Source organism: Brachyistius frenatus, unplaced genomic scaffold, assembly GCF_029030835.1.
Source record: "Brachyistius frenatus isolate BFR_SWC_R1_liver_20210118 unplaced genomic scaffold, ASM2903083v1 Contig_129, whole genome shotgun sequence".
Classification (NCBI taxonomy): domain Eukaryota; kingdom Metazoa; phylum Chordata; class Actinopteri; family Embiotocidae; genus Brachyistius; species Brachyistius frenatus.
Genome location: NW_027210728.1, coordinates 1,064,488 through 1,130,874, shown reverse-complemented (window position 1 = coordinate 1,130,874; position 66,387 = coordinate 1,064,488). Strand labels below are relative to the sequence as shown.

The window sequence follows — 66,387 nt, the reverse complement described above, 5'->3', positions numbered from 1 at the left end:
TTTTTGATCATATTTTAGACGACATGATATAGTGTGACTTTTTTATCATATTTTAGACGACATGTTATAGTATGACTTTTTTATCATATTTTAGACGACATGCTATAGTGTGACTTTTTTATCATATTTTAGACGACATGCTATAGTATGACTTTTTTATCATATTTTAGACGACATGTTATAGTGTGACTTTTTTATCATATTTTAGACGACATGTTATAGTATGACTTTTTTATCATATTTTAGACGACATGTTATAGTATGACTTTTTTATCATATTTTAGACGACATGTTATAGTATGACTTTTTTATCATATTTTAGACGACATGCTATAGTGTGACTTTTTTATCATATTTTAGACGACATGCTATAGTATGACTTTTTTATCATATTTTAGACGACATGTTATAGTGTGACTTTTTTTATCATATTTTAGACGACATGTTATAGTATGACTTTTTTATCATATTTTAGACGACATGTTATAGTATGACTTTTTTATCATATTTTAGACGACATGCTATAGTATGACTTTTTTTTATCATATTTTAGACGACATGTTATAGTATGACTTTTTTATCATATTTTAGACGACATGCTATAGTATGACTTTTTTATCATATTTTAGACGACATGCTATAGTATGACTTTTTTTATCATATTTTAGACGACATGTTATAGTATGACTTTTTTATCATATTTTAGACGACATGCTATAGTATGACTTTATTATCATATTTTAGACGACATGCTATAGTATGACTTTTTTATCATATTTTAGACGACATGTTATAGTATGACTTTATTATCATATTTTAGACGACATGTTATAGTATGACTTTTTTATCATATTTTAGACGACATGCTATAGTATGACTTTATTATCATATTTTAGACGACATGCTATAGTATGACTTTTTTATCATATTTTAGACGACATGTTATAGTATGACTTTATTATCATATTTTAGACGACATGCTATAGTGTGACTTTTTTATCATATTTTAGACGACATGTTATAGTATGACTTTTTTATCATATTTCAGACGACATGCTATAGTGTGACTTTTTTATCATATTTTAGACGACATGTTATAGTATGACTTTTTTATCATATTTTAGACGACATGCTATAGTGTGACTTTTTTATCATATTTTAGACGACATGCTATAGTATGACTTTTTTATCATATTTTAGACGACATGCTATAGTGTGACTTTTTTTTATCATATTTTAGACGACATGTTATAGTATGACTTTTTTATCATATTTTAGACGACATGTTATAGTATGACTTTTTTATCATATTTTAGACGACATGTTATAGTATGACTTTTTTATCATATTTTAGACGACATGTTATAGTATGACTTTTTTATCATATTTTAGACGACATGTTATAGTATGACTTTTTTATCATATTTTAGACGACATGTTATAGTGTGACTTTTTTATCATATTTTAGACGACATGTTATAGTATGACTTTTTTATCATATTTTAGACGACATGTTATAGTATGACTTTTTTTTATCATATTTTAGACGACATGTTATAGTATGACTTTTTTATCATATTTTAGACGACATGTTATAGTGTGACTTTTTTATCATATTTTAGACGACATGCTATAGTATGACTTTTTTTATCATATTTTAGACGACATGCTATAGTATGACTTTTTTATCATATTTTAGACGACATGCTATAGTATGACTTTTTTATCATATTTTAGACGACATGCTATAGTATGACTTTTTTATCATATTTTAGACGACATGCTATAGTATGACTTTTTTATCATATTTTAGACGACATGCTATAGTATGACTTTTTTATCATATTTTAGACGACATGTTATAGTATGACTTTTTTATCATATTTTAGACGACATGCTATAGTGTGACTTTTTTATCATATTTTAGACGACATGTTATAGTATGACTTTTTTATCATATTTTAGACGACATGCTATAGTATGACTTTTTTATCATATTTTAGACGACATGTTATAGTATGACTTTTTTATCATATTTTAGACGACATGCTATAGTATGACTTTTTTATCATATTTTAGACGACATGCTATAGTATGACTTTTTTATCATATTTTAGACGACATGCTATAGTGTGACTTTTTTATCATATTTTAGACGACATGCTATAGTATGACTTTTTTATCATATTTTAGACGACATGCTATAGTATGACTTTTTTATCATATTTTAGACGACATGCTATAGTATGACTTTTTTATCATATTTTAGACGACATGCTATAGTATGACTTTTTTATCATATTTTAGACGACATGTTATAGTATGACTTTTTTATCATATTTTAGACGACATGCTATAGTATGACTTTTTTATCATATTTTAGACGACATGCTATAGTATGACTTTTTTATCATATTTTAGACGACATGCTATAGTATGACTTTTTTATCATATTTTAGACGACATGCTATAGTATGACTTTTTTATCATATTTTAGACGACATGCTATAGTATGACTTTTTTATCATATTTTAGACGACATGCTATAGTATGACTTTTTTATCATATTTTAGACGACATGCTATAGTATGACTTTTTTATCATATTTTAGACGACATGCTATAGTATGACTTTTTTATCATATTTTAGACGACATGCTATAGTATGACTTTTTTTATCATATTTTAGACGACATGCTATAGTATGACTTTTTTTTATCATATTTTAGACGACATGCTATAGTATGACTTTTTTATCATATTTTAGACGACATGCTATAGTATGACTTTTTTATCATATTTTAGACGACATGTTATAGTATGACTTTTTTATCATATTTTAGACGACATGTTATAGTATGACTTTTTTATCATATTTTAGACGACATGCTATAGTATGACTTTTTTTATCATATTTTAGACGACATGCTATAGTATGACTTTTTTATCATATTTTAGACGACATGTTATAGTATGACTTTTTTTCATATTTTAGACGACATGTTATAGTATGACTTTTTTATCATATTTTAGACGACATGCTATAGTATGACTTTTTTATCATATTTTAGACGACATGTTATAGTATGACTTTTTTATCATATTTTAGACGACATGTTATAGTATGACTTTTTTTATCATATTTTAGACGACATGCTATAGTATGACTTTTTTTATCATATTTTAGACGACATGTTATAGTATGACTTTTTTTATCATATTTTAGACGACATGCTATAGTATGACTTTTTTATCATATTTTAGACGACATGCTATAGTATGACTTTTTTTATCATATTTTAGACGACATGCTATAGTATGACTTTTTTTATCATATTTTAGACGACATGCTATAGTATGACTTTTTTATCATATTTTAGACGACATGTTATAGTATGACTTTTTTATCATATTTTAGACGACATGCTATAGTATGACTTTTTTTTATCATATTTTAGACGACATGTTATAGTATGACTTTTTTATCATATTTTAGACGACATGCTATAGTATGACTTTTTTTATCATATTTTAGACGACATGTTATAGTATGACTTTTTTATCATATTTTAGACGACATGTTATAGTATGACTTTTTTTATCATATTTTAGACGACATGTTATAGTATGACTTTTTTATCATATTTTAGACGACATGTTATAGTATGACTTTTTTATCATATTTTAGACGACATGTTATAGTATGACTTTTTTTATCATATTTTAGACGACATGTTATAGTATGACTTTTTTATCATATTTTAGACGACATGCTATAGTATGACTTTTTTTATCATATTTTAGACGACATGTTATAGTATGACTTTTTTTTATCATATTTTAGACGACATGTTATAGTATGACTTTTTTTATCATATTTTAGACGACATGTTATAGTATGACTTTTTTTTATCATATTTTAGACGACATGTTATAGTATGACTTTTTTTATCATATTTTAGACGACATGTTATAGTATGACTTTTTTTTATCATATTTTAGACGACATGTTATAGTATGACTTTTTTTTATCATATTTTAGACGACATGTTATAGTATGACTTTTTTTATCATATTTTAGACGACATGCTATAGTATGACTTTTTTTATCATATTTTAGACGACATGTTATAGTATGACTTTTTATTATCATATTTTAGACGACATGTTATAGTATGACTTTTTATTATCATATTTTAGACCACATGTTATAGTATGACTTTTTGTTATCATATTTTAGATGACATGTTATAGTATGACTTTTTATTATCATATTTTAGACCACATGTTATAGTATGACTTTTTATTATCATATTTTAGACCACATGTTATAGTATGACTTTTTATTATCATATTTTAGATGACATGTTATAGTATGACTTTTTATTATCATATTTTAGATGACATGTTATAGTATGACTTTTTTATCATATTTTAGACGACATGTTATAGTATGACTTTTTTATCATATTTTAGATGACATGTTATAGTATGACTTTTTTTATCATATTTTAGACGACATGTTATAGTATGACTTTTTATTATCATATTTTAGACGACATGTTATAGTATGACTTTTTTATCATATTTTAGATGACATGTTATAGTATGACTTTTTATTATCATATTTTAGACCACATGTTATAGTATGACTTTTTATTATCATATTTTAGACCACATGTTATAGTATGACTTTTTATTATCATATTTTAGATGACATGTTATAGTATGACTTTTTATTATCATATTTTAGATGACATGTTATAGTATGACTTTTTATTATCATATTTTAGACGACATGTTATAGTATGACTTTTTATTATCATATTTTAGACCACATGTTATAGTATGACTTTTTATTATCATATTTTAGACCACATGTTATAGTATGACTTTCTTTTTTGATCATATTTTAGACGACGTGCTATAATAAGACTTTTTTTAATCATATTTTAGACGACATGTTATATGACTTTTTATTATCATATTTTAGACCACATGTTATAGTATGACTTTTTATTATCATATTTTAGACCACATGTTATAGTATGACTTTTTATTATCATATTTTAGACGACATGTTATAGTATGACTTTTTATTATCATATTTTAGATGACATGTTATAGTATGACTTTCGTTTTTGATCATATTTTAGACGACGTGCTATAATAAGACTTTTTTTTAATCATATTTTAGACATGCTATAATATGACTTTTTATTATCATAGTTTAGACAACATGTTATAGTATGACTTTTTATTATCATATTTTAGATGACATGTTATAGTATGACTTTTTATTATCATATTTTAGATGACATGTTATAGTCTGACTTTTTTACATATTTTAGACGACATGTTATAGTATGACTTTTTATCATATTATAGATGACATATTTTATGACTTTTTATTATCATATTTTAGATGGCATGTTATAGTTTGACTTTTTATTATCATATTATAGATGACATGAGTGAAATATGACTTTTTTTAAATCATATTTTAGACGACATTCGATAGTTTGACTTTTTATCATATTTCTGACGGAGGAGGAGCTGTTTTGTTTTTTTTCCTTATTTCAGGTCTCATAGTTTGTGATGCTTTTCTCTTGTTTTTCTCCCTCCAGTTCCTCAGCTGCAGAAATGGCCTTCGATGCTGTTATTGACTGCATAGCGGGCATCATCGTGGGTGAGGAGAATAAATGAATAAAGCTGATGAATGTGAGAAAAGCAGCTTTTTCTCCTGAAAAGAAAAAAAAAATAGTTATTGGGACATATGATGCAAATAAATTAGGATTTGGGTTCTTGTTATGCTTCAATCAATTCAGTCTTGTGAAAGATGTGTTTACACAGTAGCTATGAATCCAAGTCACGTATATTTGTAGAGAAAATTAGATCAACATTAAAAAACTAAGATATATTTTAGTCTGTTTGGTCACGGTAATAATGCATGACAAAAATACAGAGGTTTAAAAAAAAAAAAAAAAATGCAAAGGCAGCTGAATGCAAACAAATCCTTCACCAATCAATGATGACTAAATCCGACGTTTAACACGTGCGTTGCTTTTCCTTAGAGGAGGACTTTGAGCAGCTTGAGCAGAGCTTCATGGAGAAACACTACCTGGAGTTTGACGACTCGGATGAGAACAAGCTCAGCTACACGCCCATCTTCAATGAATACGTGAGTCGCTGAACATAGTAACGTAGTAAACTCTCACGGGCAGTCAGTTATATGACCTCTGTCATTTAAATCGGGCAGAAAAGTGCACGAAGACCATTTGCATTTCCATACGTTTAATTCAGTGAGAGAGTTTATCTTAAAAGAGCACTCCTCTTGGCTGATGCTGTCGTGCAGGTCAACCTGCTGGAGAAACATCTGGAGCGGCAGCTGATGCAGCGGATCCCCGGCTTCAACATGAACACCTTCCAGGAGCTTCTCATGTAAGATGCGACAACACAACACAAACCTACAGAGCATTTTTTTTTAATTTTTTTTAAATTTTTTTTAAATTTCTATTTGATGCACCTGTTGCTTTTAAGAAATATAATTTTGCGACAGACCACAAGGTGGCGCACCAGTACACTGAAACACTGACGAGACTTGCCGTGTGTCTCTGCTGTGTGTGCAGGCAGCACAAAGAGGAGGTTCCAGATGACATCTTTGACATGTTGCTGACATTCACAGACTTCATGGCCTTCAAGGAGAAGTTTCTGGAATACAGAGCTGTGAGTTGTTCACGAGTTATGGAAGATCTTTAAAACGAGTGATTTCTACATGTCTTTTTTTTTTTTTGTTTTGTTTTTTTGGTATTTCTGTTTTCTTGCACGCACTTCGTCTCAAATGAACCTCGATTGCAATATGTGGGTTATTGGATGTGTTAAAATCAGCTGATTAGAGCTTCCGTTCGCACTGACTGCTTTAACACTGTGCAAGTGAGCTCGCTACCTGCTCTGCACACTGTTCGAGAAGTAACGCTGTTGCACGCAAACGTGCACAAGGGCGACGCGCACGGAGGGACTTTCTTCACGAGCATCCTTGAGTTACATCACTTCATCAACATCAGCCTTTTTTTGTGACCTCTGCTGCGAGCACATTCGCGATTTCACTAAAAACCTGAAACTTGAGCAGAGAGCGCACGTCTGACTCTGGGTCAAATTCTGAGCATTTGAAAACCAAAACCGTTAAAATGCTTCAGAAAGCCTACGACAGCGAAGCAATGAGCCGTTCGCGGTGGTTTGAGGGGGTATTTGCGTTTCAAGACGAGCAGTACGTCAACTGGCGCAGACCACAGAAAGTGCATCAGACCAGGAGTGAAACCAGCCGGGTTTTCTTTGACATTTGCGGAGAATCTCCCCCACATGGGGTCAAACAGGCAACACGCAGCTCAGCTGTGACGGTCTGAGATGTCTGAGGGAAAACGGTTGTCCAACGTGACAACGCGCTGGTTGAATATGCCCGTAGCAACATAATCACTGCTTCCCACTGCCCCGATTATCTGGATTTGACTCCCTGTCTTTTAAACAGACACATTTAACAGAAAATTTGACGTGCTCAAGTTTCAGGTCCACGTTGACATCGCAAGTGCGCACGATGTCGAATAGTAAATGAAGGTTAAATAAAGGCTTCCCTCTGCTCCGTATGCGTGTGCTTTAATACTGTCTGCACGAACCTGTGTGTCTCCAGGCAAAGGAGGGCCGAGGTCTGGACACGAGCGAGATGCTGGTCGTCACGCCCTGCAGGCTCCAAACACGCCGGCTCTGCTGAGTTGCGGCGACGCTCAAAACCAGACATTTGAATTGCCTCTAACTCCGTTTGTTGATGTAAGATTTTGTCCGTGGGCCTTCAGAAAAGTGTTACGTCAGGACGCACTCCTCTTGAATCTACAGTCTGCGCACAAATAGTCCCCCGAATGGTGAATTTCTTGCAGGTGAGAGATGCCCGATGCTTTTTTTTTTTTTTTTTTTTTTTTTTTGTAACAATCATCATCTTATTCGCCTGTGATTCTGTTAATATTTCACATTTATTGATTCTGCATGTTTGGACAGCAGAAACTCAGAAGGTTTGTGGAGCGGATAAACGACTAATGTTTGTGTTTTTGAGGTCGTTCTGACGGTTCTGACGTGAAATGCATCAACAAATCCTCTCGTAAGCAGGAAAAACTTGATTGATGTTCTGAATCTTCTCTCTTTGCCTGGTGTTTTTTTTTTTTTTTTTTTTTTTCATAAGACGGCCATTTAGCAGAAATAATACACGTTTTATGAACATTCAGATTTTTTGGTCAGTGTGAAAACTCATTGGATTTGAGTTTTGTGCTTGTGAAAGTGATTTAAAAAAAAAAATGTATATAGTGATTGTGTGCGTGTATGTACGTGTGTGTAGTTTTCAGTGTAAGTGTTTTCTACTTGTTTTAACAGGACTGTTTTCATGCTGAAAGTATATTTATGTCACTGCTGCAATACTGTTGTTCGTAAACAAAGATATTTTTTAAATAAACTGCTAAAAGCCTCAGATTTACTACGAGCTTTATTTAAAGTGCACGGTTGAGCGTGAGCACTCACCGCAGGACTTCACCATTATTCAAACTCTTGGTACAAAAAGACATGATATGTTTCATAAAGGCACGTACAGTACAACGAGAGCAGAGCAGTGTTTGGTGAATCACAAAAATATGTTGCAAACTTAAAGAGTCACACATCTTCAGAGTGTCAACTAAAGGATTCAAACTAAATTTGGCAGTCTACTGCCTTAGATATGTACATTTTCTTTCTTTTTCATCAGTGTTTTGGCGTCTACGGGGAATCAAAGAATACATTTTTTTTACTGCAAAAAACAAAAATAAAACTTGTACTATTAGAAAAGGCTCTGTAATGCCTCGTAAACACACACACAAAAAATACAAAACACACTTTCAATGATTCAGTGTCTTCATGTTTCTCCAAACAGACGTAATGCAAGACATAAGAAAAAAGTTTATGCTATTGAGTTTGAAATAGGGAGTGGGTGGTTATCTTTATATCATCGACAAGAAAACATTATGTTTCTTTCCCTTTTTAGTCAGATATGAAGTACAGAATCTGTTCCCAGTCATCTTAATTCCCTTCCAGGTCTTCTAGGTCAGGATTTGGTTTACCGGAGTCAGTTGTAATCGTCAAGTAACAATGTGTTGACACAGTCGTTGAGTACAAACTATTTTTCCAGGGGAGCGGCGTCATGGGTTTCCGGGGAGTCCTAGGTCGGCACCGTGTTGGTGGCAGCGTTTCCTCCGTCTCCCTTCCAGTCCAGGTAGGAGAAGAAAGCACTGGCGCCGTACGCCACGGTCACCACAGCACCGAAGAACTGGACCCACGAGCAGAGAGACAACAACAAGGACAATGATGAACTCAGGAAGTAGAGCAAAAGTCAGAATTCTTCCACGGCTGTTGTAAATCACAGATGTATTTACATCTTTATGTATCCACATCTCTAAAGATTACTGGTGATTTAACACCGATAGGGTCGTTACCTGTAGGAAAATAGGATTGTATCTGGTGTGTCTCAGTCTGTAAAAGGTAACTGATTACTGTATGTGTGTGTGTGTGTGTGTGTGTGAGTTTAATCATGTGCTATACGCTACTATAGCTGTAAACCAGACTGAACTTTAGCCAGCGGACGGGACCATAAAGCACACGGATGGTCCTCCTTATGCTGCCTTTGATTTTCCACCTCACTCGTTCTATTTCGGTCTTAAAATCTTTCTACGTGTGTGCGGTCGAACCGCCTTCGAACAGCAGGTGGGAGGACAAAGTTGACTCGACTTCCAATTCAGCGCAGCACCACGGCAAAGTGCGTGATTCACCCGTCGGTCCACTCGGCGATACCGTGTCAGTGTCACGTTTTGCCTCGCATGGACGTGAAAAGTACACGCGCACATGTCCAGGGTCCAAGAAGGAGTTCATGTAAAAGGAGGTCATTTGACGAAGTACAAAAGTGCTAAAGTCCGAGCAGGGAGGCAGGTCGGAGGAGGCGGGATGGATCAAACCCAGAAATCCCTTCTGGGACATTATAGGGTTTGAGAAAGCTATAAGAATACCCGTTGAGAAATCTTTTCCCAACCTCAAACAAGTCGTCTTTTTTGTCTAACTCGGACCACATGTCGTGTCCCTGAACCTAACACAGGACATAGCACCCTTCATTGTCATTGTAGGCGTAAAAGGAAATGAAGTTTGGTGACTCTCCGACCAGCAGCGTGGGTTTTTCATGCCTAGAGGCGAGGCACAGCGTGACGCTGACACTAGATTGCAACACCGGGACATCCAATCACATGACGTCTTTCCAGGTCGTGTGTGGGCCATGAGAAAGTCATATGTTCCAGTTTAGGGCGAGTGTGCCGGCCACAGCCTGATAAACAAACACGGCATCGGAAATCAAACCGGGAGAAACAGCGACGAGGAGGGTCTGAACAAATGAATGGCCTAGATTTTTTTTTTTCTGACCAAAACGTTGTTTCTCATCACAGATATTTGCCTTCGCAGGCATATTACCAGATGAACCGGTTCTTTGTCGGTGAGTGAGTGTGTGTGGGCGTCAGGCGTCTTACACTAGCGGCTGCCATGTGGCCGAAAAAGTAGGTGGGCTTGAAGGGCTGCACAGACGCTGCGTTGGCCAGGAAGGCGGTGAAATAGAGGACCGTGGCCACGGCGTGATATATCATCACCTAGCAGAAGAGGAAAAACACAAGCCACATCAGTTCAGTCTGAATTCTACTGAATTCTGTCAGGCTGTGAATATATTCTCCTACATGAACCGACTTTTTTTCTGCCAGAATTGAAACAGTTTTGTTGACTTTATATGACCGATTTTTTTTAAACATTAAACTTTTGGATTCCTTTTCTTTGAACTTTGACTTTAATTCTTGCTAAAGTTAAAGACCGGAAACCAAGTTTTCAGCAGTTTTGAGGTCGGAAACCCAAAAAGTAAACCTGGTTTGATCTCTCTGTAGACTCTAGAAATAAACAACAATTACAATACAGTTCATCCAAGTGAGCTTCCTCTTATTGTTCACAGGTTGTTTAAAGGCACTTTTATTTTGGCATTTGAAAGCCGATTGCCTCCCTTGTTACCGTCAGGGGCCAGGGGATGACGGCCAGGTGTCGCTGGGTGCTGAACAGGATCATGAGGAAGAGGACGGTGGTGAAGATCCACAGAGTGACGGCCACAAACAACACCCAGCCGTACGCCGGCTGCATCGTGTAGGGGGCGCTGACTATCAGAGCCCACTGGAGCAGCCCGAGGAACTGTGGAGGTGAGAGAGACGAAACAAGACAGACTGAGTTGGATGGTTAATACAAGGAAAGTAAAATGTAAATCTGGCAATCACTTTCTTTTTGTTCTGTGTTTGTATCCACCAACTCCTAGAGGAAACATCCGATGTGTCATCTCAGCTGATTTGTGGCCTACGGTCGGATTTTCAGAACTTCTCTTTTTGCTAAAAACAGCAAAAAGTGTTTGTAACTTTCTATTAGTTTGACTTCTTTCTCATCAAACGAAGTTATCTGATCCACTGGTATTATAGAAATGTTAACTGGAGTAGCTCGAGGCACAAAATCCCGTCAGAGATTCCTTTCTGAGCTATAGTGTTGAGAGAATAACAGCAGTCTCCTACTCCCAGCACTTCCTCTTTTTATTAAGTATTTGTGGAGTCATGTAATTATTTACATACTTGTTACAAAGAGAAGGGACAGACTGACACACCCAAGTTTACTGCGCTGACTTCCGCACAACCTTTACAGCTCTTGTTCGCGCTTAAACCGAAGAAAAACCAGGGGATCGTTCCAAGTCAGTCGTGTCTTTTCTTCCTGTTTGTTTGCAGTGCGTATATGAAACTGAAACTTCACCACATGAACTCTAAAACAGAAACACCAACCAGATAGAAACCGCACAAGGCGCCTATATTTTCCTGTGGGTACGTCTCTGCTCTCTGTCCACTGAAAGGATAGGCCATTATGTCTGCGGAGATCACGTTTCACTTTTTACACACCTGATACACACACACACACACAAAACACAGAAGTTGACCTCTACAAAGCACCCGTTTTTAATAAGGACGTCTGTTCTGAACTGAAGGAAGCGAATAACCCGAACTTCTGAGTAAAACAGTCACTTTGATCAGCAGCTTCAGTCCAAAAAAAAGAAAAGATTGCCACACTGCCGTGTGCACTGTTTTAACAAAACCACTCGGCGTTTGAATGAGTCTTGTTTCACCCACCAGTTTGAATATAAGTTGGTGAAATGAGGTGACAAATTTGAGGGGGACTTTATCCCTTCACTGCTCAGGTTTAGGCATCTTTCTGTTAAACTGTGCACTCTATCCCAGGACCCGGTGTTTATACATTATGCAGACGCATTTTATAATGCAGTATGAAGGGCATATTATTTATTAATATTGCACAAGGAGCTGGAAGTTGGAAACAGGATACTTTTTGCTGTTGTATGAATTAAAGACTGAAGGAACACTTGCAGGGATGAAGGTGTTTGGTTTCAAAAATGTGTCAAATAAGTCTTATTTATGTCTTAGTTGAAGTAGAAAAGATCGTTGATGACGTCATGCCGGATACAGGTGTCGCTAAGGTAACCCGAGGTGCTGTTATTATCGTGTTTATCCTCTAGCACACGCGCAGTCGCGAAACAGAATTTAATCCCACAGTAGTCTGTAATTACCATGTGTGGCCACAGAGGCCGCTGTTGCCACTGCTCAGCAAATGTGGCTGTAAAATCTTCCGTATTATAACCATCACTTCGGGGTTGTTTGTCAATAAACCCTTTCACGGTCTGGTGTGATTGCTGGTGGTGGCTTAACGTTAGCTAGCGTTAGAATATAATTGACTTTTTTTTTTTTTTAAATTAATTTTTTTTTGTCCTCTTTACCTATCAAACACCAGGAGACATGTAATTGTAAGGCAGATTGAATATTGAATTTACATTGATTAGATTACCTGAGACTCCAAATGAATGCTAATATTGCTCCGTAGCAGCTTGATGTGTAAACAAGCACACATTTGCCTCGAAGTATGTAAGTAATAACATGACAGAGTTGTGCTGCTTCCAAGTGCTCACAAATCTGTTCACGAAGGTTTAGAAAACAAACACGAGCTGCGGTTTATAGGTTTTCTTTTTAAGGCCAACACCTCAAACTGTTTAACTTACTGACTCCGCTTTACTTTTGTGAGGCAGTGCTCACCTCTTATTAAACTTTGGACCACATTACTCTGCCTATTAAAAAGCGGCAAGACAGAAAAACTCATCTGTTAACCACAGCAACCAGTTAAATCACATGACCCAAGCGATAGAGTTTGAAGACTTAACAGAGAAAAAGCTCAAGTACAACACTGTGGTCGGGGTATAGCCAAAACACACACACACACACACACACACACACACACACACACACACACACACACACACACACACACACACACACACACACACACACACACACACACACACACACACACACACACACACACACACACACACACACACACACACACACACACACAACTCCTGTTAATGTCACAATAGTGACTGTTAACAAATTGGCACCTCTTATGAGCAAAATATAAGTGGAGAAGTATAATCTTTAAAACATATCAGCAGTAAACCCTTTAAAGAATATCTGTACAAAAATATGATGGGTCTGTTCTCTACTCTTTCTCTTGTAACAGTCCGAGGAAGACGTCTTCTTTCAGAGGTCTGGTCATGTGACCCTTCACAGGAGTCACATGATGTTTACTAATTTTAATGAAGACATTTTATTTTCTCATCTGAAAGTTGAATATTTTGGCCAAAGTCAACTATAATATTTGTACAGCTTTGCAGGAACACACATTCACATTTTTGACTGTTGGGATTAAACGGGTTAAATTCATTATATTAGAGAGATTAAATGAAGTAAATTTCCGTACGTCTCGAAGGTAACCTGCCACACCCCACTTTCTGTTAAATTCTACCTGCCTGAACTTACTACTACAACACCACGAAAAGTCATTAAAAACTGCAACTCTCAGACAAATGTTTAACAGCGAGGTTGAACACGGAGTGAACATTAACAGTGAGCTGTTGTTCACGTAGGTTGAGCGTAACGATGGGACGATCGGAGGGGAGTGACGTGAGGGGACGGGACGGGGCCTCCGGCAGGGGACAAAGATCTCCTGCACCTGTCATTCATCCAGCCAGTCACATGTGCTCCGTGTATGGACACAGTCTAGTGCAAATACATCGATTGAGCTGAGGTGCAGTACACCGCCATCCACGTTACTCTCTGCTGCCTCTCACAACCGCAGTCACAAATGTACTTAAACACTATCCTATCACAACTATCCTGCCAAAGATTAAAAAAACAAACAAAAAAAACAACAACACTGCTTCGATCAGAGAAAGTCATATTTTAGTTGATGACTGGTGACATTTATGATGCATAAACTGAAGTTTGCTGACACATTCGGTGGCGTCAGATAAAGAGTGCAGATACTTATGTCCGCCGTGCTGGAGAACAGTTTGGCAAAAACCAACCAACCATTGCCTGTGCCCCACCCATCCCCCCAAAATGCCCAATTTCCTTCTGTTTGAGGATTATTTACTGAAAAGCTACAGTGCCCAGCTGTTTCAGGAAGTTATTGCGTGTATTTGTGGCCCCCACTTTTTTTTTTAAATATATATATTTGATGTCGTCAGTGGGAGAATCTGGTCCTGGAGCTGAGAGCTTCAGATGTGGTCAGAAAGTCAGAAAGAAAAGAAGAGTTTGTCCCACAAAAGCGAGCAGAGCAGAAGAGAAGTGTGAACACCGTGAGTGAAGACAGAGCAGTGGACAGTGCGTCTCTTACGTACTATTTCAGCAATCATGAGGGTGGCCGGGATGCTTCGGATGAATGACATGTCCACAATGGAGGTGATGTTGGCGGCCAGCCCTTGGAGGCTGTTCCCCCCCCGCCGGGAGCTGTGGGAGTTGGGGGAGCAGGTCTCCGTGGTAACCTTGGACGGGAAGTCTGCCATGATCCCGCAGCTTATCTAAAGATGGGTGACGGAGAAGCAGCCGCACCGACAACAAACTCCTTCGGACCGGGACTCAAGTCGCTTGATGGGAAGTCTTCCTCCTTCAAAGGTTTACACTCCTCAGAAAACACCCGAATCGGCTGAAATCCCAGCATTAATATTCAAATTACAGTTCAGGTATGTTCCAAGCACAAAATACGAAACAAAACACAATCGTAAAAGATCCCGATAGTTACAAAAACAAACAAACAAAAAAAAAAAACCTCCAGGGAGTTACAGAGGAGCCCTCCAGTCAGAGACTCCAGGTTCAGATATCCAGTCGTCAGTGTGTCCACCTGCACTGCCAGGTGTCTGATGGTGGTGTGTGTGAGCCTCTCTCTCTTTAACACAGACACACCAACACACACACACACACACACACACACACACACACCTTCACACACACACATATCGAGTGTTTCGTCATCTCCATCTGCTCTCTTTTACCATCGCTATCTCCCCCCTGGCACCTCCCTTATGGCTCTCCGAGGCCACTCACCTGTATGAGTCATTGATGTGTTTGAAAACTAGGAGGTGGACGGAGAAAAACTAACACACACACACACACACACACACACACACACACACACACACACACACACACACACACACACACACACACACACACACACACACACACACACACACACACACACACACACACACACACACACACACAGTTGAGAGCTGAGTCATTACTGGCCTCTAGGTGTGGCTGTTTTTGTATGAACCGAGCTTGTGTGGCAGGTTTAATGACAGACACGCGTGACCCGAAAGAAGGCTGTCAATGTTTAACTTCAAACCAAAATCCTACAAACAAGTCCAAACTGACAGTGAGGGAGAATTTAGTGTGCTGGAATTGGAAAGTGTCACTAATAATGGAGCTTCTTTCTCAAGAGTTGAACTTTTTCTCGACATTTTACCTTTTCACTCAACATTTTGACTTTTCATCGACTTCTAGACTTCTTTTCTCGCCATTTCAACTTTTTCCTCAAGAGAAACATTTTAAGAAAAATCCTACTTTTAGTTTTGTTCTCAACTTTCTTCCTCGACATTTTAACGTTTTCTCGACATTTCGACTTAATTCTCGATATTTTTCTCAACAATTTAACTTGTTTTTTTTTACATTTCGACCGTATTTTCGAAAGCAAAATATAAATCCTCCTCCTTCGTCGTACATTTTAAACATTAAAGTGCTCAAATAAAATAAAAAATAAACATTTGCTTTTTATACAGCAAAGGGGGTGTGGGTGCAAGATAAACGATGTGAAAGTGTCAAAACGATTCACGAATCCAGAATCTGTACTCTCTCCGCGAGCCGTTTGTACTTTCGTATCGTTATGACATCATATCGTCACGGATGTCCAAATGCCGGCCAAGTTACAAACCCGAGGCTTCATGACGGCCGTTCACAAACCAACGGGTGACGTCACTGCAGGTCTGATAGCGCTGCCATCACTCCTCTGCCGATAAAGTCATGTATTTCTAAGGAGCCACAATCTGTCGCTTGAGATTGGCCAGATCAGGTGTCACTCAGAAAATAGTTAGCCAATCAGAGGAGATGCTCACTAATATTTATAAGACTTGGGAACACCCACTAAAAACAGCTTTTTCTCAGAAGAGCTCCACTCAGAGGCTTTAGAGAGGTGTAAAATGGTATTGAAATGGTTTTTAACATTGAAAACCACAAAAATATCTTCATGAGGATGTCAGGACTATAAATAAAGCACCAGAAATAGACCTTTAAAACAACTATATTTCCCCATCGCACACATATTTCATAAATATGAAGTAAAAAAAACAAACAGGCGACTTGTGTCCCAGTATCCTATTTAAAAATGCGGTGCAGCAGATAACACGGTACCATCGCGGCACACTGACTCCTATTAGCGTCCAACGTTACCCTCAAGAAAATACGATGAACTAGAGATGGTAAAGTTACACAAAGCACATTTTATTGACTAATTTCATGAGGAAGTCACGGAGGAATTATGGGAAAGCTATAAACATCACCTGCTCTCATATTAAAGATGTTATCAGCAAATTAATAATATCATTATTCTAATTTTCACAATCAAACACAAACCTTAGAGGGAAAATAACGTCACACTGGTGAAACAACACGACAAAAAAAATAAAGCGTCTCGCATCATCGCACTCGGGTCTTCAGCATTTTGAATTAAGACTCACAAAAAAGGAATTCAGATCAAGCTTTCTGTCGGCAGTGAAAAGACATTCTCGTGTGGCTCAATCTTGTTTTTAATTTTTTTGTATTTAATTCTGTCTTTATTGCTGTTTTCCTCTTTTGTTCAGGTGTCTGGGATTGTTTTAATTCTGTCTGATTATGTGCACTGTACTTTGGTCGACCTCTGTTGTGTTTAAATGTGCTGTATAAATACATCTGACTTGAAAGATTAAAAACCGTGTAACATGATGCACTTTGATGACAGACTGAATGCAGACTTATAGTATTAAAAACACGTCGGTGACCACGCTAGAAGTTTCCTACATTTCTCAGAAGGCTTTTTCTCCCCTTGATATCTCAACATTTAAGAAAATATAACAGAAATAAATAGAAAAGTATTCTTGGGTCACAGGTTGTTGTCATTTTTGGTATAAAAATGAAAAGTTCTGATATGTTCCAACTTGAAAACCTTGAACCGTAGACATCACAGATCCTTCAGTGGTGACATCAGATTTCCAGACCGCCGCTCAGACAGACGAGTCCTCAGGAGTAAAACTTACTGTTGTTTATCTTCTTCTCTTTTGCTCTGCGGTGAAATAAATAGACAGCAGATATAAGAATTAAAGACTTAACACATTTAATGTCACGTAACCAACACCTTTCTGTGGAGCCTTAAAGTGTTCACTATTAGATAAATAAAAAGGGAATAATGATAATGATAACAATAACCAATGAATATTAATTTTAAAAAGTGGCAGTAATAAATAGAAGAAGTGAGATTAAGAAATATGAAAATGTAAACATTTTAAATAAAGTCATTATTAGATAAAAGAGTGATGTTATCAAACAAAAGGTGCTTTTATTAAATGAAAAATGGAATTTATGAATTTAAAAAGTGGCATATAAAATATAAAAACATGAAATAAAGTGTGGCAGTAAGTTAGAGGTGGGCGATATGGCCCTAAAATAACATCACGATATTTCTGGGTATTTTTGTGATAACGATATTCTTGACGATGTAACAAACACGAGAGGACGTCGGAGGAAAGAAAGGAGGAGAAAGAGCGTGACTGTCAATCAAACTCACACTCAGCTGAAAACCTAAAGAATACAGCGGCTTCCGGCCACGCTCGTTGCGTAACAGTATGATGTCATTATGTCAACAGGTCGGAAAATTGTCTTAATCGTGATATACATTTTTTTCTATCGTCTGAAAAACGCAACCGGTATTTACATGAACAATATGATATACTATAAACAAAGAAGCTAAAACAAATTGTGGATGCTTCACACACATCTTCAACCTGACAGCACAGAAGCTCTCTGCCAAATAAGGGTTTTCGTTTTTTTTTTTTTAATTATTGTTTCATTTAATTGTTTTCCGCAGTTTTAGTAGTTTAGTATAACGTGATTATTTATTTCATGATGATATATTCATCTAATACTTAGCACACTGGATGGCCACAGGCCCGCCGCTCTAACCCCCGCAGCAGGAGCTTTACCTGTGTTTCTCGCTGGTGCTGAACTCCCTGGTGACCTGGTTGTGTTGGCGCGGCGCGACGGAGCGCTGGATGTTGCTGTGCGTGTCGTACAGGAAGGGTTCGCCGAGCTCGGCCTGTTTCTTCTTCAGCTGGCTGGAGGACGAGTACAGCGCCTCCTCCATTCTCTGAAACGACAGCAGGCGAGTCGGGAGAAATCAGAGTCACAGAAATATCTCCGCACGGACGTCAACACCGACGTGCGCCGAGTGCGCTCGCTCACCCCGGCCTGCAGTACGTCGATGTAGACCAGCAGAGAGGCCAGCTCCAAGTTTTCACTGAAGCCGTTCTTTAGAGGTACGGAGCGGTAACCTGCGGAGACATAACATCAACCAGTCATATCAACCACACAATGAAAGGAGTTTTTTCATTGTACGGAGTCCCAAAGTGTTTAATAATTAAATAATTAAATAAAAAACGGAATAAAATGTGCTAAATTCCCAAGTGAAACATTATATTTTGTCAAATTATTGTTAATTATTATTGTTAATTTCATATTGAGTTTAATTGGACTTCATTTCAATTTCATAAAAGACATTTCTGTATTAAAATGTCACTATATTTCACTGTGTCATTTTCATGCCATACATCATTTCATAATGCCACTTTTGATTTAAAAATATTATTTTCATGTCATAATGGAATTCTTTAATTTATTTGGTTTTATTATTGCATTATTTTATAATGACATTTTAAAAAGTTTTTCTTAGGTCATGTTTTATTTCACCAAATCTTTCCATTTTATTTATTATTTTTAATTGGCTTATTTCCCCGCCTGTGTTTCAAACTTTTGTCTGTGTCTTCGTTTGTTTGTTGTCATTTGAACTTCTCAGCCCTGTGCTGTTAGTTGGTATCATTACTTCACAAGTGTAAAACACTTTGTGATTTCATATCTGTGAAAAGTGCTCCACAAATTAACTCCTTCTTACAAACTTAGGTCCTGAAAACATTCACAGTGTGTGTCAAACAGTGCCAGAACTTCTTGGTCCTGCTCTGTCATGGTTTCTCATGATAATAAGCACGACATGAGCGTTGTGTGAACAGCATCTCTGTTGCAGTATGTGTGCGTTCCCACCTGAGCGGATGCCTTTGACAGGAAACGTGGCCTGAGCCAGGAAGTTGGGGTCCGAGAACATGTCCTCCTCATTAACCACGAAGCGCAGGAAGGTGAGTTCGGGCTCGTAGATGGCGAACTGTATAGGGTCCGCTTTCCACACCGGGTTGAGACCATTGTCACCTGAAGGCGGTAGAAATATTAAAAGATTTAGCAGGAAATTTGACAGGAAACCATGATTCAGCCAGAAATCCCCACGAGTCGTAGTTTCAGGGTGCCAGAGAGATTCATTGGTAGAAGGTTCTGGGTTTGAACCTGAAGGCCTTCGGAGGTCCAACGTGACCAATATTAGACGGATAGATAACGTTAAATCCATCACACAACAATAACACTGTTGTCGTCTGTGTTCTTGGTTGTTTGTATATAATATATATGTGTTCTTGGTTGTTTGTATATAATATATATAGATATACTGTACTGTATATACTGTGCATTTTATATTTTATATTTTTACTGCTATTTTACTGCTATTTTATTGCTTTCTATTGTTCTATTATTATCTTGTTGCTTCCTGCATGCTGCTGTAGCGAAAAAAATTCCCCTCAGGGATCAATAAAGTAACTGCATAACCTAACCTAAAATAGAGCTTCTCATTGTGAAGTGGAAGTTCTCCTCTGCATAAATGCTTAACGAGGCCTGGACAATGAACAAAAACTAAATGAACTTGTTTGCAGCTGCACATTTTTAGAGATGGCGGTTGTAACAAGTTGGAAAATTACGAGAGTACTCGACCAACCAACGACTTTCAGTGCTGCATACTTTTCAGAAAGTACGAAAAACAGCTCTTCGGTCTCATTTCACCCTCTCCACCCCGACCCACGTACGATAGACGATGGTCTTGAACTTCTCCTCTGTGTGTCCGCACAGCTCGATCTCCACGAATGGACTGGCGATGCTGCGGCCGGGTTTAGGAAGGTGTCGGGCGGCGATCACCTGCAAACACAGGACAAACACAGCTTTAATAAGTCTCCCCAAACAAACAAGCAAAATGAGAATCTGCTGATTAAGATAAGATAAGATAAGATAAGATAAGATAAGATAAGACTTTGTTACTCCCACAGCGGGGAAAGTTAATCGTTAAATTATAATATCACAGTTGTGTGTGTGTGTGTGTGTGTGTGTGTTTTGGACATACCCTGACAACAATGTTGTACTTGACCTTCTTCTTCTCCTGATAAGGGTCGTGGCCGTCGTAGCGCATCAGCTCCGGCTGCAGCACGTAACCCGTCCGCCCGTTCAGACTAAAGAGGGCGCTGTTCAGCTGGGTGTATTTATCTGAGCGGACACATACACATCATGGGACGCACCGCTCAACATACACACAGTTTAATTTCATCTTTAGGCAGCAAGTATTGAAATGAAGAGAATGTCAGTCAAACGGACGGTGGGTGGACCAATACAAATGAAATACCGGCGAGTGAATCAGCAGCGATTTCTTGGAATAAATGTATTGTTATAAAGTCTGTGTGGCCAATAAACAGAACAAAAGTCCTGTATGGAGCCCTGAACACTGATGAACATGCGTACCTGCAGTTTGGAAGTTAAGAGCCACCATGTGACAGCCGACGGCCCACAGAGGGTAAGGGTCGTAGTTGGAGGACTCCACGCGTTGACCTTTGGGGTAGACACGACTCAGCGCTTTTTTATTGTACTGCAGGAATTCCTGGGTGCGGCTCTTTCCTGGTAACTTGTTTTCCACGAAGGAGCGGATCTCTTTGTAGCTGTAACTCTCTGCAGAGACAAGAGAAGGTCTCAACTCAAAGCGTCTCAGTTTTGTCCCCTGCGGGAAGGACGTGCACCTACACGATCTGTGATAGAGGCAATGAGTGCATCGGTTTTTCATCGAGTACTTTCATAATGTTCCCCAAACTAATCCATCCAACCAGGTGGTCTGAACACCATCATCTTCCTTCATGTTCCAGTCATGTGGCTAAATTGTCATTTAGAGGTGCTGTGTCAATTCATTCGTTTGGTTTCATTTAGAAAAATCTTTTTTTTTTAAAAACACTTTTTTTTTTCTTTGAGGTTGTGTGAGTATTTCATCAACTGTGCTAATTGATAAATACATACAACAATGTAATAATAAGCCACTATAACAATATACAACAAATAATATATAAATTCGTGAATGCTAAAATGTATATTATAAAACTACTTACACACCTGAGACGCAGTGAAGAACTGTCTAATTCTAGAGTTGTGCTCTTAAACTTCAGAGTACAGACTGTTGGGTGTTTCACTTTGTGTGAAGTGTGTGTGCGTCTGCATGCTCTTACCAAAGCGGTCCTTCTCCCTGCTGCGTGGTTGACAGTAGACCACCAGGTCTGACATCTCCATGGCAACCTCTGCCTTCTTCTCCACTTCCTCCTGCTGTCTCATCTGAGTTTGGACAAAAACAATATAGCCACTTCCTGTTTGTACTGTGATGCTGACAGACCACCAGTTAAACACCCCTTTGTGGGTTTTTTTTTGCAACATGCAGTCAGTTTCAGTCACATGTATGTAGACTGAAGTAATGTTACACTTATAGCCAACCTGTACAACCGACAGAAAGACATTTATTTGCCAGACCTGACAACTTCATGGACAGATTAGGAGACGGTGGGCCGAGAGACACAAAACAGCAACAAACAGTACTTTGCATCTTTAAGTGGGCTTTTGTCTGAATGTGGTGATTTTTCATTGTAATTGTTTTCTGTCTATCTTTTTTTTACTCATTTTGAAGTCATTTCGAGTCTCTTTTAGTAATTTGACATCTCTTTGTATTGATTTTGTGTCTGTTTTTAGTTCTTTTGTACCGCCCACGAGGCACACTAAAAGCTTGTGCCCGTTCAGTAATCCGTCCATGAACACATCCTCTAGGTTGTGACTCACTGACCCTTCCTCCACTAAACATACGATCATACATCATGAGATACTGACCTCTTGCTCCCTGTTGTACTGCTTGCTCATCTCTCTCTGAGTGATGTCCCAGGCCACCTTGTACCATTCAAACAGCTCCTCCAGAGAGCCCGTCGCCAGGTCGAACTGCATACTGTCCTGCTCCATGTTCTGCAGGGTCAACACGTGACTCTTCCCGTTTTTACCGTTCTTCACTAGAAACAAGGAGTGAATAGATGCACCGTGAGGGAGAGCCAAGAGGGATGCACAACTACATCCACACAAACACGTTTTAAAACTTATAATTTTGGACACTGGCGTAATCAGCCCAACATGGAGCACCGGTGCTGGTGACCCATTAGATTCTGATGTTTTTACTCTCACCATCTCACTCCTCATGTCTAAACTTAACTAACTTAAACAGCACTGGAGGTCACAGAATCTGATGGGTCAGCAAAAACGGTGTATCGCTGGTTTATTAGGGCTCTGTGAATAAGTAACGTTTGTTTTCAGGCGTGTTAGTATGAAAGAAGATCTGAAACAGTGCAAAAATGTTTGTGCAAATAAGAGATTTTTTTTCATCTTTAAACACTGTTTTAGAATGAAAACACATCAGTGTGGACGTCGCCTCCGTCTCACTCCAACTGTCAGACGCTGTGGTGTCAGGAAATTACAATTTGGGGTCAACTCTCCACCGCTAGTCAGTTAACCTGACTTTTAGATGGCTTTTCTTACAAAGCAAAATATGCAAAAATTAATGCAAAATATTATATACAAAACAGATCCGTAATTTGTGATTAGGTATCACAAGAACTACCTTTCAAGACCGCATTATGTCATGGCTGCCATAATAGACATAACAGTCTTTCCGATTGTTTCAAATTATACAACTAACTGGCAGATTGCGACAGCAGTCTCAGGAAATGAAGCAATGCTCCAACAAAAAGCAGACAAGAAGAAGATCTTACTATTGCAGAGTAATGTTCAAGGTGGGAGACTGTAAATAATCATTTATCTATGACACACTGCTGCAGTATTATTGTTTAAAACATTGATGACATTATTAATGATGAGGAAAAGTAACATCAATGCAGTGAGGATAGTGAAAACTCAACAGTGAACTGGACACCAAAATAACTTGCACTCACAATTTTGGATGTTGCACTTGGAGATGTCCACAACACCCTTACATAGTTCACCTAGTGGGTTGTCCTCCATTTCCTGCTTTAATACACATCACACACAGATTATTGTCAGCCAGTCTACACACTGATTTGACCTTCAGGTACACAGAGGCTCTAAAGTCTAATGTTTACCTGTGCTCTGGTGTCAGCTTGGGTGTTGTTGGACAGTTGCTCTACGTGGTTTGCAGGAAATAACATCTGTATCTTTCCGCCGTAGTCACCTTTCCACCTGTAGAGATGGCGACAATAAACTTTTCTTTCTGCTACATGTGGGTCTGCAACTGGCCACGTTCATGGAAGGATTACTGACTGGGCCCAGGAGGTCAGGACCAAAGCCTTTATTTAAAATAACTTTAAAATGTAAAGATTTCTTGTTGGTAGGCAAAATAACTTCAGAGAGACATCTACAACGACACACAAGGGCAACCACAAAAACAGAAAATGGCCAATAGAGACACAAAGAGACAAAATAATGCCTAATGGGAGACACAAAATGACCACCAGAAATACACAACAACCACAAAAAGACACAAAGCTCCTATTAAGAGACACAAAACTATCTTAAAGAGATCATTAATGACCACAAAAAGACACAAAACAACCACAAAAAAAACACAAAACTACCAAAAAGAGAAACAGAATTACCACAAAGAGACAAAATAATAACAAAGCAGATGTTTTTTATGTTTCTTGTAGTCTCATTCATATTTCTATGTAGGAGGCTGGGGGCCTTTTACGGCAAACATGTTGCCGTGTGTGGACTCACCATGAATCGCTCTCCTTGGTCACGTTGTGTATTAAAGCTCCTTTATTGAAGCTGAGCTCATCCGACATCTTAGCCTGGTAGTTGTACAAGGCCCTGACAGTATTGTTAGGCTAAAGGAGAAAAACACGCGCAGTCAGGAATGTCGTTATAAAAGGAAACTGTTGTTTGATAGCTGAGGAAGAAAGCCGGCAGGGCAGGACTGTGTACACACCAGCGAGGGCTCGATCTCGTTGGGTTCCACGTACGTCTTCACCTCGTACAGAGAGGCGCTGTTTTTCTCCTGTCAAGCACAAACCACTGTGAGGAGGATAGCAAGAGCTGATATTGGCCTTAAATGTACAACTTTGCAGCTGAACATGTCATTAGAGCGTAAAGTGTCTTTTATACGCTAATGCTTTAACTTTCGTGAAGATCAACGTCAGTCTTTTCAGACCATCCTGATCCAGATTTAATCCGATGAACCCTGTCGGCTATTTTGTAGTTAATTTCACTACCTTCACTTTTAAGCTCATATCTTGGTCATGATAGAGGTTAACCGTTCATGCTGCATCTTGTTTTATTCAGGACAGTCTAGGCTATCCAAATCTGTCATCATTTAATTTGATGATAGTTAAACATTTGTTATATTAGTTTTTATAGCAAGAACAAAACAAATTTTGTCTAAAAATTTTATGTTTTTACATGCATCTCACCATAAAATACTGTCAGTACAGATATATTTTCATACTTGTGTAGAGGAGATTGTCTAGAATCTGGCAATATCTGAACCATGTTTGTAGGATATTGTATGACTTAGCAATTAAAAAATTTTTAAAAAATAAAAAAGTGCTTAGTGCCTGCCAGAAAATAAATGTCATGAATGACTCCAGGTGGCCAGAAGTCCAAACCAGAGACTCACTAAGAGCATGTGATAAATGTGGATAAAGTGTAGACCCACAACATATAACATATGTTATTATTGGCTTTTCATACCAAGTGGGATGTAACGTCAGCCCTATGTTGGAGACAGTACAGAGGTCAGTTGTGATTTCGAAACTGCTTTCGAAACGCTTTGTCATACAGAGAAACGATGAGTGTCACCAGAAAGGGTCAATTCTGCTGTTTAATTTGATAAACAATATGTCGTGAAGCGATCGGGACATTGTGAATTATTCGGATAAGAGTAACGGGTTGCAGTTTCATAGGATATCTCATTCATCTCTCTGGGAAGAAGAGGCGGGAAAACTTGTTGTTGGGGGGCCCTGTGGACCGTCATTTATCCATGTCAGCCGGGAACTACCCAGTGCTGTAGAGCCAACACGGCTTGATGAAATATTTTAAAAGAAATCTTCCAGGTCTTCAAATGTGAATATTTACTACTTTCCTGATTTACGATTGTGTCAGTCTTTAACACTGGCAGACTATCTGCAGAAACTCACCGTGCTGAAGCGGTTGACCAGCTCCAATGTGACGGGGTAACGTAACTTGATCTTGCGATACAAAGATTTTTTCCTGAAGTAGTTGACCAGCTCCACCAGGCTCTCGAACTCTGTAGTGGTGCCCAGCAGGTACATGTTCCCCTCCTTCTCGATCCGGCAGTGTTTCACCATACCGTCTCCTCTGAAGGAAAGAGAGGGTAATTAACATCAAACACAGAAATCGGTCAAAGGAAAATAAGATTCACTGGAAATGGGGCAAAATAAATGTCTGATATATTTTCTTGAAACTAGCATGAAGTCTTAAAATTTTTTTAAACTAGTGAAAAAGTTCAGATTTAAGCCCGCATAGCCTCAAATAAGCAAAGATGCTTAAAGCTGGTTATTTGTCATTTAATTTGCCACGGTTTCAAAGTTTGTATCTTAAAACTACAAAGAAAGTGAAAGCAATCCTTATATAGAAAAATATTTTAGGGCATTTCACACCTTCATTTGATAGTGACAATGGAGATAAATAAGAAAAAAGAAAAGACAGAAGAGGAGGGACGAGCAGCAAAGGTCCCGCCAGCCGGGTTGACTAAAAAAAAAAAAAAAATACTCTGTCTGTCTTTAACTACTTCTGTTGCTTGTACAACATCTCAGTACCTGAATGTGATGGCGAAGGAGTCCAGTTTTCCTTCTCTCTGCCGGATGAGGAAGGCTCCATCTCTGGGGATCCTCAGCAGGTAATCCTCGGCCTGGCCTCGGCTCAGATTACTGTAGAACCACCTACACAGCACAAACACAAGGACGGTGACATCAGCTATATTTGTGTCAAGTCGGTTAGGTGAACGCTGCTTTGGTAAAAGCGTAAGTGTTTTAATAGACTGAGAAGAGAAAGAGAGAGACAGATATTATGTGTCTGTGGGCGTATGAGAAGGAAGGTGTGAAAATAACCAAAAAAAACCAGAAGCATTGCATCTGTGGTTGATAGAAAGTGAATGAAGGACAGATCAGAGATTGAATGTCAATACGGTAACTTTCACCAAACCTTTACTTTCAGTAATTTTTGTGTTTATATACAGACTGTGACAATAGTTTGGTGCTCATGAAACACCATGAACAGCAGATGCTGACGTATGCTTCATTATCTGATACCGCACGGTGGTTTCAGGGCCCTGTGATGTATCAGGCTGTTATTTGTTGTGTTGTGGAACAAACCCTTCGTGCACATGAGGGTCGGGTTTCGACACGGCATCGGTGAGTCGCAGCTCGAAGTCCTGGCAGCGCAGCGGGATTTCTCTGTAGTGCTGGATCAGAGAGTACACGCTGGGAAAGTGCAAATTCGGCGTCAGGAAGAAGTAAGTTTGCCCGCCTTCCGAGGCGGAGCGAATACGACAGTGCTGGACCCTCCCATTGCGCCTGCAGGACACAACATCAGGAGATGGAAAATATACAGTTTCAGTCAAACGTTATAAGGCTGCATCTTTAGGAAGACGCAGCCATGCATCAGACATAAAAAAAAAAAATATATATATATATATATATATATATATTTTGGTGACGTACCAGAAGGAAAGAGTGGAGTTTGTGACAAAGGTGTCGCTCTCTCGGACCAAGAAGGTGCCGTCTCTTCCTTCAGCCTCTGCGCAGTAATCGTGGATGAGTTGCTCGGCCATGACCCGGCCCTCCTTCATGCGACCGTGAAACCACGGCTCTGAGCAGTGCAGGTCCTGGCACTGAGAAACAAAACACATACAGGTTGGTTTTAGGGCGACATAGATTCTGTTACTTTTAATTTACAGCAGTAATGTGAGTGTTTATAGTCACATTACCTCTGTAAATATTTATTTTATTACTATAAAGTGTTTTGATAATCGTTTAAGTCATTTTCAAGTACATTTTCATGATAATACTTCCGTGCTTTTACTTAAGCCGTATTTTCAGTGTAGAGTACTTTGACTTTAACTGAAGAATCTGAATACTTCCCCACCACCTGTTATGTTTTAATAATCTTATATAAATGTTGGCAATTTTATTTTATTATTTTTTTTTTTTAATTTGCCGGTAAGCTTCCCACTCCTTTCTCTTACCTTCTTCGGATCTTCCTCCTCGTCCTCGTACTCCTCTGCGTAGTACAACTTGTCGTCAGAGATCACACAGTAGTGCTTGTTCCACCGCTGACAAAGGGAAATGAAAATTTACCTCTTTACCTTCACATGCTCATACATGGAGAAATAGAGCTCATTTTTGGCTGATATCATTAAATGGATTGTAGAATGCACAGCACAGCAGCTGAATCTAGTTATCTAATCTAGATAAACTGCTGCTTGCTAGCTCAGCAGAGTAGCAGTAACTGTACTTTCTGACGACAGTGAAATGTAAGTGATTTTATTGAATTAAACTTCATTTCAAATCATAAATTGACATGTCTCTAATAAAAAAAAAAAAAACATTTACGAAACAAGCTCATTAATATTGAAGAGCATTAAATGAAGGTTTTAAAACTAATATACCTGTTGTTCAGTTTGGAATTAGCACCTTTAAACTTGAAAGCTTTTTTTTCCACCTGCACAGTTTCTGACTTTGTAGGACGGCTCTGACGGTACCTGGTCCACAGGGTCCCAGATCTCCAGGTCCCCCTGGTTCTGGCCCTTCTTGAAGTCTTTGCTGGTCCCTCCTCCCTCCACGCTGAGCTTCTTGTGCTGCTCGAGGACGACAAGGGGAGGACACGGTCATCAGGAGCCACCGTTTCTCACCGATAAACCGCTTCCTGTCACACATGCATCAGTATGTTCACACACACACACACACACACACACACACACACACACACACACACACACACACACACACACACACACACACACACACACACACACACACACACACACACACACACACACACACACACACACACACACAGTACCTTCAGTATGATCTTTCCTTTCAGCTGTGTGGGGGAAGGAAGCTGCTCGGCCATCTGCTCCACGGGTTCACTCAGCAGTTTGTCTCCGAACACTTCTTTGAAGATACGAGCCATCTGACGCTGCTGCTCTAAAGGACAATGCTCCTCAATGGACAGGATCACCGGGAACCTGAGACGGAGAAGCCAGGTTACCAGGACGTGTATTGACTCTATATTAACTGTATAACTGCAGAAAAACAAGAAGTATGTAGTAGTACTTAGGAAAATATTTAATGTGACACAGACAGAGTTTTGTACTGAGTCTTACTCTGAGGTGACAAAAGCGTGCTCGTTGATGGCTTTGACCACGTCTTCAAACTTGATCTTGGTTGTCCTGGTCCAGCCGTGGTAGATGATTGGTTCCCCGGTGCCATCCCAGCAGTCCACTGTTTATATTCAGCAGCAGACAAAATACATATACTTAATACGAGCGTTAACGAGAAAACTACGAGATCCACACAATGCATCAGCTTTATACTGACATTCAACACAGCGGCAGCCCAGGCGTAGACATCGGACGTAAGCCTCTGTGGACGACTCACTGCGGAGCTGATCACCTGTCAGGTAGCTGTTGAAGAACAACAGGAGACGTGCTGGATTATTTACAAAGTTAACACTTTGGTCATGTGTTGTACATTTGCTTTGATTTGTTTATGTGCAGGATATTTGTCTAATGAAAGGGTTTACAGCATGTAACTAATGGATTCATTCATGTTAATAATTAACTGACGGATGTTTTTCAGGATCCACCTTTCTAATCTATTCTGTAGTAGAAATATTTTGTTTCTATAAAGTTGGCGGACATGTGACAGATTTAAGAAATAAAAGGTTAAAATCATCGAAGCAGAAAATAGCCTGACTTCTAACCCTGGACTGGACCAAACTCCAAAATTCAAATCCTCCCATCATGCAACAAATTACAATATCTTTACATTAGATTTTCCCTGATTGTTTTTTTTTGTGTGTGTGTGTTCAGTCAGACTGACGTGTTGTGTGAGGAGCTGATCCAGTAATGAGACAAAGGGTTGTTCATGTCCAGGTTGCTGATCTCTGAGAACTTCTCGTCCCAAACAGAATTCTCTTTAGAAAACAGGAAGCCGAGGAACTGGAAGAGGAGGAAAGTTTCAGATTTAACAGTAAGTTAAAACTCCTGTTCACAAGGTCATGATTTTTATTTAGATATCTGTATAACTATAAATAACTATTCAGCCTGCCATTTCCTGCCAAACTTAGGTATGAAGACCGTTTCTAAACAGTTCAATATGAATGAAATGAAAATTTCGAAAGGACAGACTCGATGTAAAACCGCAACAATAATGGAGAATACCTCGCTGACGGTGAACTCGGGGTCGTTGGTTTTTCTGAAGGTGTCATCAATAAAGATGGTCATCAGTTCTCTGACCTGGTTCAGATCGGTGGCCCACGACTCCTGAGGCACGAAAGAAAAAAGTGATCATAAAAAGTCAGTTGACTTAATTCATTTGGTGTTTCCAGACTTTTCTTCTCTGAGAACAAACACAAGGAACGGAGAAGGTTCCTTTCATTAGTGTATTTTTATATGATGTCCTTTTTTTTTTTTTTAATGTAAATCTCATTTGAATTATAAGTGTTTACTGATGTATTATTATTTTATTCGTAAAATTGTTTAAGTCCTCTTTTTATTGCCCATTAACATATACAAATATGAGTTACTTTGTAATGAAAGAAAAAAATCGGCTTTGTTTTTTTTTGGGTTTTTTTATGAATTGATTTCTTAAATTTGTAAAACTAATTATTACTGCTTGTTTCTTCTTTTTTTTGTACAAATGCTTTAAAACGTCATTGTTCTCCAAAATGAAAATGTAAATACAGTGAACCCTCGCTATAACGCGGTTCACCTTTCACGGTCTCGCTGCTTCACGGATTTGCATCGTGCATTGTGTTCTGCATTCTGATTGGCTAAACAGTCTCTCCGCTTCTTCTCTACCTGTTTGTCAATAACGTTGCGGTTTAATATGTACACGTACGTAAAACAGCTTGCCAAATTAAAAATAATCGATGGTGGCATGTCGGTTTATAAGAATCTTTTTGCCCAGAAGAAAAAAGAGCGACAACAACTACCGATAACTATGTTCTTCTCTTGAAAAACCACACCTGCACCGCCGGCTTTAGAAGAAAGAACCGCTGCAGAGCGGAGTCAGGATGCAGCGGCTCAGTCAGAAGAGCAGTGAAATACACGAGTCACTATTTGTCCGACTGTACTTTGTATTTTTTTCATAATCATTTTTCATTTCCTCCCGTTCTAATCCAATGACTCGGGTCGCAGTGGGGCGGTGCCGATCTCAGCAATTTGAAGCCTTCAGTTCGTATTGATGATTAAAATTATTATTTTACAGTACAGTAGTTATTTGTAAAAAAAAACATTTATACAGTACTTTTATTTGTTAAACAAATGCTTGGGCCTGTAAAAAGGTTTTGTTCTTTGGTTTCAATGTATTATGGAGTATTTCATTGTATAATAATTGTAAAAAAAAAAAAAGGTTACTACTTCACGGATTTCGCCTATCACGGTTTCTATTTGGAACGTAACCCCCGCGATAAACGAGGGTTCACTGTACTACAAAATGTCTGATGCACAAATTATTCTCAGGAATTTTTCACCTTTTGCTCGTGGATGAGAAATCGTTGGAAATCATGCAGCAGAACAGATGAGGCCTCCGGTTTATCTGTGTTACTGTTTGGTGGAAGAGAGCGAACAAAAAGTCAAAAGATGTTGACAAAATATCTTCACAGCTCATCTCTGAGGGTTTATTAAGATCCAGTGAGGTTGCAAAACAAAAGGACCTCACCCCAGAATAAAAGCACACGACTCCTTTTTGAACTCGTCGAGCACCTGAGGTTAAAAAAATAGTATCAATATAAAAACATATGCAAAATTAAAATATAAACAGAACACTGCGATTAATACAGACCAACCTCATTCTGTTCAAACATGATGAGGTTATAAAATTTGTGAAACTGCTCAAAATCCAGGCGCTCTTTCTTTGCCCCCACTTCCTGTGAAATCAGATGAACATAAAAGCTTTATCATCAACACAGGTTGAGTCAATCTTTTAGCAATTTTAACTGTAGAGGAGTCATGGAGTCATGTTTCTAGAAGGAACCCCGGATGAGAAAAGAAGAAGAGTACCATGAATTTGTCTTTGAGCGTTCGAGTGCTGGGCGTCTTGTAGTTCACCAAAGAAAGCAGAGCCTTCAATTCCTTCAATGAGATGCTGGGAAAGACACAAAGAGATAGCTTGCATCAGGCTGGAAACCTACTCCAGTTATTTACTATAACATAAACAAAATGTATTTTTTGGATATAAAATATTTAGAAAACAAGATCACTGAGAGTTTTCACCATTTTGGCAAAAAAAAAGGGTGACTTTTCTGTAAAAGCAGCCGCGTGACGCAACAACTTCCTGCACATTTTCTTATGTATTATGATATGACTCCCAAGCCTAATTTACATGGTAAAAATATATTTATTCAGATATTTATTCATACAGTACCTCTTTGTCTTTGTCTGATTGACAGAATACATCTGCTTCCTCAGCCAACTGGAGGGACAATAACACAGAGATCGCTGATTGGATCAGTCACAGTCACTCACAACTGTGTGAATGTGTGTGTGTGTGTGTGTGTGTGTGTGTGTGTGTGTGTGTGTGTGTGTGTGTGTGTGTGTGTGTGTGTGTGTGTGTGTGTGTGTGTGTGTTCACCTCTCTATAAGAACTGGGGTCGGTGCTGCCAGAGTTTCTTCCCTCAGCAGCTCGAGTCCAATCAGCCAATTCTGCGCCTCCTCCACAGAATCAGCTGAAAAACAAAGAAGCACAGTGTTATTGTACTAAACTGACATTTTTCACCGTGAGGAAACATCAATGGATCTGCTTGTATAACACCATGAACATCAGACCTGTCGTTTATCCCTAAAATAAATTAGATGGCAATTTAATTATCGTTCACAATAGGAAGAATGTGTATTTCCCTCAGCAGCAGGTGCATGTAATAGATAAACATCCAACAGATAACTTGATAATAAGCTCACAAAAAAGATGCAAATAAATTGGGCGGATTCATTCAAATAACAACTGAGACTACGTGACGTCCGTCAGAAATCCACTTTTGATGAAAACGAACTGGAAAACGTCACCTCCCAGACTGAGGGTGCTGAGAACGAACTGAGAGCCGTAGAAGATGGTGAAGCAGGTGTTCTCATCGTGTTTGTCCTTCCCGTCTTTAAAGCGCTCGAAGTCCTTGGAGTTCCTCCCTGGACGAATCTCCCTGATCTCAAACAGGTCCACTGAAACCAAGCGCACAGATTAACTAATGTTAGTCGTGTCTGTTTGATTGTTTTAAGTCTTTTTTTTTTTTTTGTAGTTTTACGTCTATTTGTGTCGTTTGGCATCTCTTTGTGGCTGTTTTGTGTCTCTTAGCAGATGTTTGGTGTTTAGCGCTGGTGCTGTTGTTGCCTCTCTGTGTGCCTTTACATTAATTTTGTCTTCAAACGGGGTCTCTGGACCTGGGGGCCTCCTCGCCCCTGTACCTGGTGAGTCCTTTCCTGACTGTCACTAATGTTCTCTGGACACGGTTAAGTGCTTTGACACACTGATGCTGGTAAGTCATGGCCATTACATAATCAGACAGCTGACAATGTCGTGATGATCATAATTTCACTGTGGTTCCTGTTTTCTTTGAGACAAAATGCAAAAGAACAATGACGCAGGGGTTAGGTGGATTTTCCAAAACGGCTACATGAATTTGCATCCTTCAAACTGTCTTTTCACCCTCTTGATTTGTCTCAGTGACGGATTCAATACATTTTTTTTGATCTATTGTTTAGAGAATCTAAGCATCTTCATCGCTTATGTGATGCTACGCTGGCTAGTTTTTAAATCTTCTGGCTTCCCGATCTGGAAATGTGCAATAACTTGTGCACTAATGCAGCAGCGTCGAGGCAGCGCAGGGAACTATATTGCTTCTTTTTCACCAGAAGGTTCCTGCTTTTAGAACCGGTTCTGTTCTGAAACAACCAGGGTGCAAGCTTTTAGCATCTTATTGAAAATATTTACTTCAATCCAGCAGATATAGATATATATCTATTTTACTTGCAAACCTCTTTCATTGTTTTTCCCTTTTAAATAAGACACACCCAATGATGGCAGCATCCTGGTTCTGACCTCAGGCTGACCCGGTGTTTTATGGTCCCCAACAAGAACCAACTTTTTAGTTCTGAAATATATGTTTTTGGTGTAATTAACTACAAACAAATATATATATAAATCAGGTACAGGAACCAGAACCGAACTAGTGAAGCAACAGTCAGTGGAAAATGAACTATATGAGATTCCTTCATCATTTGTAACTATCGGGACGCTAATTGGATATATTTTCTTTTTAAAATATTTCTGGGCCATTTTTTACCTGCATTTGACTAGATGAATGGCACAAAACAAAGGTGGAAAAAAACTAGTATTTATGAATAACATTGTGCAATATACTCATACGTGTCTGAGGCTGAGCATACTCACAGGCGCCATCGGTCTTGTCTGCGGTGCGTGTCCACGCAACCTGCCGGGTCTCCATGATGAGCTGCACAGTGAGCCGCTCCAGCTTCTGCCGAAACACCGTCATGACGACGCCCAACTCCATATCCCGTTTGATCCGGATCTTCAAGTACTCCGTCATCTCGCCCTGCTGCCCCAAACGAGCCATCTCTGCAGCTGAGACCGGAACGGGAGAGAGTCAGAGACATTCATTCACAAAAGGCTTCGATTATGAAGTGCTTACAAAAGTGAAACTGACTTAATTTATAACCCATCTGGGTTATAAACCCAGGGTTTATGATCTCACCACAGAGGACACACTGTGTCTATATGGTGTTCAACCTCAAACACCAAAGGGGCTGCATACAACAAGCACCGACCTTCCATTCATCACGAACACCTTACAGCAAGCAGCCGAAGAGTAAAACCATCCTCCTGTGACACCTTTATGGATCCAGCTGATGCATATTCATTTCCCACAAGACCAACGTGCTTCCTCCTTCTGCTATGTAAATCAGAGTGAACTTTAAACCGTCATTAAATCTTTTCTGTCCTTGTTTGAGCTACGTCACACAATGCCGAAAGGGAAGCGTCATATTGCATCTGTGTTTCATCATTATTGTTAAATCACTTGGGCCTTCAGTGTTATGCCCTTCAGTTTTTTAATTTTTTTATTGCAGACTGAAGATGTAAACATCTGTCTCATTTTTCACTTTACGGTAGAATGTGCTGGAAAATTTCTGTTGGATAGCAGTAGGATTATTTTATCGTATTCATTTTAGTATTAATTTTCATCTTTAAACATTAATTTAGATCTCCCTGTTTTCTAATATCATGGTGCAGATATTGTTTCCACGATATACAAGTACTCTTTTGATAAAAGTGCCAGTAAAACTATGAAAAGAAACTACAGAAATCACATTTCAGTTCATTTACTCAGGTTGACCAACCTGCAGAACCTTACTGCAAACATAAATTTAAAAAAAAATTCCCCTCAGGGATTAATAAAGTAACTACCTAACCTAACCTAACATCACTGCAACAACACGTTCCTGTAGATACATGATGCACAACATCAGGAGAATACGTTCTCTTCTCACTCAGAAGGCGGCGCAGGTTCTGGTCCAGGTTCTGGTCCAGGTTCTGGTCCAGGTTCTGGTCCAGGTTCTGGTCCAGGATCTGGTCCAGGCTCTGGTCCAGGCTCTGGTCATCTCACGTCTAGACTACTGTAACTCCCTCCTGGCAGGTCTACCTGTTAGTGCCATCCGACCTCTGCAGCTCATCCAGAATGCAGCAGCTCGACTGGTCTTCAACCTCCTAAATACACTCCCACTACTCCGCTCCTCCTCCTCCTCCTCCCTTCACTGGTTACCAGTAGCTGCCCACATCCATTTCCAAACATTGGTACTTGCGTACCGTACTGTGAACAGATCAGGTCCAGTCTACATCCAGGACATGGTCCAACCTTACATCCCAGCCCGCTCCCTCCGCTCTGCTTCCACCAATCGGCTTGTTGCTCCTCACTGAGCTAAACTCTCAACAAAATCACGACTATTTTCTGTCCTGGATCCTAAATGGTGGAATGAGCTCCCCACCAACATCAGGACAGCAGAAAGTCTGAACATCTTCCACCGCAAACTAAAAACACACCTCTTCAGACTTTACCTTGAACAGTAGAACTTTAGTAGCACTTAAAATGTCACTTACTGATGGCACTTTGTAGTTTGGCTTTCTTGAAGAAATTGTATTTTCTTGATTCCCGTTGTTCTGGGTTTTGTACCCTCGTGGTTGAAATGCACTTATTGTAAGTCGCTTTGGATAAAAGCGTCAGCTAAATGAAATGTAATGTAATGTAATGCAGAAATAATGAATGGGTTTGAATGTTTACTTCCTTTTCTAAATAACAAATAAATTCTTCAGAATTCTACGCCCCATTTACATTATTTGAGGAACAGGGACTGTGAACACAAAACACACAGAGCATGAATGTAGAGCAGACGACAGGTCTCTCATCTCACCTGCACCGCTCTGCTGCGCTAACAATGCGGGCTGACTTTTGGTTTAAAGCGATCATGCCAGAGATAAACACATTTCCAGTGACAGAGACACTCTATAATGTAATGAGTAATGTATTTACTAACTTCCTGTTAGTAAAAAAAAAAAACAATCTTGCCATCATCGCTTGTCAGAGTTACTCACCAACAGTTCAGTCAAAATGACTTCTTTTTTTTTTCTCCTATACGTGACCAACAATTTTAATTTATGACATGACATCTAGAATACAGTGCACTTCTAATATTTGTAGTTCTGACATAAACAACAACTGTTCCTGTGGCCATTTTGATAATTCTTTTCCCCTCCTTTTCTAGAATGAATCACTTAGTCTCACCTCACCCACAAGTGCTCTGATGAGTGGATGGACGTCTCAACCTCAAAATCTAGCAGCATCTCTACTTTTGATTTGCCTTCTATAGCTCAGTCCTCTTTTTTAGAGTTGACTCGCATAAAAGTCAACTCAAGACAAAGTGAAATGGAAGTACAGGATTTGCTGCAAGCATGGTCTGGCATGACCAAAGGGAATAAATAAAGATCTACATTAGTGGAACAAGTGACAAACTAGCACTTGACCTGTTGCTACATGGCTAGGCTTGTGGTAAACGTGAGGAACTAGATACATGGATGGTAAGAAAGTTCACTTCAAGGCCACACAATTATAAAAAAAAAAAAAAAAGGGTGTTTTCACAGTACTTCATTAGTACTTCGCTTGAAAAGCCAACTGGACTTTGTTTAAAATTGGGGGAGTTTCCCTTTAAAAATAAAGATTTTTAGCCCCCTTTTCCTTCCAGACAAGAGCAGTATAAATATCACATGCAAATGTTAGGGCTCCGATACATATCCTACTGAGACCATGTTTGATTTCTGCCCTGGTTCATTTTACTATAATCAGTTCCTCTCTTTGTTTCAGTGCAGTTATTCTCTGTCGATCATTTATTTTACACTTTCTGTACTGAGTTTATTCTTGATTTTGAAGATATCTTAGCAGACTGCTTATTGGTGCTGATGAAAACGGGGCAGTTTTGAACCAAGTTGGAAAACATAAAATTAAAGAACGCTGTATCCCAGACTGAGTTCCTTTAATCATTGTCTCTGCTCATTTTAACTTCGTTCATACTGATGTTCAAGCATCTTTAAACTTGACAATATGATAAAGAGTGTAATAAAAAAGTATGACTGTGTGACAGCAAGTGGACGACAGACTGAAATCATGTTATTTTAAATAGTACGTTCACGTATCGCTGGAGTTTGAGTGGAGGGTAGAATATAGTAGCCTACTGAACATTTAACTTGCAAATGATCAGGGAGATATCAAAACAATACAACACCACAGGAACAATCCTGAGGAGTCAAAATTTTAACCAAACTATGTTATGAATTATGACTTAAAGAAGGGACTGCAGGTGTTTTTTCTGGTATGTTTATACACAGAAAGAGAAAAAAAATGTGCAATAAATGTTTTTATTTGAGAATAGGATCCTGTTTTTCATATGTAGATATCATTAAAAAAGAAGAGATTAGCTCATGCTTATTATAAAAATTTACAAAAAAAATAATGACTTAATATCAACACTATTGAAACTGCCCATGTTCATTGCGTGAATATCTTTGCTCTGTTTTCCTGTAAAATCAATAAAGCTGAAACATGAAACAAAAAACTATTCTTCAGTGTTCTCAGGTCAACTTAATGATTAACAATCGTTACACAAGTTTTCCTCTGTTTACCCCCCCCCCCACACACACACACACAAGGGGACAGTCCCTAATAACACAATGGCAGCCTTATTTCGATGAACAAATTTCCTTCTCGGATATCAACGATCTACCGACAAATATCCTCCAACCAATAGGACGCTTGTTCCCACCTTCAACTACGACCCACAGGAGTGTTCAATGAATTATTGTCCCTGGTTCACTCGAAATTTGTTATACGTTAAAATGACTATTTCCTGAGAGTTATGCAACCCTCATTGTCATGGCAACGTTACACACTGACCAAAAACTGTCCCGACTTGTGGTTGGAAATGAGAGGCGAACGCCGATCTCCTGCAACCAAGTGCGCTGAAGTATTGAAGCATCCACCAGACCACGGATGGAAAAACTAACATTATATACACAACTAAAACTCCAACATCAATCACCAGGAAACCAGATTGTTATTAATTAACTTTAAAAGGTAACTGAGTCGTCAAAAGTCAAAAGACCCATGATGTAGTTTTATTTCACGCCAAAGGAAAATATATTTATTTAGGCACCTACAAACTGTCTAGTTAAAAAAAAGTAAGACCAAATTTCATGAGGATTTTTGTTATGTTGCGTCGTTTGATAACTGACACAATCATCAGATCAAAACTATACTAATTGCACAAAAATCCAACACATGATGTCTTGCATATAAAAATAAGTCAGTATACAAGTGAGTCATGTGTGTGGTGCCGTAATGCCACATGGTATCAAATGAATTTATAACATCTTTTTAGGTGTCTTTGGTTTGTCCAATTTAAGTATCCGCTGAGTACTGCAGGGTGAAAAGTCTTTAAAACCAGGGAAAGTCAAAGTTAATTCTATATCACAATATTACGACAAATAAATCAAAGATGACACCCTACATGATACCAGCTACAAATTCGGGTGTGAAAAAAGTAAGGCAAGGTAGACACGCTAATCCTTACAAAATAGTTTTGCTCGATTGGCTCCACTCACTACGGTCAAATTCAGACAATGGGATGAGTGGCTCCGCCTCCACTTACTGTATCTGGTCCTTGAGTTTATTTTTTAACACCAAATTACTCCGATTACCAGAAGAAGGCTCTCCATATTTGTGGTGGTTGTGTCGAAGTGTGTTCCCTTTTTGAATAGTTAAAATGATCTTTCCTGTGGTAACCCCCTCCACGGTTTAGGTTAGATTATTGTAATTTGTAGCAGAGATGGTTTGTTAGATTTAGGGGACGGATGGGATCAGGTTCAGAATCTCAGATAATGACTGACTGGAGTTACGGTGAAGGTTGGGTTTAGATTTAGGTTCGTGAAAACAGATGAAACCAGTTTGTAAAACAGTGTCTGATAGCACAATGTGGAAAAACTGAAATACCAGAGATCAACAGGAGATGCAAAATGACCAAAAAGAGACACAAAACAAACAAAAAGAGATTCAAGACGACTCAAAAGAGAAAGAAAATGAACAAAGACGTGCAAAACCACTACCAACACATGCAAAACAACCAAATGTTGTTAAAAGAAACAAAATGACCACGTAAACCTGCAAAACAACCCAAAAGTCACAAAACGTCCAGAAAAACACGCAAACTGGCCAAAAAGTAGCTACAAATAAGGCAAAATCACTGAGGCAAGAAATAACTTTAAAGCTACAAAACAACCAAAAACAAGCACAAACATGACCACAAAGCAACACAAAATGCCAACAAACTACCACAAGAGATTAATATGACCACAGAAGATGCACAGGGACAACAAAACGATGGAACATTTTCTAAAACACAAAATATTGAAAATTACCAGTTACAGAAAATATTAGGTCGACAAATAATGCTACTGCTTGCACTTTGAGGGTCTTAGTTGAGGGAGGCACCGTGTAAGGACCCCTTCTATTAAAATCAGCTCGAGATACTACTGTGAAGATTGAATTATTTATATATATATATATATGATATACGAGTAAATTGGCTTCACACATTGACCCAACAGGTGGCTTTAAACGAAATGCATTTTAGTTTAAAAGTACTTACCAGAAGAGAAAAACTAAGTTGAAGTATGCTTTCAAATGGTTACTTCAGACTCCAATATTCATATCTGTTATCATCATCCCGTTATCATTACTAACTAACAGTAACGAGAGCCGGTGAAGGTGCCTCCATCAAGTCTCGCCCGGTCGGACTCGTCTTCTGCAGCCCAGCAGAGACGCTGCAGAGCGGATTTCCCCTCCGCTTCACCCCCGCAGACACTTTAACACACCGCTTACGACAAAAACGATTTTCAGACAGTAAAATGTGTAGCTTACCTTACGAGGGAAACCGATTCTTCTGAAATCCGCAACTTCTTTTCTATCTAATCATGATTTGTAAGTTATGAAATGAAGCAGGGGAGGATGTAGAGTGTTGACAAAACGGGCAGCCGCAAAACGGTCAGTTCCTCTATCCGCATGTGTGTATAAGGAAGTAAAAGTTAACTTGCATTATAGGCATAGACTGCAAGTTATCTAAAAAGTAAAAAAAAAAAAAAGAAAAGTCAGGAAGCGAGGACGTTATCTATGCAAACTAAGAGGAGGGAGAGAGCTGCCACTCTGACCTGCAGGGTGAACACTGATGATGACGAGGTTTCCAAATTAAAGTTTTACAACCAGGTTATTTATTTTAAAGTGTGGAAAAACAGCTCGTGTAAAAATGCACCAGTTTAGACCATCGACTCTTTGTTTTTGGTGGTTGTCAACATAGGGTTAACGGACTCATAACTGGCCATTAAAACAGCCCAGAAGGTCCAAAACAACTAAGAATTGAAATAATCGAGATTATGAAGACGACATGAAAGACAATACCCTTAGTTTGTCATAATTCGACTTTTAAGGATCTGTTTTACCTTCATGAAGCATTTTAAGGGTCTCTGTTGCCGATTTCCAGAGTTTGACACAAAATTTGATGTTCGCCTTCAGATCGTGTCCACAGAGAAATTGCAGACGCACCTCACCAGCGCTCACAAAAATGTGCATAACTCGAGTGCTGATTTAGATGAAGTGACAATATTTTTTAACAAGTATTCATTAGGCTTGAAACATGAAATAGGAATGATATAAAGACCTCAAAACAAATAAGATAAATTCAAAGTAAAGCCAACAGAGTTTACCAGAACAATGGAAATGAATGGCAGCATGTACGCAGGAAAAAAAAAAAAAGAAGCAGACTATGGAGAGACAAAAAAAAAATTAAATTTGAATAATGTGATTATATGGAAAAGTATGTAGCAAACTACATGATGAATTACATAATGTAATGCATGACAACTGTTCATTAGTGCTCTGGTGCTTTAGTGTGCATTTCTGCTTAGAAATAACTTTAAATCGCCGTAATTATGTAAATGCTATGAAGAGCACAGAAAGTTCAAAGTATCTTAACATTTCCGGGGAAAAAAAATATTAAAACAATTTCAATACACAAACAACACGAGGAGTATAAATATGTTTTATGGAGCCACATCCATCAGGCCACTGTGTGAAGCACTGTTAGCTTATATAATAGATTTGCATGGGCAACTTGCCCCCTAAAATTTGCATGATAGCAGAACGGAGGAGGAGGATGAAGACAGGGCTCCCTTTCAGTTTGTATTACTATAATTACAATCGCCAAAGTTTGCTGCAACATTTCACAGCACGGTCTGGTAAAGTCACACGACCAACTGAAGACACACAAACAAAGAAAACTGCCACCAAAGAGAAAAACAGGTGGAACAGGAAGGTGTGCCCGGCAGGTGCCGTGTTACTTTAATACACGCAACTTTACATGGAAACATCTGCAGTAAAGTGTCTACTACATGCACAAAAACAAACACGAGTATCAGTCACTACAGGCACCGTAAAAAACAAACTCATCCATGAAGCTTATGTCAAAAAGACATGAAAACTGAATGTCTCCTGGCTTGTCAGCTTGACATAATATTTTTGTTACAGTGTAAAGAGTCACAACTTCTCTCCCGGACCAAATACACCAACTGCTTATATGGATCAAACTTAAAGAAACCGAACACAGAAGTAGTGGAGAAACAAAATTCACCACAAGAAGCTTTTCTTCACTGTTTACCGGATATTTAACTGTTTTCAACTACTCCCTCACATCCAGGCACAAACACATAAACCTGAACTACACAGAGCTGCAAATTTGTGACTATTTGTCCATCAGATGTCCCAAAACTAAGGCGACCAGATCCCAACAAACTGAATCAGAGGTGGATGTTTGTGTGGGACACATTTTGATGTCTATCCAACACAATAGACTACAGAGATGACCGGTTTGGCCTTTAAAATGTGAAGAAGTAAACAAATAAACTTTATTTTGGTCGCACCTTTCCAAACTACCTGACACGCTGAGTGGTATTACTGGTATTACTTAGGAAGTTAGCGTTGGCCGACTAACGTGCACTTGAGCCACGCACATGTGCAGTTTGATTGACATCAAACACATCCCCACGACGACAGCCTGCCCTGCTTTCTTCACAGACTTTGGGAGGGGGAAAGCGTTGACTGAGAAAACTAGAGCCAATCCAAATGTGGGACGTCGTCTCAATATGTGGGACGCGGGATAAAGACGCTGTGCAGTCCCACATAAAGTGAGACTCCTGGATCCAAAAAAAAAGACCTGCTGATTTTGAAGAAGTTGATCAGTCCCCCGCAATAAAATCTCAGACGACTGGACAGATTCACAACCTCACATCTGCACGGACAATACACATCTGGATATTATATCTTCTAGCCGTTTCTCTATTTGTCTGCCATCCACCTGTTGTACCTGCTGCTCATGCCGGATACTCAGTCCAACGTCCCGGCCGTCATGTGCACTTTGAGCAAAAATAACATTAATAAAAAAAAATTAAAAAAAACATCCAGATGTGCATCCAGTCTGTAAAAACAGGTAGTCCGAGGAAGTCTTTTGTCTCCTGTGTTTATGATATTCGTCCACAGCTCTTAGTTTGAGGCGGCGGATGAAAAATGTATTATCATCATCATCACCATCATCATCACTGTGGTTGGAAACTCCCTGAATAACTCCTCTGAGCTTTTCCAATTAAACCACTTACTTGAGATAGTTTTTAATAACATATTCACACATAAATATAATGACGCAGTAGATGAACCAGATAAAATCAGACAAAAAAAATTCACAATAATACTCTCAATAAAATCACCCTTTAAAAGTCCTTTAAATCATGATTATATTACATATTATTTCCCTGCTACACATAATTACATGGTTTCACTTACCTGCACTCACGTTCTGCAGTCTAATACTTTATTTAGTGACTTTAATGGTGATGAAAAGTTGTCTTTGAGCAAACACCAATGCAGTGCCAGTGTGAATACACTCGTGACTTTCACACTGATGACAGGAACTGCTCTGAAGCCTACTACTTCTTTATGTTGCGATGACGTCTTCCGCAGTTAGATTGAAGGGAAAACTATGGAAAACAGGGAAAGCCGATTTGAGATCATTTGATATGTCTACATGTGTCAGCACCAGGCAGGTCTCAGTAAAGTTAGACTGTTCTTGGTCACTGCTCCTCGTCCTCCTCCGGCTCTCTGAGGCCCTGACTGTGCAGAGTCTTTCCAGTCATCTCCATCATGGCCTGGACCTCTGGATCCGCATCCAGAATGCTCTTCTTACCCTGCCCCTCCTCACCCTGAAAACACCAAACAAAGAGACACATGGAAACAAATTGGTTTAAAAGGAAACAGCTGTGTGATGCAAATAAGTTTCTCTATTTGAGAGTTAATCACGAGTTTTCAAAAAGCACTAGGACTATGAGTGAATTTGACCATACAGGTGTCTTCAGGGCGGCGCTGTTATCATACATGTAACTTTTGGAGAAGGTCGGTCCATGTACATAAGATTTAAAGTGGGCGCCGGGGCATCTCTTTAGGGGGCGCTGTCGAGCCGTTTGGCCACGCCCACTCGCGACTCCACTAGAATACGACATTTTTTCGCCGGGAGACATACGTGTATCCACTTTCATGAGTTTTTGAATATGATAAAGCCTCCAAAAAGGAAAATCACTTTACGTAAGAATAAGAACGACTAACGACCAAGAACATTTTTACGAAATACAATAGGGCTTTCGCACCGATGCTCGGTGCTCGGGCCCCAATAAGAGACTGAAGAAGTTCTCTGACCTCCTCTGGTTCGGGGGGTTTTCCCACAGCCCACACTTCCACCGAGTCCAGGGTGAAGTCTTCGTCTCCGGAGAGCTGAGGGCTGCCGTACGTGGTGCACTTGGGCCGTGCACGGCTGTGACCGCGGCCGAAGTCGCTGTCCAGCCACAGGCCGAAGTAGCCGTGCTGACCGCCCATCCCCTGATGAAGAACGGACATCGTAAACATGGCAACAAAACAAACAATTGATTTATCACCGGATTTTTTTTTTTCTTTTCCAACTCAAATTTTTTTGTGAAATGAAATTAAGGTCGGACTCTGTGTACGCTTAAAAAAAAAAAAAAAAAAAAAAAAATTTGCGTTTTGGTGAAACCACAGACCATAAACGAAAATATTCCAATTCCACACGTGACATTTTCACCAAAATTCATGCATTTCCTCCCCGATTCTGGACAAACCAAAAGACTTTCAGAGCTTCCATCTGCTTTCAGAGGTCGTGGCACCACTTTTTGTTTCTAGAGTCGTGACCACAGCAGCAGCAGGCCAACACTTTCCAGGGAAGTTTGTGAGAAAACTGTTTGTGAATTTATAGCAGCAGGGTCGCAGCAGCTGAGGGAACAATACGAGATTTCTTTCTTCACTGCAAACATCTCTTGGGACTTTAACTGGATGTAGTTTAACTGTTGTGCCATTTAGATATTATATCTTTGGAGCCAGCTTCATCAATTCATCCTCTGGTTCAGCTTTTAAAATGATCTGAATAGTGAACGGCACAAAAACGAGCTCCTCATTATCAGCAGTTTAAGGTTAGTCTTCATCTGCGGAGCTGTCAATAACAAAACCTTCCAGCTTTGAAGGAAATGCTGTTCTGCAACAACACCAACACAAAACTTTTATTATTTTCAGTATTTGGGCACCGGAATATTGTTAAAGGGAAGATGGCATTATACAGTTTTATTGAAAAGCTCTGTCCCTTAGATTAAAACAAATATTTTATTGACGCAACATCAGGGCAGATCTGATTTAAAAAAAAAAAAAAAAAAAAAAAAAATAGGCTCTTTTAAGTTTCATCTGTTACGAGCAACATTACGAGTGCAGTCTCACCAGTCCGTTGGGCATGGTCTGCTGGTTCTGGTTGAGGTACATGAAGTGTTGGTTGTATCCTGTTGCTGTAAAAACTCTCAGTCTGGGGAACACAGTGAACAGGAAGCATCTGGAGTCACCTGAGCACACACAGAAATATACAAATCATGAAGATCTGAGAGAAAAGTCGCAGTCCACAGTATTCAAACCAGTGGTATTACTTCCTCAAAGTGTCATTTTAATCTGTGTTTTAATGTGAAACTTGACCTGAAAAAAAATTGCCCTCAGGGATTAATAAAGTAACTACCTAACCTAACCTAACCTGAGGCATCACACTATTTCACCGCCGTGACACTGCGAGCCAGAGATTTATGAATCTTTGATATTATTTTGTACTTTGGTTCTTTACTGTTAAATATTAATTCAGCTGTAAATCCTGAGATTTAAGATTAGCCATATGGACTGCAGGAAATTTGTTAAATTTATTTTTGTTCGTGTATATTTGAATGAGGTGACACTTTAAAGAATTGCATTATACGTCAAATAAAACATACCGGCTATGCAAATGGTCGATAAAAATACAACAGTAAAATGAGACTTTGTCAAAATGTTGTGCAAAAAGGTTGGACGAGATTTTCCCTCGGCCTGCTATGAACTCGTTTGGCAGTTTATTATGTATTTATTTATATAGGCTGGTGTTTCTATAATTTTTTTCCATCCCATTAATCCATGATTGCACACTAAATAACAAAAACACCCCTCTGTATATTACAGTAACGTTAAAAGGAGGATTTATTGCAGGACTGTTTGTATTAATTTTAGCTATGTGCACTTAATAATGTGCCTTTTTGAATCATATAACGTCGACATTGCGAGTACCAAATTTGTCTTTAAGTTTTTGCTTTGTATGACCCTCAATTCACCAAAATATTGAGTCACAATTAGTTAAATGCATTCATTTAAAGTACAAGGTTAACTGTAACAGATGGACTGGATTGATGTCCTTCAACCAATAAACTAGAGATGACATTCATCAGATCTAAAATCTGTAATTCATACAAACACGAGACCAGACGGAGCTGGTTTCAGCTTCTCTCACCCTGGAACTGAGGTTTGACCTCCCAGGCGTGGGAGGCAAAGCCCCCAAAAACATGCCCCTTAGTGTCCTTGATGAGCAGCAGGGTTGGCCCTCGCTTCGTCAGGCCGGTCACCATCCTGGTGAAGCTAGCTCCGTGAAGCTGCGTGGAAAACACGAGCCTCCAGGGGGCGCTGTAGCTGTCTGGCAACTAGGGAGATCAACAGAGAGGAGGGGACGTGTACAAGCAGCACAGTGATCGAGAGTAAAAAAAAAAAAAAAAAAAGTTTTGGTCCCATTTTCCACCCATCCAACATCATGTCGTGTACATTTGTGTTCGGACCTGAGGTGCCAGAAACATGAGGGTGGGAAGATCCAGCAGACACCTCAGATCCTTCCAGGGCGTCTCCCTGCAGGGGGGCAGCAGCGTCGTGGCCGGCTGCTCGCTCAGAGACACATTTAAGCCCTCAGCTACCAGCATCTCCAGGTACAGCGATACCTGGGGGACCCTGAAGATCCAGTCCTCCAGACAGGAGGCATCACAACCTCCCTGATCTGAGGAGAGAAACACGGAGGAGCGTCAACAATCACATCTCCTAATATGTTTACAAATCCTCCAAATCTGCTGTTTACCTGAAGTTTTGAGTTCAGAACCCAACTGCTCTGCCAGGATTTTAACACCCAGGGAGCCGTCTCCCATTCTCTCCGGCTTCCAGCCCTGTAGGCGCCCTCTGTGGACCACAATCTGAACTACAGTAGAGATCAGGTCCTGCAGGAACTGCAGAGAAAGAGGAAGAGAGAACGTCAGGTCTGTTACAAAAGACAACGTAGAGAAGAAGAAAAATAAAAACATCCATTATTTCCAGTTTGATTTCACCCTTTTCTCACCTCAACCACCTGCTCACACGTGACGACCGCTGTTGCTGCCGACGCATCCTGGGACATGGCCAGGACGAGGGGAGCTCGTTCTTCCGCAGTGCCTCGCAGGGTGTCCGCAAGGAAGACAACCAGCTGCTCTCGACCGACTCCGAAGGCTGCAGGCCCGCCGGGCTTCCCGGGGGCCGCGGCTGCTGCCGGTCCTGCGTCGATGCTGCAAATGCACCAGAAGACCCTCCTCACCATGGAGGCCGGAGCCAGGCTGCCCATCGAGGACTGGGAGAGACGAAAGGAGGGGATGGTTACACAAAGGCAACGCAACAAGAGAGAATACCTTTCCCTGAGTGATGCTTTTTTTTTTTTTTTTTAATTTTGAAATTGCATATTGGATGAAGTGGAATAATGCAGACAAGGAAAAACGCATCGTTACAGGAATCTGTAAAACTATAATAAATCAGAAAGAAAAGCAAGTAGGAATTAAAAATGTTAAAAGGAGAGAAGTGAACTGTTTAACTCTGTTTTCTATAAATCTCAAGAATCTCAAGGCTGTAAATCAACGAACCTCGGTTTTTACCTCAATAGTTTAATCTGATATTGCACTTGGGAGTTTCAGTCCTACATTGAAAATACTTGTTTCCGATTCAACAGTCACACCTGCAACATCTCAAGCGTCAGAGTCTTCCCTGCTGCCGTTTTCCCCGAAGGGCCCCCGGTGCCGCCCTGGAGCCTGTCGAAGACCCCCTCGACAACGGGCCTCTCCTCGGGGCGGAAGCGAGCCAGCCGCTTCTGCACCACCACGCTCTCCGTGTTACCCATGATGCTCTGCAGGCAGACAGAATATGACAGAGCACAAACTTTATTATGTTTACATACAATGAGAGGGAGGAGAGGGGTTGGGGGGTTGAAGTAGAGACCCAATCAAAGCAAGACCTGACCTGAATGGACCCAAATGAGAATGAACGTAGACGTAAAACAAACATTTTTGTGACATGTTTTTTTTTTTAAATTTCTAATAAACATTTGACATATTTCAGTCACATTAGTCCCAAATTAATTTATCACTGAAAGTTTGTCATATATTATAGCAGCAAAGCACTTTAAAAAATTAAAAAAAACACCCCACAACTAACTTCACCACGTTTTAAGAGTCTCAGACTGAATATAAGTAATTAACAACCGAGAGGGGTTTGAAAGGTTAAAGTGCAAAAGACTTCATCGATGTTATTGATTTATTTTTATTTATTTATTTTGATTGATTATTGCTGACAAGTCAAAATATCTGCTGTGTGTGTGTGTGTGTGTGTGTGTGTGTGGGGGGGGGTATATATTCCGGAGCTGTCCTGCAACCAAAATCCCCATGCAATCAAATCCCCAATACAGCGATAAATATTGGAGAATAAAACTTGAATTCATCCGTCCTAATGATAGAAAAACAACTTTAAAGACCGATGCTAACGCTAGCTGGCGAAGCTAAGCATTCACTCATACGAATCCCCGACGGAAATGACCTTATGTGAAATACACGAGGCGTGGCAAACACCTGAACACGCGTGATATTCTTCAAAATGAACAATAAGCGTGTCTGTGTGTCGCTGACCTTTTAAACAACAGCAGCTGGGCTTTCCATCCCGCATCTGGTGGGGACAGCAAAACTTCCTGGTGCTGATAGGAATGGCACTGACGGCAGCCAATCAAACGAGAGAACATTCACAGGCTTCATTGTGATTGGTTAATAATGTTGGTAGGGGGAGGGGGCAGTTGATTGGGTTGCGTTCAAGAACACAGGGTGGGTGTTTGTTTGTTTTTTATTACATGCAGCTGTGTAGTTAGTTAGTATATATATAGTTAGTTAGTAGTGTGTGTGTATATAATGCTCACAACAACAAAATAACAACGATAAAAAGATGCAAATCAATTCCAAAGTGACACCAAAAGATCACGGAGACCCCAAACAACTACAATGAGATGCACAAAAGACACACAAAATGAAACCAAATTGGCATATAATAACCAAAAGACACACAAAAAATTACACCAAAGAGACAAATTATCCACAAATTTGATGCGGCTCAATTTTTTTAAAATTTTTTTTTAAGTTTGTGTTTAACAGTTATATTTCACAAGGAAATAGTTGAATTATAATATTTGATCTGAGAGGCTACAGTTTGGTTGTGTAGAACCGTTGATTCAATTGTGTTAAACCAAACATGTAAAAAAGAAACTTGAAACTCTAACATGACTCACACTGTGCAGAAGTGTCACTCCTGAACTGACTCTTCATCAGAAATACAATTTTTTTTTTTTTTTTTTTTTTTTAAATCCTCCTAACAGACTGAGTTTGTTTCTTTATCTAACATCATCTTTATCCCATAACTGCTTATGCATGCAGGTGCAAAAATTATCTTCACCACAGCCCCACACACACAAGCTTGTAATTGACAAGATTGAAGTGTGGTTTCACTGTCCCGTCCCCTGTTTCACCAGTAGAGTGTGCACAGGAGTAACACAAGAGACACAGAGGCCTCTGCAGAGACAGCAGGCTTTTGAAAAACGCCTTTTAAGGGCATGAGATTTTCTATGTGAGTGCGCCGTGCTGGGTGTGTTGCATTGTAATGAGCTCCTGCAGGACGGTCGCCACGGCTGCATGTGAAGGTGACGTGCTGGCATCTGCCCACATCAAGTAAACAGGATGCAGTGATGAATCAGTATGCAGCAAAATATTTTTTTTTTTAAATGCCAGCAAGAAGAAAAGTCATGAGCATACTGCAGTAAAAGAGCAGAAATCTGAATGAATCAGTGAAGTTGTGGTTGTTTATACAACCTAGTGAAAGAAAATGCGAGCAATAAAGTAAACGCTATTCAGGATTTTACTTCCTCTCCCGTATTTCAGGTTTTGGCCTGAAGCATGGCCAGATGAACTTGTCAAGTGGCCCCGTGACTAAAATTTTCTGTGGGACAGTACCCACATCTCCATTCATAGTGATGGTAAAAGTGAAACTAACTAAATTCACAGGTCAGCTGTTCACATTCTCAGTTCACAAACTGAATTAAGTCACTTTATTTATAAACTCATATGTCCTTGTATGGTTTATACTGAATTAGAGGGAAGTCTGCAAAGAAACTGGCTTAAAGTCACACTGTGACTTCATTCAAATTTTAAGCCACAATTTTGACAATTTATCTTCCCCCAAAACCCACCAAAACTGGTTGCCTTGAAAAGATACTATTAGTAGGACTTGAGTTTATTAGGCTGAAAGAACATATAAATGTCAAGTAAAGTTAACTTGTATCTTCTGAGTTATGGCAACTTAAATAAACTAAGTTAGTGCAACATGACAGAACGGGTTAATCTATTCAACAGAATTTACAGAAGAAAACCAAATGCTATAGATAAATTGAAGAAGCACAGCAAATAAAAAATAGGTCAAACAAAAGATCAGAAGATCCGTTTTTCTGTTGAGGTTTTCTGTCCAGTTTACATTTCACAATCTCCTTCTTGCTCACGTCATCTCTGATTTCTTTCACTTCATTGATGTTTCAAGCAGGTACAGACAGAACCAGCGACACACGTGGTTCACTAGCATACGACCGTGCGTTTGCACACATTCCAATAAAAAAAAGAGGGACTTGGCTTGATTGCTATCTCCGGCAGTCACTGTGTTCAATTCTCTGTACTGAATCAGCTGTTAACAAGTTGAGACTTGAGAAGTGAGTCTGGTTAGTTCTTCTTTTCTTTCTCCTTCGCCCACCACCCCTCCTCTCAGCTGCATCCCTATATGGTAACAGTCTCACTGCTGACTGACTGCACAGGAAATCCAACATTTGAATACTAAGATAAAAAAAAAAAAAAAAAAAAAAAGAGAGAAGCCACACACCCTATACTTTTTGATAGACTGAAATGTCACCAAACTTCAAAGTATCCATTTTGAGAAAAACTATTCTGCGCTTGTTTGCACCATGTAATTGCAGTCACTTTTTCTTTCTCAGCGCAGAAGCAACATGATCCCATTACATTTTCATTCATTTTTTGTAAAAATTTTTTTTAAAAAAAAGACAGTTTTAGCAAAGAAAGACATGCAGTGAAAAAACATCCAGAGGGGTTTGCTGTTGAGGTTTTGTCCCAAAGGGAAGTGTGCGTTTCCCAGGCCTCAGTGCAAACACAGTCCTCTCTGATGCCCAAGTGCTTTGCATGTGTGCACTAAAGGATTTGAATGAGCCTGAGACGATTTTTGGTGTCTTACAAAAAACCCAGCCTGCTTCCTGTGCGTGTGTGCATCCACCGCAGTGCCTGACGTCAGGCTGCAGCCAACCTTCATCTTGCAAATGCTGCGATAAAAGTGACACGCAAATGTACCACTTATGGAAATTTATATATATATATTTTTTTTAACCTATCGGCCTACTTTTTTTTGACCTACTAACGCAGTAACACATTTACACATAATTAGCCAAATAATTAATATTCTCTTATACTTAGTTAAATACCAATATTTTCTACATAAACTTAAAACAATTCTGTAACTTTTATTTATAAGACAAGATCCTTTTCTTTTTTTTTTTTTTTTGCTATTTCAGCCGTTTAGAAATGTGTTGATTAGCTGCATATGAATTGTGTCAACGGTATAGTCCTCAAAAGATTTGTGGGTTATGCTTTAGGGTATAAAAACTGCTGCACATATCTCTTTCCTCGAGCTGGTCTCTGTGACGGCAGCCGATTCATCTATTGAGAGAATCCAGGGTGTCGCTGCATCTTTTATGTGGGTGTTGGGACTTCTGCTTGCCAGTTTGACAGTAAAGTGCAAACTTGTTAAAAAAAAAAAAGAAAAAAGAAAGAAGACCTGTTACAGAAAGCACCACAACCCCCGAGACAGAGCTGCTTTCATTATCTCTGAAGAGTCATTTGTTTGACATTTGAGGAAAATACCTTTTAAAATCTAAAAGCACACAAATAGAAATAAGTGTTTGATGCAGCAAAGTAGGCGTCTCAAAAATAATGATGTACCTCATGGCATTTTTCTCTTGTTGGGGTTTTAACTTGTTCATCACAGGTTTAACTAATAACATAACACTCAAATATGTTAGATCAGTATCTAGCATATGAGATGAGATGAGCAAGATCATTTTTATTGACTACAACAGATCTCCTTTCAGAAAGTCACTGATGCTCCACTTCCTTATTCTGGAAACATGATCCAGATGTTTTGCTTTCTGCACAGAAAGTTTCAAATTAAAACAGCCAGACAGTGAGCATGTGGAGGCTGTGGCTCAGACGGTAGCGTGGGTTGCACACTAATCAGAAGGTTGGTGGTTCGATCCCCAGCTCCTCCTGTCCACATACCTAAGTGTCCTTGAGCAAGACACTGAACCCTAAGTTGCTCCCAATGGTGTACCATCAGTGTGTGAATGTGCTCCTGATGGCAGCACCCTGCATGGTGATCTGTCTCATGAATGGGTGAATGGGAAAACCATGTTAAAGCGCTTTGAGACCAAAAGGTGATAAAGCACTATACAAGTACTGATCATTTACATGTGAACTGCTTCACTTAAGTAGATAAGGATGTAATGCCAAACATGCTGTCACATAACCACATGGTTTAAGTGCCTAAACTGCATGTGGGTACGCTTCACGACAAAAGGCGGCAAAACGTGACACTGACAAGTATCCTCTTTTGGACTGACGGGTGTATTACATGCTTTGGTGCCATCTCAGGTGGTTTTTACCAAGTGGCAATCACCTGCGATGTCACCCTTTGGCTCGTGAACAGCCGCTATGAAGCCTCGAGTTCGGATTTCAGTCGTCGTCATCTTGCTAGTTTGGAGCCGGAAGTGACCATATTTGGACGAGCTGGTGACAAGCAAGCGGTGGATCTGAGGTGATCTGATTGGGAACCTGAGGACACTAAGCCCCCACCCACCGATATTTGGGACACGACTGCACCACAGACCTGTCAATCAAACAGACACGCCTACAAAAATGCTGCTTTTTAAGGCCTCATATCTAATTAATGAGGGATTATTTTCAGATGGGCCGCCAGAAAACTAATAAAAAGTAGTGACTTTAGCAAACAACACTTCATTGACTTTGTATTTCATGAGAGAAATTGAATTGGAGTCTATGGAGCCGGAGGCTTTTTAGAGTCAACCCCTAGTGGCCCTTGGTGGTATTACAGTTTAAGGCTCTTTAGTATCGGCCTCATTTTTCAGACCTAGAAGCTACGTCCACTTTTATATACAGTCTATGGTTCTTACACATTTAGATAAAAGAGTTCACTTGGTGATGCAACAGACCTGATTCGATGTTTCAAACAGATTAAGCCATCATTTACAGATGAGCGCCTGATTCCACTCAGATAGTTCAACAGTTGATCCGCGCCGCGATTTACACCGACATTACAAAAACTGGTCATTGAGTCACTCAGAGTTAAAATACACAGCCGCCTTCAGTCCTCTTATAAAGAGCACAGAGGCAGTTGACCTTTCGCTGCAATCTCTCCGGCTTCAATAAATGAATAACAATTTCAGCGGGTGTCACTGATCCATGCAGAGCAAAGACTTATAGCTTAATTATAACAAGAGGAAAATGTTCAGCAGGAAATAGATGAGCAGGCCGTATTAACAACTGGGGTAACAGAGAGGGGTAACAGAGAGAGAAAGAAAACAATCGAGGCAGCAAAAAAAGGGTCAGAAAGCAGAATTATGTAACATAAAGCTGTGGCCATGACAGACTGAAGGGAAACAAATGAGCAGGGAGGAGGAAAGGAGATATGTGCTGCCTCGACGTACAACAGTGAGGTGAGGGTGAGCGTATAGCCGGTGTGTTGGGCTGCCGACATGTGACACTCACAAGAGTCTAAAAGAAACAATCCTCCCGACGTAAAAGGCAGACGTGGAAAATGTTCAGCATCGTGACTGTCGCTGTGTTCAAAGATACGACATGCAGTCATGCGAAGAAATACGAAATGGAAATTGTTGTTTCTTTTATCGACACATCTGGACAAGAAAACATCTGATCCTGGATGAAACAGAGACAACAGATAAAGTGGAAATACTCTTGAACACAATCACAAGGAATATCAGCTTCTTTTTTTTATTTTTATTTTTTTTATCATTTACTCAAGTAAAACATGAGCAGACGTGATATTATTCCGTATGCCTGTGTGGGCATCAGTAAGCTGTTGGTCCATTTGCAGTGGAGATAAAAGGTGTTGCTCTGTGTTTAGGTGTTTCCTCTCACCTGCTCATGGTTGCAGGCGAGATCTAAAATAACTAAATAAACTAAACTAAACTGTGAGTGAGGACACCTTTGGCGCCAGAAGTTCGTATGACCAACTTTAGCATGTAACTTCTTGCAGCATTTTGCACAATTGCTCAACAGTCTCTGACATCAGCTTGTTGAAACCAATTTTCATTGTATGCAGGTTACTTATTTCTTCATTCAATGGGGCTTGACGCTTTTCTTTTCTTTTTACTTTATAGTTATTTTACTCATTTTAGTAACTAAACAGTTTCATAAAATTGTGAATGGGTGCAGTTTTGACAAACCACTGAGAAATGTCAATAAAACAACTCAAATGCATAAACTCTTGTTTTAGTTATGAGATGTAAATGGCTGTTTATCTGCATTCAATAAACAGTGTCCTGCATCATTTATTGTTGAAGTACTGAAGAGAATAACAAACAAAAATGTGATTCCGTTACATTTCCACTTATTTGAATGGATGCAAATTTTGTATCATGTACCCTGAAGATTCACCACACTGCAGCTTGAACGAACACATGCAAATAGAAAAAACACAAACAAATATATAGAGAACTCAACCAATTATGGAAACACAACATAAAACAGACCGAACCAAATATAGAAACGAGCTTCAAATAGTTCAGAGAACAACAGAAATCTTTCCGGTGGCACTGAACAGTGATGGACCGTCTGGGACACGCTTGTTGTTGCCATGGTGACTCATGAGGCTGCTGGAGGTGTAGTTCATGAGTTCATGTGTACGTTTTCTATTAGTTTGTTTGTTTGTTAATATTAACATTCTATTGACATCATCTGTGTATCGCTGCAGGTATCTGCCGTTGTTCCTGGATTAAAACACGATTGCCTGAATTCTTTGAAGCTAAACGAGCAAATTTATCTTCAGTATAAGTTACCGTTGGTTTCCTCCCAGTGGAAATACTTTGTCCATCCATCCTTCATCTAGACACGCTTGATCCTGAACAGGGTCACGGGCTCCCTTTAGGCGAAGGCGGGCTTCACCATGGACAGCTCATCAATTGTTCACAGGGCCAACATAGAAAGATACACAACCACTCACACACACATTCACATCGGCGGCCAATTAGGAATCACCAGTGAGTCTGACTGTCATGTCTTTGGACGATGGGAGGAAGACAGAGCTTCCAGAGAAAACCCAGAACCTGCAAAGGTGACAGTGATAACCTTAGCACCACCATGCTGCCATCTTTAGAAATGATTTATTAATTATGTGCTCTTTGAGCTGCAATCCTTGAACAAAAAGTTCAACATAAATAAAGTTGTTATTATTATTATTATTATTATAAAAGATGACATTATTCAAAGGGTATTGCTGTCTGTCAGAGGTGAATAACTATGATAGAAAACCAATAACGGACTGAGATCACAACAAACAGATGCCCCACTGTCAGCTTGCCTACAGAGTGTCAAGGCCATCGGTACACTCAGTAAACAGATGCTCATTTGGGGTGGGAGAATGAAGCGGCCCTCAGCTCGTTAGTCTCTGACAATGGCGTCTCTGTGCCAACACTGTGCAGCGCTGGCACACAGAAGCTGCGAGGACCGACCCATTCACACTCACATTCCCCCTCTGTCGCTCCCGTCCTCCCTTTTCACATGGAAGAATCTGAAAAGAGACCCGACCCGCCTCCCACCCCCGTTCGCTTTGCTCAGCCGTGCAAATTTCAATATACAAGCCCCCCTTTGGCCTCCCGCCACACATTGTCGCTCTCCCTTCTCCCAGTCTGGTAAGGGTTTCAATATCTTCCTGGCTTTATTTAGACTTTTTCAATTCGGTCATCACTGAAACACAAATAATTACGAGACACAAAAAAAAGCTAAGAAATCCAGAGGTCAAGGTCGTGGGGCCTTAAATAAATGTGACTCATTCCTAATGTTAAAGCTAATTTGTTACTGAACGGTAGACACAAAGTATCATCAGCAATCATCCGAAAATAGCTTCTGAATTTTGTTCTGGTTCCTACAGACTCCATTATTCATTCAGGTAACCTCTATTATTACAGTAAAAGACGTTTTAAAGGTGCACCGCTATTCTGGTGATAACCAATTATATTATCTTTTAACCACACATCATTCAGCCCTTTTTTACAACAACAAAAAAGAGATAAATGCTCGGAAGCATTTTTTTGGGACTCTTCCAGTGAAAATAGTGTGCAGCATCTAGTGATGCAACAAGTGTGGTTCCACATGGACGACAAAAAAGATTAAAAAAAAAAAATGACTGTTTCTCAGTAGACCCACGGTTTGACCTGATTAAGGAGCTTAGCCAAGGACACCGGAACGGTGTTAATGAGGGAGGTACAAGCACTGCTTTTACACTCGCCAACCCAGATTTGATCCTGCTGGTCTGAACACTTAATTGGCACCACTTCCCTGACTGCTGAACAAAATGTCCAGCTCTTTGGATCTCAATGTCACCACAGTGATGATCTTACTGCCCACATTCTTCAAGCCGATCGGCCTCTGTTCTTTAAATATCATTGTAATTCTGTCATTCTGACTTTTACACCTACTGACGTGCAACAGTCCTGTTCCCAGTCACCACCTCCTCCTCTGGTCACAACATGAATTCCTTTTTTGGGCCACCAGTTCCCCGACTCCTGAGCGAAAGGACTTTGGACCTCAGTGCAGCTTTTAACACCGTCAAGCATCCTAATCAACATACTCAGGCAGCGGCTGGTGTTTCTGTCTCAACCCTGCAGTGGTTCTCTTCATACTTCTGAGCTTAACACATGCAAACTGATTTTTATCCAAATCTTTCAAAACTTTGAGTTTATTATAATATAAAACTGGGGAAACTGGCAGATATTCACATTTAAGAAGGAGGCACCAGAGAATTTATGCTTAAAAAAAAAAAAATACTCAAATGATGAATAGATTATAAAATCAATTGACCAACCATCCATTTCAGCTCGACAGCGCTGGTTGGCTTCTGGTCTCCAGTGGGAATAATGAAACTGACGGGTACAATGGAGGCTTAAAAACTAGTTGTTGGCCTCGGAGCCCCCCGGGGAAGTTAAACCACCGATGAAAGTGGCAGCACTATGAAGAATCTGCTGGTAATAAGTTATCGCAACACTTGTTAATGATTAATTCTGCAGTTGGCAGGTTACAATGTCGACTAATTAGAGCAAGAAACTGTGGAAAGGCTGTGGCAGAAGATGAGTGGGATATTTCCCTCTCTTGACTAGATGGGTTCATTAAGTGGGAAGAGGACCCCCACCCCCTCTCCAAACACTCTCGGGGCCCCTGCCTGCCTCTTTCCCTGAGACGCTATGAGGTCATTCCCAGAGCGAGTGGTTGTTTCAACATCACACAGACAGCTCGGAGCACGCTGGTTCGTTTGGATTCAAGGCCCCGCTGAGCTGTGACGAACCAAAAGTTGAATCAGTCCAACAGCAGCGAGGGTGTCACAGACCGGGAAGAGAAAAGAAGCAAGTTTGAAAGGCTTTTATCTCAAACTCTGAACTAAATGTCTCATATTGTGTGTCCATGTCTGAGAATCACACTGATGCAACGCATTTCATCTTTTCAGTGTGCGGTGACACTTCACGGGGGAGGGAGAGACGTTTAAATTATTTACCGGAGCAACTACATTCGAATGACGACATTCACTCGTTACCTCAATGTACAAATAATAAAATAATACATTAAAGGTAATAAATAATGCATTAAAATTGTTACTGAAGTAAAAGTATAACCACACAAATGTACTTAAAGCATTAAGAGTACTCAATGCAGAAAAATGTCATCCTTTGACCGACAAACTACAATATTATTATTTAATGATAGTGATAATTGGTAACCCTTACAGAAAAAACACATGAATTTCACATGTACAAAAACTCATGTGATCACGTGACCATATCCACGTGTGATTGTGCACATGTGAAACATGTATTTTGACATTTGAATGTAATGTGTGAAGATTCCCATATAAAAACTGTCACATATTTTCTCCATGTCATCATGAGTTGCAACATGTTGTAAACATGTGATCACATGTTTCCCAGTTGAAAACATATGAGACTCTTGTTTTCTCTGTAAAAGGATGCATTAATGACTCAGCAAAATTTTACTGCTGTTGTTGGTTGAGATGGAGCAGTTGTTTTTAACCATTTTTTTTTTCATAAAGGATCAATCTGGATTATTTTCTTGATCAAAATCAATCAACAAATCTGAATGTTTGATTTGTAAAAATTCATAAAGTGGCGCAAAATGTCCACACAGAACAAAGTGATGCTAATGGATGGATTTAAAAAAAAAAAAATTTGTACACTGAGTTTAGGTCAGGCAAAATCAAGATGTCAGATTGTTTTGTTTATCTGTGAGCATTAAGTATCGAATTGAAAATATTTACTTCAGGCTAACAGAATTGAATGAGTTATGGATGTTTCCAGACGTAGACAACGTAGACGAATAGCACGTATGTCACTTGCGGATCTTCATGGTTTTTTTTTTGCCGTTTATCCACTGATTAACGTTGCGGCCTTACTTTTTGGTTCCCGTAAAATTAGACAAACAAATGTATTTTTGTTGGAAATAGTGCTAAAGAGTCTAAATAGGTTTCGGGGACAGTCACTGAAACCAGTCCTGCGTTGGTGGAAACTCTACGGAGAGGCACTTTGATTCTGCGCATTAAAAACACAACAGCGTCATCACACAAACATTTGAAGCATTGGGTGGCGAAAAGACAATTCTTGCCTTTCTCTTTCTCTCTCTCTCACGCAGAGCACATGACGTGCTGTGGGCTGTGAAACATGCTGCTGTGTTGCGGAGGTCTGAGGAATGCCGGAAGGGTCAGAGTGGTGTCGCTCTGCAGGAACTGATCTGTTTGGACTCCCACAGGTCCTGCATGCTAACGTTCCCCTTTCCTCTCTCCAGCTGGAGGACTGAGGAACTGCTGCACTGAGGCCGATGACGCCACCTGCGTTTGCCTTTGGCCGCTCTGACTGGAGCTGTCGGGACATGCAGGACGCGCAAAGTGAAAGGAACAAGTGGAGGTCAACGATCAACAACACGACTATCAAACTCAATGCAGGCGGTTGAGTAAGAGTTTCTGCTAAATAAACATTTAGTCTTTCGTTTTTCGGTGGATTTTGCCAGATTTATTCTTAGATATTGTTGATAAATCAAAATGGGGGAGGAAGAAGGAGCCTTTTGGAGATGTAAAGAAATGTTTCAAGAGGCACAAAAACCACTGATACTTCATAAAAACTGAGGAAAGATCATCAATCCATGGAAAGATTTGAGATTTAGAACAGATGAAATCATAGAAAGGCTTTTTAATGCAAGTTTTCACCTAAAAAATATACTATGAAAAGGGTAGCTTTAAAAAAAAAAAAAAAAAAGCAAACAGGTATTTGAAGCCGCTCTAGAAGCTCACACAGAGAAATGTTTGCAAAGGGCTCAGAAATTCAATGAGGACCGACTTCCCGACTTTTATTCACCAATGAATGCCGCGCTGCCCTGAAAGGTCCGGATGGATAGATGGACGGCCAAACTTTCCCAACAAGAGACGTCAGGAAGGAGGTGGCCGAGGTTATGATTGGTTCTTTTAGAGTCTGTGTGCCTCCTAGAATAAAATTATTTTCATCCATTATCATCTCATGCTGCACAAAACATCCCAGACTCCTCGGTTGCTACTAGAATAAAAGGTGGGGGGAAAAAAAGAAATCATCCTCAGACCTCAGAGCTACTGCAAACCTGTGGAGCCTCTATTAAAGCTTTGATAAATGAAATGCATTAGAAACTAAACAAGAACTTCCAAGTGGATGAGAGTTGTTAAAGTATTTTCTAAGAAGGACTCGGATATCAAAATGCAGCTTGTTTTGAAAATGGTTTTATTTTTTAATTTAAATGCTTTTTTTTTTTTTTAACAGATTTATGTTAATGACAACTTGTTGAATGTTTTCAAACTGCATTTGGCTATTTATTTAACCAAATGTTGTCATATCAATATCTTATTTGCTTGTAATGCAGATGGCATCTGCTGTCTAATTTAGACCACGGTGTAACTGGGAAAAATAAAAACAGCTGTTGATGATCAGTAAGCTCCTGAAATGATGTTCAAAACCAACTTTAAATCCTTGATTGCATTCAGGAGAACAGCTGTGCAGTTTCTTAAAAAAACAAAAACTAAGCAAAACGAGGAAGAAAGCTGAAAATATTTCACAGTTCTGTGTCCATTTCTGTAAGGGGATGTTGCCATCAGATACAACCAGTTCCTCATTCTTAGGTACAACACACTCAAGTATTTCTTACTGTTCCTCAAACTGATACGCACTTCAAGAAATGACTAACTTCAAAAGGCATTAAACTCGTCAACATGGCCTCTTAACACACCTGTCTCTGCGAACTTTACCTCCCAAACACAAACTCGCTCTGAAACACGAATCCTAAATTACAGCGACTACTCACTTCCTCACAGCTTACTTAAAAGCCCCGGGGAGCTCTGTCATTATACAACCTGCTATTTACTCCTCATAGCCCACTGCGAGCGCCCAGCCCGCCTGTCGGGCACAAACTCATACATACACACAGTCACTCAGCATGAGTCACGTTTGATCAGAGGGCTGAGTCATGCAGACAAACCATTAATCCGTTCAACAGGCAGCTGTAACGGGATAACACGTGTGCGCGCGCACACACACACACACACACACACACACACACACACACACACACACACACACACACACACACACACACACACACACAGTGTTTGGGTTTGAACAGCTGGAAGCCATCGACTGACCTGATACGGACCAGCGGCCATCACAATAACGACTCGCCACCCAACGCTACAACACAACACGCAAATTAGGCCTCTTTATTGGAAATCAATCTTCTCTGTGGACGCGCTGACTTACGACTGACCGTGACGTGACAGCAGAGAGCAAAGATACTGTAAACCATTTGGGAGGAAGCTTTCAATAATCAGTAATGTATTTACGAATCCGGGTGATTTGCCCAACGTGGGAGGGGGAACGGTGTGACTGGCTCGAATAAAAAAAAAAAAAGATAAAAGGAAATTGGGATCTGATAAAAAAAAAAAATTAATAATATTCAAAGTACAGAGCAAATCATTCACCAACAGTTACGTTAATACTTACCTCGCTGTAATGTTTCTAGTGTGAAAGGGTTAACTTAAAATAGTTTGTTACTGATTGTTTAAAATGGCTGAAAGTAAATAGTTCAGCTTGATACCAATTGCGGAAGTAATGACTAAATACATAAAAGTATGTCTAGATGGTTTAAATTATTTGCTATTATTATAGTGCTTAATGGCTTAAACTCTAAAAGGTAATGAAAAAGATGAATGAAATTTAATCTAAAAAAAATTATATATGTTATTGTTATTACTGACAAAAAAAAGACTGAGCATCTAGTGTAGTGAGAAATAGTAAATACCTTCTGAATGAGTTGGTGCTTCATGCCAATGATGTTGCTAATGCTAGTGTGATGTGATGATTCAAAACTTTGCCTTTTCACAACCCATCCTCCAGTTAAAGTAAACAGTGAGCTTCAGAGACACAAAAGACGCTTCGAGAAGCAGGTTTTGGAAAAAAAAACATCAATTTTTATTTTGAAATGACTGATCTTTGTGCCCATTTTGTTTTCTTTCTTTTTTTGCATGATTTTTTTTTTGAAAATCTCTTTCTCCAATGTCCAAGGTAGCAATATTCTTTAAAAAAAAAAAAAAAAAAAAAAAAAAAAAATCATCAGGTAAAAGTCTTCAGAGAAAATAAAATTCATTTTAAAAACCAAAAAAAGTACAAGAAAAAAAAAAAGAATCCTATTTTTTTTTTTTTTTTTTTTTTTTTAGTTTTTTGCAGGGGGGGAAGTGAGGGTTGAAACCAAATAAAAAGAGATGCTACAACTGAGAAATGGCTCCTTCTGGGTTGGGATGATGAGCCGAGGCCCGCATCCCACCCCCGTGTAAAGGAAGACAGCCAATCACAGTGTAGTGTCCATAAGCTCCCATGATGCCCCTCTCTCCATGGGAGACTAAGGCAGTCAAACACAGTAGGTTACAGTATGCATGGATACCTTTCAGCGGTAGATCGTGAGATGAGACGCCAGTGGAAAAGACCTCCATTCCCAACATCCTTTGAGGTTTCGGAGAACAGTTCATCACTTGACTACAAGAGCTGCTCAATGATCAATATACTAGTTGTCTCCCGGTGTTGCTATGGCAAAATATATCTCGTGTCGGGAAAGCTTCCTTTTCTGGAAACCCCGAGCGTCGATTGCGTCCAAAACAAATAATGGACGGATAAAAGGAATCGGCAGCACAAGTAAGAAGAAAGAGGCCGAATTACAGACGACTTCGGGGCTGTGATCCAAACACAGCTGTCCGGCTGGAGATGAAGAGGCGGCTAAATGTGTGTTCAGCAGAAATGACTCAAGCTCAGTCAAAACAAGTTGCCGACCTTAACCCGAGGATAACTGCTAGAAAATGGAGATCTTTCCCTCGTGGCGGTACAGTGTATCATGACTAAGAGCATGTTCGGCTGTCAAACACATGCCTGCAAAGCGATGGGTGTCATTTCAAAACGAGACATCTACTGTGTGCTCATCGCTGAACAGTCTTACATCATCCGGTCTCACGGCCTTTTTTTTTAATTTTTTTTTTTTTTTTTTAATATAACTGAAGCCCTTCCGGGTTTTTTTTTGTTTTGTTGTTGTTGTTTTTTTCCTTTCACATCTTCGTTGCATAAAATTAGCCCTGGCAAAACGGTGCTGGAGCAATCGATGCAACTTCACTTTGATCAGCTGCAGCCCAGCCGAGATGAGGATGAGGATGAGGATGAGGATGAGATGACGATGCACAGCACAGTAGATAACCAACCATGAGCTGACTGGGGAGAGGGCGGAGGATCAGAGAGGAGAGAGGGCAGCCTCTAAGAGCGCTCGCACACTGGGTTTTTAATATTCTCCGTTCGTTCGGGGCGTTGGCTGAAGATCCGGCCCTTAAAAGAAACGGCTCGAAATTTCTTTCCACGCTACTCTGAGACCAGCCTCCGTCTTTAACGGACCGTTTGTTCGCATCGTCGCTGCTCAATGACTCAAACATTGAAAATATATATATATATATAGATATAGATATAGATATAGATAGGGGGAAATGAAATGACTCCTACGGCTCCTTCAGCCTTTCAGATTGTTTTTTTTTTATAGACCACATTCTGCATTTTGCTCTTCGTAAGGCTCTTTTGTCGCCGTGTGCACGACTGGACGAACACAAAACTTCGTATCGATCGTTTGGTTACTTTCGCTGAAATGGACCGGCACTGTTCCTCAGGGCTTTTCCTGTACAGCCCTTTTGCCTTAGCTTACCATAAAGACTAAAAAAAAAAAAAAAAAGTAAGGGTAAACAGCAAGCCCGGCTCTAACAAGAGCCCCCCCCCCCCCCCAAAAAAAAAAATACACTCGAAAGCTCACGCATTAATACATGTTTATATCTCATTTGCTTAATCTGTACAAAAAAAAAAAAAAAAGGTGTAAAAATGAGTTCTGTGCTGTTTTATATGGAATAAACAAACGAGGCATGAATGTGAATTAATGTTGATCCGGGTAGATTTTGTTTTAGCCGTTCCCCCCCTTGGTACCGGTCTTTATGCTAAGCTAGGCTAACTAGAGCCGCCGACGCACCGCAAAGACGTGAAAACGGTGTCAATCCTCTCGAAGGAAAGACGCGTATTACCCCAAACATGTCAAACTGTTACTTTAACGGGCCGCTTCCTCACGCTAATGTGTCGCTATGTGTGCAGAACCTGAAGTTCCTGAAGATGTTTCGGCATTCGCTGCCCCCGGATGAACTTTTAAATCCTCCCGATGGAAGAAAATGCAGCATATATATAGATATACATCTATATATATATAGAGAGATATATAGATGTATATGTTTAAAATCAGGAACACATCTCGAGTAACTCCGATCACTTTTCCCAATAACCTGTTGACTTTCCTTTTATGAGCTCGCACTTGTATTTTGGTATTTAGCGGCCACTTGTGCCCTCTCCATCTCCGCCTCGCCCTCGCCCCAAGAGGTAGCAGCCCCGCCCCCAACACTCCCCGCCCCCGTTTGGACCACCCCACCCGACCCGACCCGACCGCCCCCCCCCCAAAACCCCCCCAAAAAACCCCTTCCAGTGAACCGTGGCACTTCATCTACTCGGCCTGCGCGTCGTAGTTGGCTCCACCCGCCTTCTTCAGCTCCGTGCGGATGTAGTCCTCCTCCAGTTCCCGCACATCGCTGATCATGAACTCCTTGGCAAAGTTCTGCGGAGACACAACACGTGTCGAGGTGAAGTTTTTCAGTCGTTGCATATTTTTACTTTTTTTTAATTTTTTTATAGCCGTTTTAAAATATTGTTTCCGAGAAAAGTCGACACGGTTTGGAGCTAATTGAAAGGAATTATGATCACGTCTGAAATGACCTCCTGTTTGTCACTGAAGTGGCTGCTCCTCCGTTAATTTAAATCCCTTCCCGAATCCCGAAGGTTTTTTTTTTTTTAATCTCCTGCATTTTATCAGCTCAGCGTAAAATCTGGAGCCGAAGTCAAAAATTGCTTTTGCCAATCTGATGTTAACGTCAACGTAAGAATTAATACAGGCAGCACATGTTTCAGAAGTCTAAAGAAAACCAAAACGTGCGACAATTCTCAGGAAAATTTTGAACTATCTCTTTTTTTTTTCCCCCCCTCAGCAGATTTACGTTCATTAATTTGTATTCATGGGCTTTCTGAATGTCTATTAATGTTCCGGTTCAGCCTCATGCTAACTAGATTGTGGTTAAAATAATTCAAATCATACGTCCAAATGTTATCCGCCCAAATAATTGAAACTACGATAAGGAAATAGGCATTTCACTGGTGTTGTGATGCTTTAGATTTCATTTATCCACCATACAGCGGCAAGAGTAGCGCTGGAGTAGTCTACAGCGGACGCCATGACGTAAACGCGTCGATTGGATTCATGTAATTACTCTCAGTGGCAGAAGGGGGCGACAAACGTCCCGCACGGCAGGTTCAAGTAAAGGTTAAACAACAAAAATGAGCAGGAGCCAGAGGGAATATTTTATCCCCCACCTCCTCCTGTAACTTCGAATGTGGTTAAATTAAATATTAAAGGCACCATAAGGTACAATGGCGCTGTAGATCAATATTTTGATAAGTAGGCCACCATTTTATTTACATCTAAATGGTCCATTAGTGCCAACATGATGGAAAAAGAAGCATTCACAGAGCATAAAGCTGCAGTAATTGATTTTTTTTTTTTTTTTGCTCCATTTTGGTGCAATGGAACAAACTGTAAACACATTATCAAGCTTTATCAAAGTTTTTACACATCCAACAGACACAAAGCAAAATGAGCATTCATAAAAATACAAAAATATTGACGAACGAAGCTTTATTATGTAATTTTGATAAACAATAAGCGATTTCTGGTTAATTAGTCGATGATTTTTGACTCTAGCACAAC

General features: G+C 39.6%; 5 protein-coding genes across 7 annotated transcripts in view; 1 reads left to right on the top strand and 4 right to left on the bottom strand.

Annotated features, from left to right (window-relative positions):
* The first annotated feature begins 5,604 nt into the window (after nt 1-5,604).
* Nucleotides 5,605-8,508, top strand: arl2bp (ADP-ribosylation factor-like 2 binding protein). The gene is made up of 5 exons (XM_069714339.1): nt 5,605-5,688; nt 6,074-6,180; nt 6,355-6,440; nt 6,629-6,725; nt 7,684-8,508. Exons 1-5 carry the CDS (start codon nt 5,643-5,645, stop codon nt 7,762-7,764), a joined length of 417 nt encoding a protein of 138 aa, XP_069570440.1. The 5' UTR covers nt 5,605-5,642; the 3' UTR covers nt 7,765-8,508.
* Nucleotides 8,338-15,347, bottom strand: pllp (plasmolipin). Its single transcript, XM_069714338.1, has 4 exons — nt 14,863-15,347; nt 11,100-11,273; nt 10,577-10,693; nt 8,338-9,336 (listed from the first exon to the last, which is right to left on the bottom strand). Exons 1-4 carry the CDS (start codon nt 15,025-15,027, stop codon nt 9,229-9,231), a joined length of 564 nt encoding a protein of 187 aa, XP_069570439.1. The 5' UTR covers nt 15,028-15,347; the 3' UTR covers nt 8,338-9,228.
* A 1,652-nt stretch (nt 15,348-16,999) lies between these two features.
* plcg2 (phospholipase C, gamma 2) lies at nt 17,000-41,335 on the bottom strand. 3 transcript variants are annotated; one of them, XM_069714326.1, is made up of 33 exons: nt 41,308-41,335; nt 34,645-34,836; nt 33,267-33,416; nt 32,836-32,929; nt 32,629-32,676; nt 32,265-32,349; nt 32,051-32,131; nt 31,924-31,967; nt 31,736-31,808; nt 30,423-30,524; nt 30,082-30,200; nt 29,578-29,663; nt 29,364-29,481; nt 29,057-29,225; nt 28,737-28,832; nt 28,221-28,307; nt 27,697-27,866; nt 27,349-27,549; nt 26,794-26,916; nt 26,152-26,332; nt 24,945-25,013; nt 24,734-24,843; nt 24,100-24,196; nt 23,932-24,007; nt 22,826-22,998; nt 22,180-22,282; nt 21,431-21,634; nt 21,039-21,178; nt 20,728-20,836; nt 19,865-20,026; nt 19,013-19,101; nt 18,754-18,917; nt 17,000-17,837 (listed from the first exon to the last, which is right to left on the bottom strand). In XM_069714326.1, the coding sequence occupies exons 1-33, from the start codon at nt 41,318-41,320 to the stop codon at nt 17,795-17,797; spliced, it is 3,771 nt and encodes a 1,256-aa protein (XP_069570427.1). In that variant the 5' UTR covers nt 41,321-41,335; the 3' UTR covers nt 17,000-17,794. The 3 variants fall into 3 exon arrangements, with proteins under 3 accessions (XP_069570427.1, XP_069570428.1, XP_069570430.1); XM_069714327.1 differs by lacking the exon at nt 41,308-41,335 and adding an exon at nt 40,733-40,856; XM_069714329.1 differs by lacking the exon at nt 41,308-41,335 and adding an exon at nt 40,461-40,573.
* Nucleotides 41,336-43,852: 2,517 nt separating this feature from the next.
* meak7 (MTOR associated protein, eak-7 homolog) lies at nt 43,853-49,296 on the bottom strand. Its single transcript, XM_069714325.1, has 9 exons — nt 49,216-49,296; nt 48,273-48,440; nt 47,631-47,894; nt 47,376-47,520; nt 47,086-47,297; nt 46,767-46,953; nt 45,689-45,807; nt 44,606-44,785; nt 43,853-44,115 (listed from the first exon to the last, which is right to left on the bottom strand). Exons 2-9 carry the CDS (start codon nt 48,432-48,434, stop codon nt 43,987-43,989), a joined length of 1,398 nt encoding a protein of 465 aa, XP_069570426.1. The 5' UTR covers nt 48,435-48,440; nt 49,216-49,296; the 3' UTR covers nt 43,853-43,986.
* Nucleotides 49,297-65,038: 15,742 nt separating this feature from the next.
* cotl1 (coactosin-like F-actin binding protein 1) overlaps nt 65,039-66,387 on the bottom strand; it is a 10,790-nt gene continuing 9,441 nt past the window's right edge. The window contains exon 4 of the mRNA XM_069714336.1: nt 65,039-65,184. Within this exon, the coding sequence (XP_069570437.1) occupies nt 65,074-65,184 (111 nt within the window). The 3' untranslated portion in view covers nt 65,039-65,073. The remainder of the gene's footprint in view (nt 65,185-66,387) is intronic.

Bases quoted from the DNA above. Each gene is read 5' to 3' on its own strand.
- arl2bp (XM_069714339.1), top strand. From the start codon at position 5,643: ATGGCCTTCGATGCTGTTATTGACTGCATAGCGGGCATCATCGTGG. The intron at 5,689-6,073 runs GTGAGGAGAATA...GCTTTTCCTTAG, and splicing joins CATAGCGGGCATCATCGTGG to AGGAGGACTTTGAGCAGCTT. The intron at 6,726-7,683 runs GTGAGTTGTTCA...GTGTGTCTCCAG, and splicing joins AGTTTCTGGAATACAGAGCT to GCAAAGGAGGGCCGAGGTCT.
- pllp (XM_069714338.1), bottom strand. From the start codon at position 15,027: ATGGCAGACTTCCCGTCCAAGGTTACCACGGAGACCTGCTCCCCCAAC. The intron at 11,274-14,862 runs GTACGTAAGAGA...TCACCTCCACAG, and splicing joins CCCTCATGATTGCTGAAATA to TTCCTCGGGCTGCTCCAGTG. The intron at 9,337-10,576 runs GTAAGACGCCTG...TCGTGGGTCCAG, and splicing joins GCCACATGGCAGCCGCTAGT to TTCTTCGGTGCTGTGGTGAC.
- plcg2 (XM_069714326.1), bottom strand. The intron at 29,664-30,081 runs GTCAGTCTGACT...GTTCTTCAACAG, and splicing joins ATCAGCTCCTCACACAACAC to CTACCTGACAGGTGATCAGC. The intron at 20,027-20,727 runs GTACGTGGGTCG...TACCGCCTTCAG, and splicing joins GTTCAAGACCATCGTCTATC to GTGACAATGGTCTCAACCCG.
- meak7 (XM_069714325.1), bottom strand. From the start codon at position 48,434: ATGGGTAACACGGAGAGCGTGGTGGTGCAGAAGCGGCTGGCTCGCTTC. The intron at 46,954-47,085 runs GTCCGAACACAA...TGATCTCCCTAG, and splicing joins TCATGTTTCTGGCACCTCAG to TTGCCAGACAGCTACAGCGC. The intron at 44,116-44,605 runs GTCAGAGAACTT...TGGTGTTTTCAG, and splicing joins AACCCCCCGAACCAGAGGAG to GGTGAGGAGGGGCAGGGTAA.